At 42.5% G+C, this 71054-nt stretch overlaps 5 protein-coding genes across 6 annotated transcripts; 1 reads left to right on the top strand and 4 right to left on the bottom strand.

Annotated features, from left to right (window-relative positions):
* Positions 1-2080: 2080 nt before the first annotated feature.
* LOC106573817 (UV excision repair protein RAD23 homolog B) lies at positions 2081-8636 on the bottom strand. 2 transcript variants are annotated; one of them, XM_014149173.2, is made up of 10 exons: positions 8164-8636; positions 6612-6693; positions 4945-5024; positions 4306-4658; positions 4144-4190; positions 3915-4042; positions 3439-3616; positions 3074-3282; positions 2716-2862; positions 2081-2591 (listed from the first exon to the last, which is right to left on the bottom strand). In XM_014149173.2, exons 1-10 carry the CDS (start codon positions 8230-8232, stop codon positions 2478-2480), a joined length of 1407 nt encoding a protein of 468 aa, XP_014004648.1. In that variant the 5' UTR covers positions 8233-8636; the 3' UTR covers positions 2081-2477. The 2 variants fall into 2 exon arrangements, with proteins under 2 accessions (XP_014004648.1, XP_014004650.1); XM_014149175.2 differs by lacking the exon at positions 2081-2591 and having other exon boundaries at positions 2733-2862; positions 2969-3282.
* A 290-nt stretch (positions 8637-8926) lies between these two features.
* Positions 8927-13312, bottom strand: LOC106573818 (calreticulin). Its single transcript, XM_014149176.2, has 9 exons — positions 13052-13312; positions 12389-12490; positions 11900-12103; positions 11478-11572; positions 11159-11368; positions 10659-10772; positions 10252-10395; positions 10075-10167; positions 8927-9928 (listed from the first exon to the last, which is right to left on the bottom strand). Exons 1-9 carry the CDS (start codon positions 13143-13145, stop codon positions 9728-9730), a joined length of 1257 nt encoding a protein of 418 aa, XP_014004651.1. The 5' UTR covers positions 13146-13312; the 3' UTR covers positions 8927-9727.
* A 40-nt stretch (positions 13313-13352) lies between these two features.
* On the top strand, positions 13353-18851 carry cssa16h19orf44 (chromosome ssa16 C19orf44 homolog). Its single transcript, XM_014149172.2, has 9 exons — positions 13353-14387; positions 14573-14728; positions 14863-15531; positions 15634-16036; positions 16206-16288; positions 16366-16849; positions 16946-17044; positions 17292-17458; positions 18438-18851. Exons 2-9 carry the CDS (start codon positions 14585-14587, stop codon positions 18525-18527), a joined length of 2139 nt encoding a protein of 712 aa, XP_014004647.1. The 5' UTR covers positions 13353-14387; positions 14573-14584; the 3' UTR covers positions 18528-18851.
* Positions 18852-18914: 63 nt separating this feature from the next.
* LOC106573815 (calcium homeostasis endoplasmic reticulum protein) lies at positions 18915-27990 on the bottom strand. Its single transcript, XM_014149171.2, is given in 20 exon segments — positions 18915-19302; positions 19407-19687; positions 20091-20234; positions 20389-20523; positions 20922-21008; positions 21081-21214; positions 21349-21596; positions 21802-21934; positions 21936-22102; positions 22105-22258; positions 22520-22680; positions 23544-23736; positions 23993-24082; positions 24174-24285; positions 24479-24630; positions 24722-24859; positions 25115-25278; positions 25991-26029; positions 27144-27317; positions 27777-27990. Coding segments are annotated over 20 exon segments (2769 nt in total). The 5' UTR covers positions 27802-27990; the 3' UTR covers positions 18915-19264.
* Positions 27991-38010: 10020 nt separating this feature from the next.
* LOC106573820 (retinal homeobox protein Rx1) lies at positions 38011-54006 on the bottom strand. The gene is made up of 4 exons (XM_014149178.2): positions 53674-54006; positions 48621-49007; positions 42138-42391; positions 38011-40986 (listed from the first exon to the last, which is right to left on the bottom strand). Exons 2-4 carry the CDS (start codon positions 48892-48894, stop codon positions 40543-40545), a joined length of 972 nt encoding a protein of 323 aa, XP_014004653.1. The 5' UTR covers positions 48895-49007; positions 53674-54006; the 3' UTR covers positions 38011-40542.
* Between the last annotated feature and the right edge of the window lie 17048 nt (positions 54007-71054).

Below are 71054 nucleotides of genomic sequence, written 5' to 3' on the forward strand. Positions count from 1 at the left end.
TCGCCGCCCGCCAGCCGGGCGCAGCCATCACCGCCCGCTAGCCGGGCGTAGCCATCGCCGCCCGCCAGCCGGGCGCAGCCAGGGTCGCCCGCCAGCCGGGTGCAACCAGAATCGCCCGCCAGCCGGGCGCAGCCATCGCCGCCCACCAGCCGGGCACAGCCAGGGTCGCCCGCCAGCCGGGCGCAGGTAGGATCGCCCGCCAGACGTGCGCAACCAGAATTGCCCGCCAGCCGGGCGCAGCCAGGGTCGCCCTCCAGTCCTCCGGCGCGGCCAGGGGCGCTACCTAAGTGGGCGACGCCGAGGGTGGAGCGGAGGCCACGTCCCGCACCTGAGCCGCCGCCGTAGAAGGCCCACCCGGACCCTCCCCTTCAGTGTCAGGTTTTGCGGCCGGAGTCCGCACCTTTGGGGGGGGGGGTACTGTAACGCCCTGGCTATAGAGAGGGGTTTTTGTTCATTATTTTGGTTAGGCCAGGGTGTTACATTGGGTGGGCGTTCTATGTGCATTTTTCTATGTTGGTTTGTTTCGTTGATTTTGGCCGTGTGGCTTCCAATCAGGCACAGCTGTAGAGTGTTGTTGCTGATTGGGAGTCACACATAAGTACCTGTTTTTCGGTTGGGGTTTTGTGGGTAATTGTTTCTGTTTAGTGTTTTGCACCTGACAGGACTGTTTGGCTGTCGGTTTTCTTGTTTTGTTTTGTATAGTGTTCTTTCTGTTATTAAATTCAATGATGAACACTAACTCCGCTGCGCCTTGGTCTACTCTCTCTCTCCCGACAGCCGTTACAGGACTGTAACTAAGCATTTCACTGTAAGGTTGTATTCGGCACACGTGACAAATAAACTTTGCATTTATTTGATCTGAAATCCAGGATTACTCATTATGTATCATCTTACAGTGAAACTACACTGGGACACATCTGGATCCAAATCCAGGATTTCTCATTATGTCTCATCTTACAGTGAAACTACACTGGGACACATCTGGAACCAAATCCAGGATTTCTCATTATGTCTCATCTTACAGTGAAACTACACTGGGACACATCTGGAACCAAATCCAAGATTTGTCATTATGTCTCTTCTTACAGTGAAACTACACTGGGACACATCTGGAACCAAATCCAGGATTTCTCATTATGTCTCATCTTACAGTGTTATCACATTTCAATATGATGACACTTATCAATAACAGAACTTCCTTACCTTTTACACAAACGATAATACATAAACAATAGAAACATTAATTCTCTAAAAGTAAAATAAAGTGCCAAAGTAACTCTCCAACATTGATATGACATTTCATTTACAAAATATCTGAGTTACCTTTATATGAAAAAACAAACAATACATTTGAGTTCCATGGCCATTTCGCTGGTTTTGTCACTTTATCACGGGAAACTCAAGTATATTTTCCCAGGAGATGAGGCCCACATAGCAAACACAAATCAAAGTATGTTTGGGGTTTCCTTTGAGAGAGGTTGAAAAGCAATATATGGTGAGGCAAACTTCCACTGTAACTCTATGGATGGACACGGCACAAGCAGCAGTAATAGCAGCAGTGATAGCAGCAGTGATAGCAGCAGTAATAGCAGCAGTGACAGCAGCAGTAATAGCAGCAGTGATAGCAGCAGTAATAGCAGCAGTGATAGCAGCAGTGATAGCAGCATTTAATAGCAGCAGTGATAGCAGCAGTTAATAGCAGCAGTATTAGCAGCAGTGATAGCAGCAGTAATAGCAGCAGTGATAGCAGCAGTTAATAGCAGCAGTGATAGCAGCAGTTAATAGCAGCAGTATTAGCAGCAGTGATAGCAGCAGTAATAGCAGCAGTAATAGCAGCAGTAATGGCAGCAGTAATAGCAGCAGTGATAGCAGCAGTAATAGCAGCAGTGATAGCAGCAGTTAATAGCAGCAGTGATAGCAGCAGTTAATAGCAGCAGTGATAGTAGTAGTTAATAGCAGCAGTAATAGCAGCATATAATAGCAGCAGTGATAGCAGCAGTGATAGCAGCAGTGATAGCAGCAGTTAATAGCAGCAGTGATAGCAGCAGTTAATAGCAGCAGTAATAGCAGCAGTGATAGCAGCAGTAATAGCAGCAGTGATAGCAGCAGTGATAGCAGCAGTAATAGCAGCAGTGATAGCAGCAGTAACAGCAGCAGTGATAGCAGCAGTAATAGCAGAAATGATCGCAGTGATAGCATCAGTAATAGCAGCAGTAATAGCAGCAATGATCGCAGTGATAGCAGCAGTAATAGCAGCAGTGATAGCAGCAGTAATAGCAGCAGTGAGCAAGAGAGAGCTAACATACTCAGAGAGAATGGAGAAGGCATAGCTTACAGTAACTAAACATCACGTCTTTGTCCAATGACAAGTCACTTTTGGTAACCTTTTCCATTCCTTCCTTCCAAAACACATTTTGTAGCACTATCACTCGTTCTCTAGCCCTCCATTCTTCCCCTTCATGCTGACGCATGCACATTCACTCGTCATCAAATGTTTGTTGGAGCAGGAAATTAGCAGCTAAATTCTCATTCTTCTCACATGCGAAATATGCTTGAATGACAAGTCCCTCTGGAAATCCCAAGGCTTTTAACTGTAATGAAAACACATAGGCAACTGTCAGCTCGGAAACACATAACCAATGACACAGCAAGCTTCCCATTGAGAAAGTGATATAAATGAGTTCAATCTCAATTATTAACCATAAATAATCATACCCTCTCGATGGCCTCCTTCTCTTGTGGGGTGACCTGGATGTAGTTAGTATGTGGCGCCCCCTGGGCCTCAACTCCCTCCTCTACCATCTCTCCTCCTTGGGGCTCGTTCAGCATCTGCACAAAGCGCTCCTGGTGCTGGGTAATTTGCTGCAAAGAAAGAACATCATCATATAAACCCTTACGAATACAAATAATGATTTCCTTTTTAGTAGGCTAAGCCAAAACAGAATCTAAAGGGCAGAATATTTCCAACCTCCCATAAAACCAGATTGGGTCTGGAAAGCCAAGCCAATGAGCATGGCTACGTGGATGGAGAGAGACTGCATGCAGTCACTGGATGTCCAGTCTCCCCACTGACCTGCAGCAGCTGGGGGTTGTCTCTGCCTAGCTGCTGGAGCAGGTCAGGAAGGAGAGCTGGGTTCTGCTGGATGACCTGTCTCATCTGCTGGAACTGTGGCTGGTTCCTCAAAAACTCCAGGGGGTTCTCACCCCCAGTACCTTCACCAGTAAGCCCACCAGTCAGCCCACCAGACGAGGGGGGCTGCTGGGTTGAAGACACTGAGCCTGCTGCAAAACAAGAATTAATGGACAGAGAGTTCAAAGACCTCTATGAAACACAGTACTGAGCTCACAATGTGCGTCCAGAGAAATGATTGGTTGGTATGAGAGACACATGGGCCTGGTAAAAGAACAAGAGTAGAGTGGGTGGGTGGGTGGTCTCACTCGTAGCTGCTGGTGGGGGCTGGGCTCTATCTGTGGCTGGAGCAGGGGCTGGAGCAGGAGCTGGGGCAGGAGCTGGGGCAGGGGCTGGGGCAGGAGTTGGGGCAGTGGGGTTGAGGTTGGCCAGAGCTGTGGGTAGGAACGCCTCTGGTGACAGAAGGTCAGCCTCGGCCGGAATCCCCTGGATGAAGTAGAGATAAGAATGTATAATGCCTCGGGACAATTAAATAATAATAATGAAGTGCATTTATATTGCTCTCTTCTAAGTTCTCAAAGCGCTTTGCATTGTAAGGGAGACAGATGGATAAACACACAATGAACTGTATACAGCTTTGAGACTGAAAATCATCTTTTATTCTGTGTGCATACTTCTGTCAGATTGTGGAAAAGAGTATGATAGAACCTAGGAATTAGCTCCACTGCTTCCAGGTCATAATACACTAATCTACGATTAAATCACTGATAGGATGGAAACTCACCATTAGCAGGTACTCCACGGCTCTGTCTGGGTTGTTGTAACTGGCTCGCAGCGCTGCAATAACCTGCTCCCTTTCATATCCCATAGACATGATTTCAGACACTAGATTCTCATATGCCTGTCCTGTCACTGTCTCATGAAGAGAGGGGGAAAAGATACAGGGTCATAAATCAGTGGGAAGATGAAGCATGATATTGTGATGTGAAAGATTAGACTAGTCTCTTGATTACCCAGTATTGATGCTGCTTCTTCCAGGAGACTTAAGTCATCAACAAGGCTGTGAGAGAATTTTTGGGGGGATCAAAACAGACACATTTATAAACTAAAACCATGTTTGCCATCCACATCTTTAAATGATCTAAGATATAAAATATTTTATCATAAGTCAATACCTGGAGGAGGAGAGGGCTGGTGGTGTAGCAAAGGGCTGTTCAGGGTGCTCCCCCTCAGGCTTGTCCTCTGAAAGGGAGGATGCTGCTGCAGCTGGGGCTGTACTGGTCCCCAGGACTGCAGGGGGAATAGAAGCAGGGGCTGGTGCAGGGGGTGTGAAGGACTCCACTGCTTGTGTGAGGTTTGAGGCAGGGGCAGATGTAGGGGACAGGGTGGAGATCTCCATCGGGGCAGGGGATGAGGTAGGTCGGGCAATGTCAGAGAGGGACAGCCCAGAAACAGCAGGAGGTGCAGGGGCAGGAGCAGGGGTAGAGGCTGGGGCTGGGGCTGCCTGAGGAGTAGCTGGAGGTTTGGGCTGTAGGGAGACAACAAACAAGACTGCCCAGAGATGACCACTGTGACTACAGACAACTACCTCATCTTTAGACATCAATGAATAATAATATTTCTACAAATACAAATTACTAACTCCTGCTTTCACTGTCATGACAGTAATGACAGTATTATTAGCACATAAATGATCTTGTACGTCCTTTGTTAAAGTTTACTATCAATTAATCAATAAAATAAGGAACTCGTATAATATCCTCACATATGAATGGCTACCAAATAAATCCATTAAAACAGTGTTGAAATCTTACCTTTGTAACCATGACCACCAGAAAGTTGTTCTCATCAATTCTGTAGTCTTTTAGAGGTATGTCATCATTCAAGATTTTGCCTACAAAAACACAACAAGAAGAACCTACTCAATGACACTGAATAAAAATATAAAACGCAACATGCATGCAAAGATTTTACTGGGTTACAGTTCATATAAGGAAATAAATCAGCTTAAATGAATTCATTAGGCCTTAATCTATTGATTTCACATGACTGGGAATACAGATATGCATCTGTTGGTCACAGATACCTTAAAAAAGGTAGTGGGTGTGGATCAGAAAACCAGTCAGTATCTGGTGTGACCACCATTTGCCTAATGCCCCGCGACATATCTCCTTCGCATAGAGTCATCAGGCTGTTGATTGTGGCCTGTGAATGTTTTCCCACTCCTATTCAATGGCTGTGTGAATTTACTGGATATTGGCGGGAACTGGAACATGCTGTCGTACACGTCGATCCTGAGCATCCCAAACATGCTCAATGGGTGACATGTCTGGTGAGTATGCAGGCCATGGAAGAACTGTGACATTTTCAGCTTCCAGGAATTGTGTACAGATCCTTGTGACATGGGGCCCTGCATTATCATGCTGAAACATGAGGTGATGCGGTGGATGAATGGCACGTCCATGGGCCTTAGGATCTCATCACGGTATCTCTGTGCATTCAAATTGCCAAATTGCCAAAATGCAATTGTGTTCATTGTCCATAGCTTATGCCTGCCCATACCATAACCCCCCCACCACCATGGGGCACTCTGTTCAGCAAACCACTCACCTACACAACATCGTACACGCTGTCTGCCATCTACCCGGTACAGTTGAAACCGGGATTCATCCATGAAGAGCACACTTCTCCAGCGTGCCAGTGGCCATCAAAGGTGAGCATTTCCCCACTAAAGTCTGTTATGACGCCAAACTGCAGTCAGGTCAAGACCCTGGTGAGTGCAACAAGCATGCAGATGAGCTTCCCTGAGATGGTTTCTGACAGTTTGTGCAGAAATCTTTCGGTTGTGCAAACCCACAGTTTCATCAGCTGTCCGGGTGGCTGGTCTCAGACGATCCCACAGGTGAAGAAGCCGGATGTGGAGGTCCTGGTCTGGCGTGGTTACAAGTGGTCTGCGGTTGTGAGGCCGTTTGGACGTACTGACAAATTCTCTAAAACGACGGTTTATGGTAGAGAAATGAACATTCAATTCTCTAGCAACAGCTCTGGTGAACATTCCTGCTGTCAGCATGCCAATTGCACGCTCCCTCAAAACTTGAGACATCTGTGTCATTGTGTTGTGCGAAAAAACTGCACATTTTAGAGTGGCCTTTTATTGTGTCCAACACAAAGTGCACCTGTGTAATGATTATGCTGTTTAATCATCTTGAAATGCCACACCTGTCAGATGGATGGATTATCTTGGCAAAGGAGAAATGCTCACTAACAGGGATGTAAACAAATGTGAACAAAATTTGAGAGAAATACAATTTTTGTGCATATGGAAATTTTGTGGGATCTTTTATTTAGGCTCATGAAATATAGGACCAACACTTTATATGTTGCGTTTATATTTTTGTTCAGTCTAGATCTATAGACTACAACATTTCTGATGTGTCCGATAGATATTCAAGATGCAGTTAGTGATTAACTGCTGTTTTACCTGCGTAGATTAATTTTTGCCCCGCGGCTGGATAGCCATCCTTCCCTTTCACAGTCTCAATCTTCTCCTTCAGGGCTTTTACCTGCCAATAACATAACATAATGACAAGCTGTTAAATAGGACTAGAGACAGAACACATTTAGTTTGATCTCTATGGGCAGGACATTCTTCTGAGTAGTTCTCTGAGGAGAGCACCTCTCCTGGACCACCTGAACCTAATAAGGTGACACATTATACTGTATGTCTCAGCTCCGTCATAAAGCAGAATCCTTGAGGATTATGGGATTGGAAGTGAAAAGCTGTGAGCCTGTGATTCACATTCTGTCATTACTTCACCTTGTTGTGAGTGCTTCAAGGCAGTACAGAGATATTTTTATAGACAGATGCATTTCAATGGCACTACATTCCCTTATGTGATACACCATACATGTATTTTTAAAGTTGACACACTATACACAAGTTAATGATACAGTAATACATGTTCCAGTTTTAAAACTGAGATGTAGACTTGCTCACCAGACAGTGTTATTACCAGCAATGTAATATACCTGTCAGTCAATTAGCAACACAGGCCTAGGGAAAGAATTTGTAAAGCAGATGCCATAGCTCGTACACATTCGTACTACTATTTACATTTCTCTAAAGGTTGAGTGTTACTCAATATTGGTCCTGTGGAACCTCAGGGGATGCAGGCTTTTGTTCCATCCCAGTGCTACTGCTAGTTACTAACAAACCTGATTCAACAAATCAGGGTCTTGCTAATCAGATGTTTGTATCTAAACCATTTTCCCAGGTGAGTTGACTGAGTAAGCATTCTCATTGACAGCAGTACTATAGTAGAAAGCTGCTCTAAAGGTAGAACCCTAAAGATCACTGCTATGTAAGGGGCTATGGTAGTTGCATTCTAAAGGGGAAACGTCAACTGTAAATTAAGCCAAGCATAGAGCAGATAAATATGCAAAGAAGATGTGTTCACATTGGAAAGGTATTGAAAACAGCAAACAATCATAATATTGTATAAGAAACCATTTTAAAATACATTTTACTAATCAAGAGCCCCCCCAATGTATAGCCTAAGTTATTTAAAAAAAGACAATTGTTGTAGAATATCTCAAATACATTAAATAATGTATATTGTTATTATTAACCTTATCTTTGTATTGTTAATTTTACGGCCTCTCAAACAGTTTTTTCAATGGTACAGTGTATAAACAAATATAGCATAACAAACGTACATAACGCCCCCTCCACCCGATTCCTATAGTCCAAAAGAGGGGCTATACGAGAGCCGCTCTATGGTATCGAGACCTGGGCTCGTAAAATCTTGCGTCATCATTCATGAGAATACAGCCAGGCAATCTCAGGCGTCACGAATATCGCCATTTGACAACAACACCTAACTGTTACAATGTGACATGAAGAATGACAACATTATATAAAATAGCATCCCCCCTCTCCAGCTTAAATCACATTGTCCAAGGCCCTGGTTGCGCTCAGCCCCTCGGCCTCAAGCATATTTACTGGAGTCACTAACTTCACTTCCACTACTCACCGTTAGTTCTGGGTCTATTTCTATTTTAAACGTTTGCTGCTGAAGAGTCTTCAACGTTATCGACAGCATCTTCAAGACGATTTCCGATAATTGCCAGACGCTAAAGGGCTCTACACCAGTATTCACACCAGTTTCTGTAGGCTACTGTTGCCACAGTAGGACCTAGTTGTGTGACTCAGCTATCACTGTATTGGTTGTGTTGTAGTCAGACGCCATCTACTTGCTGCCTGAGACAAGACATACTGCTGGGGCTAGGGCTATACCACGCGAATCGAAATTATTGTGCATATGATTTACCAAATGCTGTTCTCGTCTCACCTCTTACAACAATATTACTTTGTCAATTATTTAGGGGGTTTTCAACAAGCATTTAAAACATGACTGACGGAGACAATTCATTTACAAAATGATCAGTTATGGAATTGAACAATTATTAGAAAGCAAACAATTTCAGTGGTTTCTTTCTACTGAAAATGTTGTGTACTGTTACTGACAAACTTGCATGCATTGCTGTATCTGGGTATGGATTGTTCCAGAACATGGTTTAGAGAAAAGGCCCACCGCCCTGTCACGAGTGTCCTCAGAGAGGCAGAGACCTGCCATCGCCCTGTCCTTATTGTCCTCAGAGGCAGTGACCTGAAATAAAACACTCAAGCATGGTCAAGAGTCCCTCTACTCATTGTGTCAACAACACCAAACTAGAACTGTTACATCAAACCCATCCATATCTCAAAATCAGTTAGAATCTAACTTTTCTGGAATGTAAGTCTCCTGAAAATACTTTTATTGAAAGAAAAAGCTTGATTTATTCACTGAAACAGTACTCTGTGAGGACAGTGACATGTTTAAGATTGTGAGTCACAGTTTAGATCCTTTAGTCTGATAGTCATGTCTGCGGCTGCCATACAACTAAAGCAACGTCTGAGACAGCAACGTCTGAGACAGCAACATGTACAAAATAGATCATGGGAGAGTTATGAATGGTGGACAAACAGAGGATGATTGTAACGAGGGAATAAATTAAAAGGATGTTAATTATAATAATTTATAGTACAGTTCTGCATACAACTGTATAAAACAATAAATCAAAACAAACTACAACTGATATGTACCCAATTTGTTTCCCAAAATAGACAGCATCAGATAAGATTGATGACAAGAATGGGGGGAATAATCCTTTGCTTTGACACTGAAGGGATGAACTGATGGTAGCTGATGATAAAAGCAAGGAAGCCAGTGGCAGCACCACCTAGAGCAACTGTAGGACACATGGACAGGACAGACCACATTCTGAACAAAGGGGGAAATTATCCTAAATGAATCATTCTCACAGAAACATAAAACTTAAACCCAGTTCTTCAACCCTAAACACCTATTAAAAATAAAAAATGGAACCTCTAGAAAAGGCAAACATTGCCTGCCCCTTTCCCACCCCTACACCTGAAAAATAGGTTGCCACAGGAAGGGCAAGTCCATAGGGTATTACGCAATGTGATGATGCACAGCAGTCAGTCCATTGGAGAGGAGATAGGGCGGGACAGAAACATCTTCTGTTCAGTTTAATTTACAACTCATCCTTGTCCTTCATGGGAATTTCCTCTTCGCCTTCTTCCGTTGGGCTGTCCTCTTCCTCTTCCTTTGACTCATCCTCCTCTTCATCTTCATCCCCCTCATCGTCAGCAGTGTCCTTCTTGCTCTTCTCCTCCTCTTCTCTCGCTTTCCTCTCCTCCTCCTCCTGTGCATCTTTCATTTTCTTTTCTGGTTCCTATTTTAGAAATAAGGAAAATGGGTCATTAAGACAGCACTGTGGGCAGTTGTATTTTGGTCTAACATTTGAAAAGGAATAGCAAATTGAACTCATACTAACTTATGCCAAAATAGAAACGTATCATGCAAATAACAAAATCCTACCTTTGTAGTTCCCCAGGTTTCATTTCCAAACTCCTCCGCCTCCTTTACATCATCACCAATCAGGAAGTTGTCAAAGATGGTGCCAGACTTCACCTATAGAAAGACAGACAAACAAATGTAACATCAAGCCCATAATTACCCTTCAGCTACACATTTCTCATTCATTGTCTAACATACCTGCCACAGGTCCAGACCCAGCACTCCAATGTTGTCAAACTTGTAGATGGAGGTGTCGGCTGTGTACTCAGGGTTATCAATCTCAGGATGCACCCAGGTACCTTTGTAGTCGGGGTTGTCAATCTGCTTTGGCTTCCACTCTCCCTGAAAAGACAAGGCCAGATATTAGACTACCAGTGGTGACCAACTAGCTGTATAATGCAGCTCATGGAAGGATAACACTCTATAATAACTTGTATTAATAAACTATTTGTGAGTATTGTATATGCTATGAATGCATGAGGATTCTAGAGTATATTAACATAATAAGCTTAATCAGCATTTACATAATTTCTAAGCATTTATAACAGCTTAATAATTGAAGTTATTTAAGTGTTGTTAGCCACTGGTTGAAACTCAGTGTGTACCTGATACTCCGGGTTGGGGATCACAGGAGGCTCCCACTCTCCATCCATGTCCACGTCCCAGTCATCAGGCTTCTTGGCATCAGGGTCAGGGATGTTCTCAGGCTTCTCCCAGCCCTAGTGAGAAAGTTCAACATTAGTTGGCCAGTGACAGAACTTAAAGTGCTTTGGACAAAAGAGAGAGAACTCCTGAATTGGTGTAACTAAACCAGGAGCACAGAAAGCTCATGCTCTTTGGCCTTAAATAGTCAAATTACTGTTAATATCAGGAAGAAAGATCATAGAACATTTTCTAAGCACAATGGCCCCATAATATGGCAGAATGAAATGTGATAGCCATCAAATTCTTAAATTGTTTTACCATTATGTAAGAGTAACTAGGTTGGGGAAAAACTTTGGGATCTGTCCATTTTACAGTGGATTGATGGAACTGTTTCCTGACTAGATGCATTGGGCCGAATAGGGAAACAGCGCTGACTGGACACCAATGCAAAGAGGCTCACCTCTGGCTTGGTGTCTGTAGGATCGTCAATCTTGGGCCTGTCGTCCCAGTCCTCTGGCTTCTTGGCCTCGGGGTCCTTGATGGTCTTTGCGGGCAGAATGTCCCAGTCGTCCTCCAAAGTGCCTGACTCCACCTTCTCATTGTTGATCTTCACCTCGTATGTCTGGTCCGGGTTCAGGATCAGAGTGTACAGGTGTGTCAGCTCGTCATCCTGAAGGGACAAAGTGGAGAACAGCAGGGGTCAGGTTAGAGGCAAAGAAAGGCCTGACGGGCAATATGCAGTAACAGAATGAAATGCTGAGGGATTTAATATGTCTTACCTTGCATTTGATTTCTTTCTTGATGAGGTGGTTCTTGCCTTTGTAGTTAAAGATGACGTGAACCTTCTTGGTGCTGTAGCCACAGATGTCTGGCCCTGTGGGATGGATGGGTAGAGAGCATTTAATATATTGTCACGTCAATAAAACACAGAATCTACCTTAAAATCCACGCATTTCTGAAAATGACCGAGGGTGACAAAAATCACATTTTATTGATTGCATACACATATTTAGCAGATGTTATTGCGGGTGTTGCGAAATGCTTGTTTGTGTTCCTAGCTCCAACAGTGCCGTAATATCTAACAATTCACACAAACCTAAAACTAAAAGAATGGAATTAACAAATATACACAGAGGGATTAATCTCTGACCAAAAATCATTTCTCAGTCAGAAAAACTGGTGGGGCTCTGCACCCACTCACCAAACATGATGTAATACTGCGAGTCCCCGTGCATTGCTGCCTGGTCTAGGTTTGCTGGGAAGATTTTGACATATCCGCCACCACAGTCGATCTTCTGCTCGTGTTTGACAGTGAACTGGACCACCAGGGGCTTGCCCTCGTTGCTGAAGGGTTCAAAGCGGCTGGACATAGCATAGAAACGGGCATCCTGGCTGGTCTGGAGACCTGTGGAACAGGTAAGAAGATAATACATTAATATCAGTACGTATAAGGTATAGGAGGCGAGTGATGTATAGTGAGTTTACAGTACTGTATGTCATGTGGATTACATTTTGATTAGTGTTGGCGAGAATACGCTTTACATTTGCATTGACAACAATCCACAATCTAAAGGAGCCATTTGCAACCATTTGGCATATGCAAACTCAGACTTAGTGAAGGAATTGGGCATAACTCCATATTGAAACATCTTGTTGTGATCAAACTACTGAATATCCCATTTCAGCTCACCTTTATCGGCCTCAGCATCGCCATAAAACTTCCCAGCAGTCAGTTTCCACTCTCCATAGTCAGTCTTGTGCTTCGATACAAGCCACCGGCTCTTCCATGCATCTGAAACCAACATTTACATTCTTATCAGTCAGGATCTAGAGGAAGTTACATGGATGAGTAAGGATGGTAGGAAATTAAAGAACAAATCAAAAGCGAAAGAATCAAATACAGTGCACTGCTGAGTCATATAATACTTTGATGTAACAAAATGACAATAATGGATTTCACCTTGATACCATGTCAAAAGTTCTCTTGATACATACACAAATGGTGCGTCTTCTACACACAGTGTAAAATGTCTGACCATAATGAGATTGTATGCAACAACAACAAAAAATAAAACTCAAAAACTTCCTTGACGCACAAGGTGTAGATCTCATGTTCCACATTACAGAAAACTTTTATTTTACCAAAAACTACATAATGGAGCATTTTCCAAGCAATAGCCTAGATACCAAAGTGATTGACTACTACATGCAGAAAGAACATTTAATATTTAATTAAATAGCAAAACACCACGTTATAGGGTACGGTATGGGCACTTGATTAGATCACCCCAAAACATAATCTATTCCATATAAACATTTTAGCAATGATCAGTAAGACAAAAGTCACATTTACCTCCATCCTGAAATTGTTCCTTGAAGTATACAGTAGCGTCGATGGTGACAGCTACCGATGCAAAAACTGAAAATATTGCCACTGCGACCCTCATGCTTCTACCGTCCCGCTGTCCAGGTAAACTGTGTCGTTTAGCTCCTTGAAACTCAGTAATAAACGCTCAAAGAATAAGGAAACAGGTTATATGATCATTTCTAACTCCGTATTCCTTCACAGATGGCCGTGGCTCATTGGATGAGATCCTGTCCAATGAAATGAGACCACGAGTTATTTTTCGGAAGTGCTAGGATTACACACAGAGAGGAAGAGGCAAAGAGAGAGGCCCAACTCGACGGAAAATCTGTCTCCCTCCAGCAGGTCACGTTTTTTCGACCACCAAGCAAGGAGTTTTTGTATAGAGGTCAATGAGCGAGTATCGAATTTGGTCAACAAAAAACTAATTATTTATTTGCTACGTGAGGTTTTTTTGATGGAATAGAAGTTTTGTAATGTTTAGGTTGTCATGAGTTTAGTGAGATAAGTAGGACACGTGACATTCCGGCAACTCGCGTTGTCTCGAGATGGCTATGCATATTCATTGTATGAGGCTAGTAGCATAGCATCTTTCCATCCAATACAGGCGGTTGACGTCAACAACCCTCATCAAATATTCAAGAGTATTAAAACAATTAGACGTATCCACCGATCCAAGGATAGGCGGGAGCAAGACAGCCCGCCATGCCGCTTCGTGGACAACAATTGCCATTGTTAGGGGGGAGAGAAGCATCTTATCAGTATATCCATCATCTTTGTCTACACATCGGCTCGAGGTCTAGGGTCAGATTGCCCAATCCCAAACCCTAGATTTAACGGCATGGAGGATAAAAACGATCTGACTCTGATCCAGAGGTTAGAGGCAACCTCTTCAACACCGAGTGGAAATGCACATTTCCACACAGTTACATAACAAAATAAACGTCCCTCCAATGTTGACACACACATCCACTAGGCTTACCAAAATGCCTCGTTTAATGCAATAACAATAAAACATGGACATTGCGTGACATACCTCTGAAAGCTTGTGCCTTTTAGCTTTCCGTAGAATGACGCGTTTAAATGATGTCATGTGAGTAAACTGCGATTCGTCCCATGGATACGAGGGACGCTGTTTACAGTGAAACGTTGGATACATTGTAGCGATCGTGGTTGATCGATCCAAGGCCAAATCATGTTGTTGCTACAATGTTCATCTCAGAACGGACACATCTAATCAAGTGCATATGTCGTATGCACTCGTCTGCTGGTTTTGTACACGACTGCAAAGCAGATATATTCTTGCAAGCAGCCCAGTGTAAATGTAGGTCACTGTATTTTTTTAAACTGCTTAGAACTACTTACGATGAACATAGCTTTGCTTTGTTGTTAATTTTTTTAAATTCCTGCATTTATTTTTCTATTTCATATGATCAAAAATGACAACGCAAATATCTAATTGTTGAACAGCTAATCTAACATTATTCATTTGAATGTGTTTCTAACAAGCTAATAGATAGAATGTGGAATCGTGGCAGGAGTACAGCTCTGGAAAGAGCACAGGCACAGCTCTCAGAGAGGAGAATTACCAAAAACACTGCCGACTCAAAGGATAACCCAGAGCGTCATGTGGCCAAAGGAACAGTTAAAACCCATGGAGATCCAGTAAGTTAAAGTTAATTTATTTTATACCGTACACCCAATGGTTGTTCATTAGCTAAGCTACCCCGAACTGCAAGAATGGTGAGTGCAAAGTATTCACAGAATATTTTGCATTTCTATTGCAATTTTCTCCCCAGGGATATGTGGACACAATTGCCAATAGGAGAAACACCTCACAAGCCAGACAAACCCCATTCCAGGACCTGAGCGACCTATCGTTATCCTTAGAGGACAACCCACCACCAGAGAGCTTTGGGGCTGGTTGGGGGAGCAGGTTCCTCAAGAAAGCCCCTCCACCTGCTACCAGCCAACCTCCAGCCCTGAGTAGGACCGAGACACAGCCGGTCGAGCCCAAATATGTGACCACATCCCAGAGGAGCTCACAGAGCGTGGCCCTGAGCCGACTGGCCCTCATAGAGAACCGCATCCGAAACCGGCAACAAGCCAGGGATGAACCAGCACTGTCTAATAGGAGTACACCACCAGCCCCCCAGGAGAGGGAGACGCCCCGGACCCTGTCTGACCAGTCCAGCAGTGACCTCAGCATGAAGGGAAAACGCTTCCTGAAGAAGACAGCGAATGCATCATCTACACCTGCTGTAGTTCCCAAGGAGAAAGGCCCGGATCTGGATCTCATGCCATTGGGTGGTTTCAAAGCCCCTACTCCTCTAGTCAGGGTGGCCAGTCGAGGTGTGACTCTGGACAGTGATGAGGAGGATATGAGGAAGCTCCTGGGAGGCTCTTTTGAGTCATCAGAGAATAGCCTGCACAAAGAAGCAAGAGTGTCCTCACAGACAACTAGAAAGGTACCTCACTGCCTTACTAAGAGTGGTATTATGTATTAATAGCAATTTAGTACCAGCAAGTGCAAACAAACCACCATCTCTCCTTTTGCTTGTATTCCACAGTCCTTCGTCAAAAGAAGCCAAAAGGTTTCACCCTCACCTCCACTGGTAGACTGGCCATCCTCAGTCAGGGCACTGTCCCGCTCCCCACCCTTTCCTCAACGACTCGGGTCCCCCGATCGCTTCTCCAGCCGAGCCCTGGCACAGCACAGCCCTTCTCTCTCCATCCGCAGTGCCTCAGTGGTCCTCTCTCCATCGCCCTCTCCCCCCAACACTCCCTCCCTAGGCAGACAGGGCTCCCCCCGGGCCAGACACTTCAAGTGCTCCCAGTCCTCAGTGTCAGCCCTCAGCGAGGTGCGCTCCCTGGAGGAGCTCTTCCCTGAGGCCTTGGGCTCCCTGGTGGAGATCTACCCTGAGGACCTGCCCTCTGACGATGCCATGAGTGAGAAAAGTGGGGTCTCTGATGGTAAGATGTCATGCGTTAAATCTGTAGTCTGAGTTGTAGTGAAAAGCAATATAGAAATGAGTAGTGTTTTTCTATATTGTTTTGAGTGTGAAGGCTAAACAGTGGTGCAGAGCGCTTTAATATAATTTACTAAATACAGTTGATTCATTAAGTCATGTTTTCTCTGCAGAATTCAAGCTTAACATTATGTCACTGGACGACCTGGCACCGGTCATCACGCTTGGAATGTCTGAGAACAAAAAAATTAAAAAGGTTGGTAATAATGGCAGCCAGCGGTACCATTCTTTCTGGAAAATGTTTTTCATTTCTGATGAGGTTTTGTTTTCCAGAAAGAAACCAAAGCGGTCAAGCACAAGGACCCTGCTCCTAGATCATTTATCGAGGAAGTTTCTGGTGAGGAGCAGATCCCATCAGAGGAGCCCAGGGAGGACTATGAGAGTGACTTTGAGAGTGAGATCAGGACTGAGACAGACAGGAGTAGGGTGAGTGAGATCTCTGAGCACCTGGGAGACAGGGACAAGGACGTGTCGGAGGTCAGGAACTACATAGTCTCGGACACATCCCGGCAAGACAAGTACTCCAGTGTCTCGGAGGGGGACAGTCACATCAACACAGACTACAGTAGAACCGCTGATTCATTCAGTGGCAGAAGCAACAAGGGTTCCTATTCCCGATCATCATCTCGCTCCCACTCTGTGGCTGACACTATCACGCCGTCTAGTGTGTGGAAAAGACGCTCGCCCAGCAGAAGGAGCGTCAGAGAGGCTGCGGTGCAGACCCAAGCAGACGGACTGGCCTACACCTGGTCCTCCGGTTTGTCCACTAACTAACTGCAGTAATATTTGTAACAGCAAAAAAAATATTGCCACTTTAGTCAGTGTAATGTAGTAATGGCTACCTGTCTGTCAGTCTGTGTAGGTATGGCTGCCCTGGGGCCAGCGGTGGGGATGGCCTACGTGGATCCAACCCCTGTTGCAAGTCACACCATTAGTGCAGAGGCTGTGGAGGGTATGTCCTTACAGTCACAGTTCAGTGACAAATTCTCACTCATTTAAAAAATAAGTTAAAACATATTTTAATAAAATGCCTCAAATCGCTACACTGTGACTCATGCCAGTCGACGCATTGTTTCACCCACCTCATTGTCACCATCGTTAATAACACAATGCCTGAAGCCTAATCTCTTATCTAAATAGGAAAGGCTCAGGTCTTCAACCTACTGACCACACCTATATTGTGTCTACCTCCTCCCAAGCCCTCAGTGCGTACAGCCCTGCTGTGTTTGCCCTTAATGACATGCTGAGGCAGCAGCTGGCCCTCACCAAACACTTTGTCCAGACCAGCCGCCACCTCCACTCCTCCTTACTGCAGTCCCTGGGCCCTGCAGACTACACCTACACCACTCTGGAGGACACCAAGGAGGTAGGCTACTCTAATGCCCAACCCTAAATTCATTCCTACACATTTACAGAGTACTGAAGGTATAATTGATAGTCGAACACCCCCCTTGACACCTATCCTCTTATGAGGGGCTCTCAACCTTTTAACTATTTGCTTTGGCCAGAAGATAGCGACCCTACCTTTACGCTTGTTTACACTGAGCTGCACTGAGGTTGGCACGCAGTCATGGTTACATTAAGACAGGGTTTCCCAAACATGGTCCTGGGGCCCCCCCTCGTTGCACGTTTTGTTTTTTGCCCTAGACCTACACAGCTGATTCAAATAATCAAAGCTTGATGAGTTGGTTATTTGAATCAGCTGTGTGGTGCTAGTGCAAAAACCAAAACGTGCACCCAGGGGGGGCCCCAGGATCAAGTTCGGGAAACCCTTCATTAGTACACCGTGGCGCCGGCGCAAGATATGGGTCAGAAAACATACTGCAATGCAGGGATGTGATATGCCTCTGTACTCCAAATGTTACATCGAGAAGATTGAAAAGCTATTTTTCTTCCTCTGAAACTTCCCTTTTCATACTCATGCTAGCTAGCCGTAACAAAGGCAGCAATTTTGGAATGGCAGGGTTAGCCAATTAGCTCCGTTGTTGAACACGATGTGCCATTCCATAATAGCTGCTGTGGCTACTGGTAACTAGCAGTATTTAAATCTTCAATGTAGCAGTGTGGATAAAAGTCAAATTTGAAGTACAGTGGCATATCCCATCCCTGAATCGAGATGTTTTCCGACCCATATCTCGCGCTGGCTCCACGGTGTCTTAATGTAACCATGATTGCGTTCCAACCTCAGCGTAAACAAGCGTAACTGTGGACCCTAATTGTTTTCACACTTCTTACACTGTCCAGTTGTAGCCATAATCCAAGACAAAGATTAGCATTTTCAGATTTTGTTAATCTTTTCCTTAATTGTAGTGGGATTCAACCAACCTGTGCAATCTTTGTTATAGTTCATTCGCTGTCACAAGTCTCCCCAGCTGACCATGGAAGAGGCCTTGGAGGAGGTTCTTCAGGAAATGAGAGAGTATCACTATATCTGACAACCAGGAGGTGCCTGGACTGCACTCAGCACTGGAAATGTATGGACACTTTACATGGTACTATTAAAACATTTTATACCAGATCAGTTTTGTAATAAAAAATGTTTTATTAGTTGGGGCATGTGAGACTGACCTACAGATCAGGACATCCTTATGACAAGATAATTTACTGTGTCATGTTCAATAGAATGTACCATTTTTATATTGAGATCAATGAGGACATGTAAACATTTGTAATGCTGTTCAATAAAAAGTTTAAGAACTGGAATCATGTAAAAAAAAAATGTTTACCTTGATATTAAATGGACCATCTTTGATGCTTGATTCTGAAGGGACAATTTTTTTATCTTATGTTATTTACGGTGTACATTTAGGTTCAAGCGGAGACAAACTGAGCGCATTTATTCAAACAAATTAAAACAAAAATCTTTACAGCATGTGGTTAGAGGGTAATTTTCATTCACATTTACAGTTGACAATACATTGCATCAGTGGGTGAATTCCACACACTTTTTCTTACAAAAGAACAATACTATTTATATCCATTTCCAAGTCATCAAAAACTGGAACATGAGAAGAAAATACATGAATGAGTATCACAAAAAAGCAACATTCAAAACCTTCTGGTATGTGAGGATTTTTGAAATAGATTGAAACATACTATAAGAACATTATTCTGTACAAAAAAACTGACTTGAAGAGGTGTGTTCTGGGTTAGGTTTGTTTTACGATGCACATTATTCAGCGGGAGGGGGCTCCTGTGGTTCCCGATTCACTGAAATAAAGAACCTTATTTTAGTTTGTCATATCACCTAAAAATATACCTATCCTCTACATCAGGATTTCATTGCAACAGTTTAAAAAAAAGAACACTCCTACCTTCCTCCCTTGCTTTCATGCGAGCTACAAAGTTGTAGCTCTTGTTCCTGCGGTAGTTCTCATAAGGGTCATCCAGAGACACCCCCACTCCTTTATACTGGTCCCACTTGTCCCGGAGTTCTCCCCCCTTAATGGGGTCCTGGATGCCCTGCTCCTTTGCCCCAAGCCCCCCAGAACCACTCCAGCCCATTTTCATGAGCAGCTGATGGCCCTTGTTTTCCTCTCCCAACCTGCTGTCTGGAGGCAGGACCGAGGGGGCTGTGCCCAGACCAGACGTAGCTCTGGAGATCACAACCAATACATTCAGTAAAGACAAAATCTACAGCAGGGTCCCCTCGGACGTTTCACATTTTTGTTTTAACCCTTAAACAATTAGTCAAAGGCTTGATGATTAGTTGACTGAATCAGGTGTGAAAGTTTAGGGTTAAAACAAAAATGTGAAATGTCTGGGTGGGGCCCAGAGTAGAGGGTTGGGGAACCCTGATCTACAGCCTTCAATGCTCTGCTTTAACTTTTCAATGGGACAGTGACGGCCTCGATTATCTCAATGGTGCAGTTACTATTTGGTCTCTACCTTCCCAAAAAACCTAACCCTATTATATACACAGATATGCAAGCAATATGTCAGAGGGAATAGAATGTGTGGAAAGCAGAATACAGTGCATGCTGAGATGAGGGACTTACGGAGGAGAGGGGCTACGGGACTTCTGGGAGGCGGGGGCAGAGGCGGGGGCAGAGGCGGGCCTCTCTTGCCGTCTCTTGTCAGGAGAGCGAGATCTGGAGTGAGACCTTGAACGAGAGCGACTGCGGGACGACCTGGATCGGCTCCTGCGGAGGTGAAAGACAAAAAGTCATAAGCATCAATGTTGCCTTAACTGTCTGTCATGTTGGTGGTGCAATTAGACATCAACTATCATCTAACAAAATCTGAATTTCAGAGGTCAGGAATGTTAAAATCAGGAAGAATCCTGTCTGTGTGTACCTGGAGCGAGATCGGGAGTAGGAGCGAGATCGAGACCGGGAGGATGAGCGGGAGGACTTGGAGGATCTTGAGCTGGATTCAGACGAGGAGCGACCCTGACTACGGGAACGGCTGTGTGAACGACTACCGTGTGCACTGGGAGAGACAGAGAACCCACATTGTTAACACACTCACCTCTCATACAGTTTTTACACTTACCACAAGCAGCCAGTGGCACCTTAATTGGGGAGGACGGGCCAATAATAATGGCTGGAACGGAATAAATGGTATGGCATCGAACACATGGTTTTCGATGGGCTTGATACCATTCTTTTCACGCCATTCTCCAGACATTATTTTGAGCCGTCCTCCCATCAGCAGCCTCCTGTGACACAGATGGGAAAAAAGACAGACTTACAAAGCATTTGTATTTACCTGCTGATTTCAAAAGGCACATTTATTTTATGTTAATAGACACCCAAAGTCTCCTTATACTACAGATAAGTGTGTCTGTGTGTGAGACATAAGGCTGGTCAGCAGGCAGACAGTCTCACCTGTTATGTTTCTCCTGGCCCTTTCGCCTCCTGGCTCTCATCTTGGCTCTGAAGAACTCATACAGGCCGTTCTGTTCCCAGCCCTCACTGACAAACACATTGCAGTCAATAGAGCACATATTGCATTGATTACATGAAGTGAAAATGTTTGCGTTTTACCTGTTCCTGGGTCCGTCGTGGGAGGGGGGGCTGTAGAAGGCCTCCACAGCAGCTAGCAGGCGTTCACTGGGGGGCATTGGGGGAGGCAGACGGATGTCTTTAGGATCCAGTGCTTTGTAGTCATGGTCTTCCAGCTAATGCACATAGACAGGTAGAGAACACAACTGTTTAGACCGCTGTGGTCAAGAAATATATGCATCTCCATAGTGAGCTGTGGAAACAATTTATCCTTGAAAAGCAAAAGATATCTTCATCCCTTTCTACTCACTTTGACTAGAGGGGCCATGAGTCCGGCGGGCAGGTCGAAGTAGGGGACGTTGGGGACCAGGCTGGGATCATCCTGGTTGACGTGAGCCGGGGCCGGACGTTGTCTCATGTGGGGGGACTGGCCGTTGAAGCCGTGGGATGGGGGTCCAAAGTCTGGGTGCTGGTTACCCCCCCAGGGAGGGTGCTCTCCTCCCCCCATACCCGGAGGAGGGATCCTCTGGCTAGGGTGGTGGTGCGGCGGGCCCATGTCTTGGTCAACACGCAGGGGCATGGGGAGATACTCAGTTAAATTACATGTTGCAGCCAGTACTTTCAGTTACTGATGTCAGTAACCGATGTAAATCGCTATGTGATGGTGGTCAGGGAACTAAACCAGAGAGGTGCTCATATACAATAGTCATAGAAAAAAACGGAATATTGAGTTCCCATGGTGGGACCTGTACTGGATTCTTACCTCCAGGGAAGTCTCCCGGTGGGTAGTCAAAGTGGTGTGGAGGGTAGGGCGGCCTTTCAAAATGGTGCCTGGGTGGAAAGTCATCCTGCATGTAGCGTGGCGGGAACCGGCCGAAGTTGTGGGGAGGCGGGGGGCGGCTGGTTAAAGGGAGGGGGCCCTGGCTGGTGGGGCGTGAAGGGCCCTCTGAAGTGGGGGGGCCTCTGCATGCGGGGGAAGGGGGGCTCTCTCTGGCCCCAGGGGGGCTGGTCAGGTCCCTGGTTGCTCCAGGGGGGCTGGTCGTACTGACTGCTCCAGTTGGGAGGGGCTCATTCTGTCCTCCCCCTCCACTCCAGGGACCCCCCTCCCCCCTTGGAGGGCCTCCGCTCCAGCTGGGGTCCCCCCTCTGCTCGTTCCAGATGCCCTCGTGGCTGTTCCAGGGAGGGCACGGCGGGGGCGCCTGGGTGGGGTCAAACGGAGGCTGAGAGGGGACAAAAATAAAAATGGTGTTTAGGCGGAGTCTCATCTTCCATGTTACTGTACCTTCACCACCACTCACTCACTCATCAACTCAGTTTGTTAGCATGGGACTGATTCAATAGATAGGAACATCAGTCATTCTGTTCAACTCTACGACAACAGTAAACCTGTAAGTATATCCACACAGAATATTCCTTATAGTTTTACATAATAAGGGAAAAGTCACACACTGCACACTGCACACATTAGGAGAGCAGCTTACTGGTTGATTGGGGTTCCAGCCTCCAGACATGTGTTGTGGGTCGAACCAGGGTTTAGAGGAGGAGTTATCAGAGTGGCCACTGTTGTTGGCACCGGGGTCCGATCTGGACTGGGCGCCGTCATAATCACCAGGAGGGCCAGACATGGACGACTTCACCTCTCCTGTGGTTTTAAGTTTTGTCACATGCACAAGTTCAGTGAAATGCCTTCGACACCACAAGACAGTGAGAAGGATATTTGGTTAAAGGGTAAATATGGCTACAGATGAAGAATCTACCCATAATCAACATGTAAACAAAATCCTGAAGTGCTTGGGTCTGTGTGTACACAAGAGAGACAGCCTAAAAGTCAATCAAAGCTTTCACCATCATCTTTACGGTACTGTTTTGCTAACAATACCCTCAACATAATGAAGTGCCTGGTGTGTGTTTGTGAGAGAGAAGTGATGTAAATTACTTCAGTAAAAATACTTTAAAGTACTACTTAAGTAGTTTTGATTATCTGTACTTTACTATTTATATTATTTTTGACAACTTTTACTTTACTACATTCCTAAAGAAAATAACGTACTTTTTACTATATACATTTTCCTTGACACCCAAAATGATGCACTACATTCTGAATGCTTAGAAGCACAGGGAAATGGTCCAATTCACACACTTATCAAGAGAACATCCATGGCCCTCCTCACTGCCTCTGATCTGGCAGATTCACTAAAGACAAATGCTTTATTTGTAAATGATGTTTGAGTGTTGGAGTGTGCCCCTGGCTAACCATAAATTAAAAAAACAAGAATTGTGCTGTCTGGTTTGCTTGATATAAAGGAATATTTTATACTTTTGATACTTAAGTATAGTTAAAACCAAATACTTTTACGCAAGTAGTATTTTACTGGGTGACTTTCACTTCTGAGTCATTTTCTATTAAGGTATGTTTACTTTTACCACCACTGTGTGTGTGCATGCATGAGAATGTGTGTTTATGCATGTGTGTATGAGTATGTTCTTCTTTCTCTACCCTCTCACCAGGCTGAGTGGTGACTGCCTTAATGTCAGGCTCTGCTGCAGCTAGCTGGCTCACTGCTGCTGCATTCTGCTGCTGCTGAACCGCCAGGTTGGCCACAAACTCCTCATGCTGCGTCTTCAGGGTCTGGATCTGCTGCTGGAAGGCCAGCTGAATAGGCTGCACCACCGCAGCGTACTCTGTGATCAGAGAGGCCTGGGAGAGAGAGGAGATGAGCAGGAAGATGGCATTGTTAGTGCTGCAGAAAACACTAGTGGTGAATGGCCTGGCTGGAGTGAATAAAATAAATACAATTAAAACCATACGCTGTAAATGTATTCTATTTTGATGGACCTTCTTGTGTGGCATGGGGCAGGATGCATATATGTGGTTGACTTCTAAGTCCAAAGCTTTTAACTGTCAGCCAACTTGCAGTATTTCACTTTACTAGGCCACTAGCCTCAGTCCTCACCTGATACTGGCCCAGGCCCACAGCTGGACTCTGTAACTGCTGGATCGTCACCTCGTCAAAGTAGCCATTCTTTTCCCAGAGTTGTAGAAGCTGTGAGAGATACAGGAAATAGAGGGTGTCATTCAACCACAGGTAACATCTATATGGAGCAATGTCTACATTGAACAGGCAGCCCACTGACACGTGTGATCTTCTGCTGCTTGTCCTCCTCTACAGCCAAGAAGCTGGTGCAGTAGATGGGCACCACCACCTTCTGCAGCGCTGCTAGCAGGTCCCTCTGCTGCTTCCTCTGACTGGTGGTACACAATACAAGTATCATGTAATTAACCATGAATACAATGCATGACATTATAATTACTAACATTATCGATAACAAGCAGGTATGTTTTTTTATCAGTTTAAAATGCACATAGATTGCCACTCACATATATGAAAAAAGTGCATTCTGAGGATAAAAACAAAGCCTAATTTCCACCATGCTTTTACCAGTGATGGAGGACATCATTGGTGAGATAGATGAGGTGTAGGCGGAGTTCGAAGTGAGCTGTGTCGGCTGTGATGCGGTTCCGGAGGTGTGAGCACATTAGCTCACAGTGCAGCGGGCCCTTGGCGTTGTTGAACATCCAGTTCTTACCAGCCTGGGAGGAACCAGAGAGAAACATACCACTGACTAAACATACCAGACCCTTCTCCTGCTCATGTTGTGTTAACCTGGTGTCATGAACCTACCGAGATGGCGTCTTTAGTGCAGGTGTCAATGATGGGCTGCAGCAGGTTGTCAAATTCAGAGATGTCCTGCTGAGTCTCCGCCAGCAGCTTCTGGGTCTGCTGCTCCATGGCCAGAGCTATGGCTGCAGTCACTTGCTCCTGGAATCAAACGACAACCAGTTCATCTTGGACATTAGGAAAAACAACAGCTGTCAAATGTATTTGCTTTGAATCTTCATGTACTCGGTCTCATACATTTTAGGACCAGAGAATATAAGATCTGGTAACGTTGGTCAGTCTGCACCATGGAGGGCCAGTGTGTACAGGCTTTTTCTCCAGCCCCGCACTAACACAACTGATTCAACTAATTATGGTCTAGAAGACTGACCGACCCTGGGGTAAGGTGACCCGTACCTGTCTGAGAGTGAGCAGCTGCTGTTCTTGCTGCTGCAGGTTCCATTGGCTCTGCTGGATGAGCTCATCTAGAGATGGCGTGGCAGGGGCGACGGGGGGCGGGGCCAGGATGGCGATTGGTGGAGGGATGTCTAGGACTTCCGTACCAGGTGGATTATAAAGATCTGCAAAACAAGGTCAAAATATCTAAGCGATTAAAGGACAAAGCATGATAAGGAACATTGTAGTACTGATGCTTTTTGTCATTTGCACAGGCAGTTGTCTAAGTGACCTAAAAAAATAAAATTCAGAATTGAATGAAATTCTGGAAAAGCTAAGCCAGTACAATACAATTTTTACATGCAACTATCTTCATGCAATGTCAAGGAATGTCTTCATTCATTCTTCATCTTCATTTAACTAAATTCCTTTATACTTCAAAGGAGTTGATATTGAAAAACAAAGCATTTTGCAGCACCTCTGAAACTGAAATAAAACAGCAGAGTGTGGATTATAAAGTCACAAAAACTTTGCAGCAGCATTGAAACAATCACAAGCAACAGACAAAAACTAAATAAATCAGCATTTTCTCAAAAAGCATCAAGAATATCAAGAACAAGAACTTTCTCTAAAAACTGACATACATAGGCATCGCAAAGTCCAAACTTGAATTGTGGTTGAAACATCAAAAATACAATGTTTAGACAACGACTAAAATATAAGTATTTTTAGATGAACACCAGCAGTAAGGGTATCCCCCCCCCCCCCATCTCAAAATCGCCATGATTGAAAAATATCAACACATTAAACGCAATACAAAAACAAAGCCTTCAAATCACTGCTGATGCAAAATGTGCAGGTTGGTACTAGAATTGCACTTTTCTATCCAGTAAATACCTTCCAACTTATACTCCTCACATTCGTGGGTAGTAGGATCTATGTGGAGAGAAGCACACATTACAATACAGCTGGCAAACAAACAGCCACACATCATAATACAGCTGGCAAACAAACAGCCACACATTTAAATAGTGTTGTCCATAGCTTCAGGAAGTATGGGTGCTGCATGGTTGTCACAATACTAGTATCAAGATAGTACGAATCTACGATACAAGTTTTTACTTGGCAAAAAGAACACAGACGCTGTGAAGCAGACTTTACTCTATGATCCTTTAGAACTTTTTTGGGCTTCCGAGTGGCGCAGCGATTTTAGACACTGATCTCAGTCCTAGAGGTGTCACTACAGACCCTGGTTAGATTCCAGGCTGTATAACATCCGGCCGTGATTGGGAGTCCCATAGGGCAGCGCACAATTGACCCAGCGTTGTCCGGGTTAGGCCACCATTGTAAATAAGAATTTCTTCTTAACTGACTTGCCTAGTTAAATAAAGGTTAAATTAAATAAATAAAAATAACCTCATTGTGTAAAATATTGGGTGCTATAGCTTGCTAAATAAACAAATGTGACTGGTTGACAACATAAGGCTGTTTTTTCCGAAGATTGGGACTGTTTTCCATAAGAAGTGAAGTCTGCTTCATGTTGTGTTTCCTTCCTTAGCCTACTTCCTAGTATCGTGATACAAGTATAGTAACAACCCTATATCTAATTTGACAAAAATACATGCAGGTCTTCTTCCTGCAATGACTAGAAAGATGTGAGCAGATGTCACAAGTTAAGCGACAACATCTGCATGTGGTGGTGGTTGTGCGCCAAAACCTGCTGCAAAATGGACTAAAGACTTTTTATTTGTTACCTATGCAGTCACTTCGCCACAACCTACATGTACAGATTATCTCAACTAGACTGTACCCCTGCACACTGACTCGGTACAGGTGCCCCCTGTATATAGCCTCGTTATTGTGTTACTTTTTATTTTAGCCTACTTGGTAAATATTTTCTTCTTCTTGAACTGCACTGTTGGTTAAAGGCTTGTAAGTAAGCATTTCACGGTAAAGTCTACACTTGTTGTATTCAGCGCATGTGGCAAATAACGTTTGATTTGAATCTAAGATAAGACTATTTGAATGGATAGCTATATGTGCTACATACGCTGGTGTTGTTCCATTGCAAGCTTGCATCGGTAATAGGCGAAGAAGTCCCCTCCAAACAGAAAAGAGAATTTGGAATTGTCCTTCTGTTTCTCCATTGTCATCTTCTCAAACTCCGGGCCATTTCGAGCCACAAACTGGGCCAGTTTGTCAATGACATTTTTCAGCTCTTGGTCTGTGGAGGAAAACAATACGGACATTTGTATGGTGAGTCACACAATTATTTCTGATACACCATACATACTGTACATAGGGGTCTCTTATTGTTACGTTTGCTAACTAAATGTCAAAGCAGAATTACCCCCAGTTATGTACTGCACAAGGTAACTGTAAGGGACAAAAGTAGTCAAGCAAAAGGGACATTATCGACGCATGCGCGACTAACGTTATAGCTAGCTGTAGCTAGGCGTATCAGTCAAAACAGCCCAGCTAGTTCCCTAACCCAAGTATAAATATATTAATTAGTTGATCAAAAAGCTAATAAAAAGCATAGAATTCTAGCTTAGTAACGACAACCATGTGCCTGACTAGCTTTGGATACACTAGCTAAGTTAGCTGCGTAGCTTCATTGCACAGCATGCTAAGTTAGCTAGCACATTGGCATTGCTAGTTACTCAAAATTAAAGATACAAACCCTCAGGAGCTGTAGGAATATCCATGTTTGTCTTCAATAAAGTAACAGCGAGTCCACTGAACCACAAAGACACACAGATTAATTTGTAAAAATGTTATCTAGCTATGTGGTTTAAGGAAAATACAGCAGCATTCCAAAATGTTAGAGACATTCCGGCACCGGAAGTACTTCGATGACTTCATACTTCAGGGCGCCACTGGAATAAAGCATCTACAACGCTCCCCCAGTGGCGTATCAAGCACTTTTAGGACTGACAAGATACACAGGAAGTTTAGCAACAAGAAAAAAATTGTTATGATGATCAATTGTTTTCACCCTCCCAAAACTATGATGACTCCAGTTTACTTTTACCTTCTTTTTTTTGCACTGCCTACATAAGGAAGCAGTCACACATGTTTGTTCCCCTAAACATTCCGAAGAAACTCTCTAACTAGTCTAACACACTGTCGTTTGATTACATGTACAATGAGTATATTTGTGTATATAGACATAATTGGTCTTGTCTTGAAACACTGATCCACTCAGCTGAGCGGTGTCTTCTGCTCTGTCTTTCAGCGGTCCCTGAATACATTGGAAATTCCATCTCTATGTAAAAAAGCTATTGTACCTGTACCAAAAACCTCTCATCCATCTGCATCAAATGATTACAGACCTGTCACTCTTACCTCTCACTTGATTAAATCTCTTGAAAAGATCATCAAGGCATACATAATCAACACCACCAGACACCTTCTTGACCCCCTCCAATTTGCATACCGGCCAGAGAGAGGGACAGATGATGCCATCCTCTCGCTCTTACATCTGGTGTACATGCATTTGGAAGGCAGTAAACCCCATGTGCGTATCAGGTTCGTAGATTTCTCCTCTGCATTTAACACAATGAATCCGTTGGTCCTCGCGGACAGACTGAAAGGAGACTTCGGACTTGATGCTATGCTTATCACATGGATCACCAACTTCCTAACTGATAGGTCTCAGCAGGTACGAGTTGGCAACACACTCTCTGAGGTACGCACTACTTCAGTTGGAACCCCACAGGGCAGTGTTCTTTCACCAGTACTATACATACTGTATACAGACAGCTGCCGGAGCCGTTTCCCAGGGCGTCACCTGATCAAATATGCCGACGATACTGCTTTGGTCAGTCTTCTCAAAGGGGATGAGATGGAGGACGGACCGGCTCTGAATGATTTTACTGTCTGCTGTGAGTCCTCCCATTTAAAATGAAATACATTAAAAAAAACAAAGGACACAGTGATTTACATTCGTAGGAACACTACCATACACACAGTCAGCAGCATACCACCCTGCATCCCACTCCTGGCTTACTTCTGAAGCTAAGCAGGGTTGGTCCTGGTTGATTGCTAGATGGGAGGCCAGATGCTGCTGGAAGTTGTGTTAGTGGGCCAGTAGGAGGCACTATTTCCTCTGGTCTAAAAAATAATATCAGTGATTGGAGCCATTGCCCAGTGTAGGGTGCTGTCTTTTGGGTGGGATGTTAAACAGATGTCCTGACTCTCTGTGTTCATTAAGGATCGCATGGCACTTATCGTAAGAGTATGGGTGTTAACCCTGGTGTCCTGGCTAAATTCCCAATCTGGCCCTTGTACCATCATGGTCACCTAATCATCCCCAGTTTACAATTGGCTCATTCAACTATTCCCCATTCTCCATGTCGTTGCTGTAAATGAACGTTTTCTCAGTCAACTTACCTTGTAAAATAAGGGTTATTGTAAAGTGGTTGTTCCACTGGATATCATAAGGTGAATGCACCAATTTGTAAGTCGCTCTGGATAAGATGACGTAAATGTAAATGTAAATGTTAAAAAAAACACCATCACTGATAAAAGGTGAGCCCATTGAAATAGTGGAGGAGTACAAATACGTTGGGCTAGTCAGTGACAACAAGCTATCCTGGGATCATTTTACTGATGCTATTTTTAAGAAAGGCCAGCAGAGACTGTATTTCCAATGGACACTGCACTTTTTTAATTTTGATCTAACCATCATGGTTCTCTTTTATGAATCATTGATTGAGAGCATTCTGTCCTACTGCTTGACATGCTGGTTTGGGAATGTCAAGGTTGCACAGAAAAATAGGTGGGCAAGAACTGCCATCTCTCTACCTGGGCAGATAAAGGCAAATAAAATAGTGGTTGACTCTTGCCATCCACTCCACCCTGAATTCCAGCACCTTCCCTCTGGCCATAGGTACAGACTACCTAAGGTAAAAAAAAAAATAGGGCCAAGTACTCTTTTATTCCGAATGCAATTCTTCAATTTAACAAAAAATGTGCTCTTAGCACTTGCACTATGAAACTGAAGTTACCCTGCCTATTTGCTTGTAAATATCCTTTGCTATTTATTTACATTTTTTAGATGTTTTATGACTGCTGCAAGATGAATTGCCTCTCTGAGGACAATAACGTTTTCTGAATCTGAATAGACTAGTGAGTAATAAGCCATACATTGATATTAATAATCTCAGCAAATTAGTTGAATATAGGAGATGTTTTCCAAATTCCAACCAAGTCCAGCCTGGTGGCCAGAGCAAATACACTTGCCAATTGGTTCACAAATGTTAATTCAAGTGGATATAAAATGGAAAACCAATATTTTGAGGATGAGATCTTTCATAATCTAGTTGTGGGGTGAGGAGAATGCATGTGGATTATATTTTTGGATTTACTATAGTGTCGACTGAATAGCTTATCTGTCTCTCCTCCCCCATGATAGATTATAGTGTAACCAGATTATACAAACACAATGAGCAGACCAATTATATCAGGTGTGTTTTCCTGAACAATTCCCGCACAGTGCATTACGGTGTGTGTGTGTTTGTGTGTGCGCACATGCATGTGTGATCTACATTCGAAACAATCTGGGATTATCGGGAGGTGTTTCACGTGCATTATAATAATTGTTCTAAAATAGCAGAGCAGAAGTGACAATCTCACACCGAATGTATAGCAGGCCCTTGCAACAGTTTATCCCAATGTGTGCTTTCTGGTGAATGAGTGCCTATGAAGGTTTACAATAAGATACACTACAATACCAAAAGTATGTGGACACCTGCTCATCGAGCACCTCATTCCAAAATGATGGGCATTAATATGGAGTTTCTGTATGGACCTCGCATTGTGCACGGGAGCATTGTCATGCTGAAACAGGAAAGGGCCTTCCCCAAAATGTCCCTAGCAGGGCAGAAATTTGATGAACTGACATGTTGGAAAGGTGGCATCCTATGACGGTGCCAAGTTTAAAGTCACTGAGCTCTTCAATAAGGCCATTCTACTGCCAATATTTGTCTGTGGAGATTGCATGGCTGTGTGCTCGATTTGATATACCTGTCAGCAACGGGTGTGTCTGAAATTGCCGAATCCACTAATTTGAAGGTGTGTGTGTGTGTGTGTGTGTGTGTGTGGGGGGCGACAACAAACACTGGCACCAGCCGACATATCCTCCGCTCACAACCCCCTCTCTCACACTGACTTCCAATTGTGTCATGCGAAAAAGCTGTGTCCCATTGAAAAGCAATCAAACCCAATTAATTCTGCTCCTTTCCCTTATTATCCCCACTGAGGAACGCGTCCTCCCAATCAGCCTGTTAACTCCAGCCCTGGGCCCTTTAGAGGCAAAGGAGTAAAGAACAAAATAATATATTGTGCAATTATTTAGTCGTTAGAGACTTAATTGTTCTTAATGAATACAATAGGTCTGTGAGTAGTAACAAGTGAGTGAGTGATTCATGGAGTAAGCCTTATTTTTTTTTTTTGGTGCGCTCCACTAATCTTGCCGGTCAGCCACCTTCGGGTTTCCCATCTTTATTCCATTGCTGTAACCATTTTGAGAAATGTTGTCTTTTGTGTTTACAGAGCATAAGATACGGAGATAACAAGGGTCAACGAAGAGGGGATCCGCAACACAAAAAACTTTACAGATTGGAGAACTGTATCCTTGGGCAAAAGACAGAAGCATCATGTGAGAAAAGACTAATAATGATGCAATACATATGTATACACAGTACCAGACAAAGGTTTGCACACTTACTCATTCAAGGGTTTTTCTTTATTTTTACTATTTTCTACATTGTAGAATAATAGTGAAGACATCAAAACTATGAAATAACACACATGGAATCATGTAGTAACCAAAATATATTTAATATTTGACATTCTTCAAAGTAGCCACCCTTTGCCTTGGTGACAGCTTTGCACTCTTTTGGCATTCTCTCAACCAGCTTCATGAGGTAGTCATCTGGAATGCTTTTCAATTAACAGATGTGCTTTGTTAAAAGTTAATTTGTGGAATTTCCTTCCTTACTGCGTTTGAGCTAATCAGTTGTTTTGTGACAAGGTAGGGGTGGTATACAGAAGATAGCCCTATTTGGTAAAAGACCAAGTCCATATTATGTCAGAAACAGCTCAAATAAGCAAAGAGAAACGACAGTCCATCATTACTTTAAGATATGAAGGTCAGTCAATACAGACCATTTCAAGAACTTTTAAAGTTTCTTCAAGTGCAGTTGCAAAAACCATCAAGCTCTACGATGAAACTGGCTCTCATGAGGACCGCCACAGGAAAATAAGAATTACCTCTGCTGCAGAGGATAAGTTCATTAGAGTTACCAGCCTCACAAATTGCAGCCCAAATAAATGCTTCACAGAGTTCAAGTAACAGACATATCTCAACATCAACTGTTCAGAGGAGACTGCGTGAATCAGGCCTTCATGGTAGAATTGCTGCAAAGAAACCACTACTAAAGGACACCAATAAGAAGAAGACTTGCTTGGGCCAAGAAACATGAGCAATGGACATTAGACCGGTCGAAATCTGTCCTTTGGTCTGGAGTCCAAATTTGAGATTTTTGGTTCCAACCACCGTGTCTTTGTCAGACGCAGAGTAGGTGAACGGATGATCTGCGCATGTGTGGTTTTCACCGTGAAGCATGGAGGACGAGGTGTGTTGGTGTGGGGGTGCTTTGCTGGTGACAATGTCAATTATTTATTTAGAATTCAAGGCACACTTAACCAGCATGGTTACCACAGCATTCTGCAGCGATACACCATCCCATTTGGTTTGCGCTTAGTGGGACTATCATTTGTTTTTAAACAGGACAATGACACAACACACCTCCAGGCTGTGTAAGGGCTATTTGACCAAGAAGTATCAAATCAAATTTATTTATATAGCCCTTCTTACATCAGCTGATATCTCAAAGTGCTGTACAGAAACCCAGCCTAAAACCCCAAACAGCAAGCAATGCAGGTGTAGAAGCACGGTGGCTAGGAAAAACTCCATAGAAAGGCCAAAACCTAGGAAGAAACCTAGAGAGGAACCAGGCTATGAAGGGTGGCCAGTCCTCTTCTGGCTGTGCCGGGTGGAGATTATAACAGCACATGGCCAAGATGTTCAAATGTTCATAAATGACCAGCATGGTCAAATAATAATAATCATAGAAGTTGTCGAGGGTGCAACAAGTCAGCAACACAAGAGTAAGTGTCAGTTGGCTTTTTCATAGCCGATCTTTGAGAGTATCTCTACCGCTCCTGCTGTCTCTAGAGAGTTGAAAACAGCAGGTCTGGGACAGGTAGCACGTCCGGTGAACATGTCAGGGTTCCAGCAGGTCTGGGACAGCAGGTCTGGGACAGGTAGCACATCCGGTGAACAGGTCAGGGTTCCATAGCCGCAGGCAGAACAGTTGGAACTGGAGCAGCAGCACGGCCAGGTGGACTGGGGACAGCAAGGAGTCATCATGCCAGGTAGTCCTGAGGCATGGTCCTAGGGCTCAGGTCCTCCGAGAGAGAGAAAGAAAGAAAGAGAGAATTAGAGAGAGCATATTTAAATTCACACAGGACACCGGATAAGACGAGAAATACTCCAGATGTGACAGACTGACCCTAGCCCCCCGACACATAAACTACTGCAGCATAAATACTGGAGGCTGAGACAGGAGGGGTCAGGAGACACTGTGGCCCCATCCGATGAAACGCCCGGACAGGGCCAAACAGGTAGGATATAACCCTACCCACTTTGCCAAAGCACAGCCCCCACACCACTGGAGGGATATCTCCAACCACCAACTTACCATCCTGAGACAAGGCCGAGTATAGCCCACAAAGATCTCTGCCACGGCACAACCCAAAGGGGGCCACCAACCCAGACAGGAAGACCACGTCAGTGACTCAACCCACTCAAGTGACGCACCCCTCCTAGGGACGGCATAGAGTAGAGTGATGGAGTGCTGCATCAGATGACCTGGCCTCTAGAATCACCCGACCTCAACCCAATTGAGATGGTTTGGAATGAGTTGGACTGCAGAGTGAAGGAAAAGCAGCCAACAACTGCGCAACATATGTGGGAACTCCTTCAAGACTGCCCCAAAAGCATTCCAGGTGAAGCTGGTTGAGAAAATGCCAAGAGTGTACAAAGTTGTCATTAAGGCAAAGGATGGCTACTTTGAAGAATCTCAAATATAAATTATATTTTTATTTGTTTAACACTGTTTTGGTTACTACATGATTCCATGTGTTATTTCATAGTTTTGATGTCTTCACTATTATTCTGCAATGTAGAAAATAGTAAAAATAAAGAAAAACCCTTGAATGAGTAGGTGTGTACAAACTTTTGACTGGTACTCTATACTGTATATATTTTTTTTAATGAATTGCAGGGGGTCAGTTATAGAAGCGTTCCCAACACTCGTGTGAGGACAACACAGCATGTTGACTATAAATCACAGACACACGGAAGACCTAAACTGTGTTGGGCTCAGATTCAAAATGTGAACGACATTGTGGGAGATGGTTGGATTTTGCACAACAAAAGCTTCTACGTTGATCTGCTGCTCTTTTCCCATGCTTTTCTTTGTGCCACTCACTCCAGCTCAACGCATGCCTACCCCGGCCCCGGCTGAGCCGTGCCAAGATGTCCAGCAGTCAGTGTCTGCTCAGGCCCGGCCTGGCCACTAATCCCTGAGCTGTCAGAGAACCCCGCTCTGAACTCATCCTGGTCCTCAGGAAAAGGCTCTAATTGGGAGATTTTCTACATCATTAACCCTGATGAGCACCCATCCCACCCTCACTACAACCGTTCTCTCTCTCTCTCTCTCTCTCTCTCTCTCGCTCTCTCTCTCTCTCTCTCTCTCTCTCTCTCTCTCTCTCTCTCTCTCTCTCTCGCTCTCTCTCTCTCGCTCTCGCTCTCTCTCTCTCTCTCACTTCTACGCTCTCTCTTTCTTCTTGCTTCCACACTCACACTCTTGTCTCTCTCTCTCTTTCTTTCTCTCTCTTGCTTACACTCTCTCTCTCTTGTTCCCTCTGCCCCCTCCACCCCACCCCCACTCTATCCCCTCATGATTAGGATGTCCTCCCACGGCAAGAGAAAAATTGTTTTACAGTGCAGTTTTCTCATCCACACGGTGTTGTTTGTTTGAGAACACTGGATAGATAGGATCTCCAAGAACAATATAACAGCATGTGTGCAGTGAGCTGTTCTTTAATGATGAGAGAGACTACTACTTGTTGCCATCAAAGTAAATCCTGTGTTATTAAGAATCCCCTATAACCACACTACTTCTGAAGATTAATCTTTTGGCTTACTTGTTCATTTGATTGCCAAATCCTTACACTTTCTCTAACAAAGTTTTGCTTAGAATCAGTCAAAGGACGTGAGTCATTAAATTACCTCTATAAAAAAACACCAGGTAGTTGAAATTTATAACACACACAGATCCAAAAAGAACCTTCATAGCAAAATCAAGTTTTTTTCCAACATTCCCCACACTATTGTGTTCACTCTTTTTTGGCCCCAGATGGCCCCGATGAGAGGTTCTCCTGGGCTCCCATCTGACAGGGAGTGTGGTTCACACGATGGGGAGGCGAGTGCGCCAGGACCAGCCCACTGTGAACATGTGCTGCAGCGGCAGCGCCCGGGGCAATTAGGGAGCAGTGGTCCCTGTAGCCCGACCCCCCCCCCCCCCCGGGAGCCTGATTGATTGGAGTCTCATCATTCTAACGGGCTGGCACCATGCCACCAGCCAGGGATCAGGGGACATGAGGGTGTAGAAGGGAGGCTACTATTCACTGTGTGTTAGATCCCATCTCTATCCTATCCTCTATACTATAGTAAGCCTACTGCTACAGTGCTGTATTATACTACTTCAGAAACCGTACTGTAGTGTCAACCATTTACATTAAAAGATTACAGTAGATCGATATTCACAGTCAGTGGATTTATAGAGTAGGTAGGATAACGGAGCCAGAAGACAAAAATGATATCAAACTATATTTGTTTATTTTTTAAGTAGATATTACATTTTTCCAGAACATAGACATCAACACTTCAGACAAAATCAAAGTAAACAGTAGTAGAACGAGAACACATAACAAATTGATTGTTATACAGGGAATTAAAAAGTGTCCTGTATATTTTCAGATATAAATCTAAAATGAACTTCTCAAGTTTCTAGTGCATTTTTTAAACAATATCTAAACTTTGGCTTATTCTTGGACTCAGTACCACATGATGAACAAACATTTCTAAACATATCTTTTAATGTGCAAGCTAACCCTGTTTCTCTGTTGGGCGTGAGGTTCCAAAAATATCTGACAAGAGTTAAGAGCTAAAGACAACAACATAAAACATAAAAACTAGACAACTGCAAGTAAATTATGAAAAAATTAACAGCCTATTTACAGTTGAAGTCGGAAGTTTACATACACCTTAGCCAAATACATTTAAACTCAGTTTTTCACAATTCCTAACATTTAATCGTAGTAAAGATCCCCTGTCTTAGGTCAGTTAGGATCACCACTTTATTTTAAGAATGTGAAATGTCAGAATAATAGTAGAGAGAATGATTTATTTCAGCTTTTATTTCTTTCATCACATTCCCAGTGGGTCAGAAGTTTACATACACTCAATTAGTATTTGGTAGCATTGCCTTTAAATTGTTTAACTTGGGTGAAACATTTCGGGTATCCTTCCACAAGCTTCCTACAATAAGTTGGGTGAATTTTGGCCCATTCCTCCTGACAGAGCTGGTGTAACTGAGTCAGGTTTTTAGGCCTCCTTGCTCGCACACGCTTTTTCAGTTCTGCCCAAAGATTTTCTATAGGATTGAGGTCAGGGCTTTGTGATGGCCACTCCAATACCTTGACTTTGTTGTCCTTAAGCCATTTTGCCACAAATTTGGAAGTATGCTTGGGGTCATTGTCCATTTGGAAAACCCATTTGCGACCAAGCTTTAACTTCCTGACTGATGTCTTGAGATGTTGCTTCAATATATCCACATAATTTTCCTCCTAATGATGCCATCTATTTTGTGAAGTGCACCAGTCCCTCCTGCAGCAAAGTACCCCCACAACATGATGCTGCCACCCCCGTGCTTCACGGTTGGGATGAGGTTCTTCGGCTTTTTCCTCCAAACATAGCGATGGCCAAACAGTTCTATTTTTGTTTCATCAGACCAGAGGACTTTTCTCCAAAAAGTACGATCTTTGTCCCCATGTGCAGTTGCAAACCGAAGTCTGGCTTTTTTATTGCGGTTTTGGAGCAGTGGCTTCTTCCTTGCTGAGCGGCCTTTCAGGTTATGTCAATATAGGACTCGTTTTACTGTGGATATAGATACTTTGGTACCTGTTTCCTCCAGCATCTTCACAAGGTCCTTTGCTGTTGTTCTGGGATTGATTTGCACTTTTTGCAACAAAGTACGTTCATCTCTAGGAGACAGAACGCGTCTCCTTCCTGAGCTGTGCGACGGCTGTGTGGTCCCATGGTGTTTATACTTGCATACTATTGTTTGTACAGATGAACGTGGTACCTTCAGGCGTTTGGAAATTGCTCCCAAGGATGAACCAGACTTGTGGAGTTCTACAATTTTTTTTCTGAGGTCTTGACTGATTTCTTTTGATTTTCCCATGATGTCAAGCAAAGAGGCACTGAGTTTGAAGGTAGGCCTTGAAATACATCCACAGGTACACCTCCAATTGACTCAAATGATGTAAATTAGCCTATCAGAAGCTTCTAAAGCCATGACATCATTTTATGGAATTTTCCAAGCTGTTTAAAGGCACAGTCAACTTAGTGTATGTACACTTCTGACTCACTGGAATTGTGATACAGTGAAATAATCTGTCTGTAAACAATTGTTGTAAAAATTACTTGTGTCATGCACAAAGTAGATGTCCTAACCGACTTGCCAAAACTATAGTTTGTTAACAAGAAACTTGTGGAGTGGTTGAAAACGGGTTTTAATGACTCCAACCTAAGTGTATGTAAACTTCCGACTTCAACTGTATTAGGGCATAATTAGCAAAACAACAATGATGATAGTGAGAGTTTATCATTGAAAATACTTTGGAAAATTCACAGTAAGTTGGATGAATTGACAAGTCTGTGGTGAGTCTGCAACTTTTTCAAACAGTTGTTCTCTGTTAGTCTGGCACCAAAGACATTTAGAGTTTCCTTTTAAATCAAATGCTGCCACAATATCAATTTTGTGTGAAGGAATTGATTTCCTTCATATTGTAATTGCATAAAAAATATCACTGAAATTAAAATAATTAAAGGTTATCCCTCGCGCATATTCAATTACATTAGGATAAATAATGTTAATATCTGTAGAAAGTCTCAGAAAAATCTAAATGCTAAATTATTTTCCATCAGAAATTATTAATTCTACCTAGCCCTATATATGACATATTGTAATTTTACAATGTGCAGTATACAGGGGTGGTTGAAGTAAAACATTTTTTACCATACACAAACCAGTTAATGGGGACCCAATCTCCCCAATGCCATATTAAATATACATGCAGTCATTATCAAAACATAATGCCACAATGGACCTGTACACCCCATGTAGTAGCTCATCTCTTTGACGTAGAATTACAAAAAAAAACATTCATGATAAAATAGACAATTCATGCTCTTTTTTAATTCCGAGAGGCCTATTTAGTGCAGTCTGTGACCATTTTCCCCCTCGAACTTTAGACAAAGAAGATGGTCTTGGATCAATTGTGCCAACAAAGACAAAACTATATGGGGTGACATCAGACCATTCTCCTTCTGCTGCTCTGCATGTACGCACAGTGACGGAAGGCCAAGCTGCCTTCTACAACAGCCACTGAGACAAAAATAGGTTACTTTAGTGGCCTCTTCGCTCTGTCCCCCTGTCCTCTTCCAACCCCTACTGTGTGAGAAGGAGGTCGCTTGGCTTCCATTCTCTCTCTGTACGAGGCTTACACCATAGAACGCTCTGTTTGACTGACCCAAACATGTTTAGCAGCTCCAATCCAAAACTAAAACAGATATTTTCTTCCTCAGTTAATCAAGATGTCACACACTGAGGGTGCCATACAATTCAGAGATTGGATTTTGATATGTACCACTCCTCAAGACCCATTCTCAAGGAGCAAGAGCCTCACGTTGTTTGACCTGCCAGCACTTCTGTGAAAGAACTTGTTGATATCAGTATGTGTGCTGTTGGGAGTGTTTGTGTGTATGCAGTCTGGAGTTAGTCTCAGGACAATCATCATTTAAGTCAATTAAGACTAAATCACTTTCAGTTGAGTTGATTGAGTGTTAAAAGATGTTCACGTCTTTTCAAATTAAATAGCATGACAGATTGTCTTACGCATCCTCAGCTGAAAGCGTACTCCAGCCAGAGCCAGGACATATCAACCATGACCCCACAACCCACAGTGTGGACAGAGGCTCTCCACTGTAACTGCAGTTACCACAGACAGAAATATAGTGTTCACCGTCTTCGGGGAGGTGGCCCTTGTTTTCTTTTTCTCCAGGTGTTGAAATAACCTGACCATCATAACTAGATGAATGATTATGTTTTTCAGGGTCATAGACATAGTGATTCACACCGCCGCAACCTTCAACTACTATTATGGGAGACATGGCATGTCCATTCACAAATACTGAGAGAATGACTGGTTAATTGACCCATAACAGCCATGACAAATTAGACAATTGGATTAATTTAAAAAATACACAAACCTTAATTGTGACCGTGTGTGAGCACTCTACAAAATGTACTTTGTGAAAGGATCTGGAGGGGACTTCATTATTAGATTCATGGCTAACAGCAAGGTACAAAATATTAAAACTACTCTTACAAAAAGTTAAATAATGAATAACAAAATTAACACATGGACAGTCTGAGTTATCTGCATTACAAACTGAACCAGCGTGTACAGGGTTTGCATTTTTACAGGAATACTGAGGAAGTATTTGTTGCCTTGGTTACGGCATCCAAACTTTGAGATAAGGATCAAAATCAAAAAGTTGCCATAAAGGGCAATTAGTGTCTAGTGGAATCATTGTTCCAGTTGCTTCATAAAAGTTCATCTTAAAAAACAACATAAAAAATCAAGTAACACTTGTGTCTCGCTGCCTTCCACCATAACTTAGTTAACTTGAGCAGTCCTTGCAGTCCTTTTGGAAAATGCTTGCTTGTTAATTTACATTTGCGAGGCCTTTCTTGACATTCTGAGTCATATGGTCCTTTCTGGATGGTGGCACACAAAATATGCATCAATTTCCAATCCTTCACATTACTAGTAGAAAAGGAACTCAAAACAGAGACTAAGAACCATTCTAATATAAAGGTCGCTGGTGCTGGAAATCTTAGATATATCAGGAGTCATAACTGTGCATTTCTTGGTGCCATCACTGCAATCCTGTTGCATGGAAAAAGGCATTAGCATGGACCCAAAATCCCAATCATGCCTGGAAACATAGTGTCAATATCCCATCACATGGGCTGCCAGGTTTTGTCCATGGACTGGATGTGTTCCTTGGCTTTCATCCTCAGCACTGCGATGCTGGAGCTCCTCTGGTCCACGTCCTCCATTGGATACTTGTCGGTGAAGGGACCAGAACACTGGTACGGAGGAGGTGCCATGGATTGCATCCCCTGTCCCATGGGTGGAGGGCTGTTGAGGAAGCTGTTGCTGGGGTAGCCTCCCTGCAGTCCCTGGCCTGTGCCCATGAAGCCTGGGATGCTGTGAACTGGGGTGGCGCTGGACAGAGGAGAGGTCAGCCAAGGGTCCAGGGGGAGGGAGTTGCTCATGGGTCCCATATTGCTGTGCATGGGCGGCCGGTTAAAGGAGAGCATGGGTGAGTCGTGCAACTTCATGGTGGTGGCGTCAAGCTTCTCCTGGCGCCTCCATTTGGCTCTGCGGTTCTGAAACCACACCTAGAAGGTAGAGGGTTTGAATTTATAGGGTAGAGTATTTACAGCACAGAGCATTTCAACTGATGCCAAATGGTATTAGTTTAGTGCTAATATTAGCATTATCAAGCTACCTATTTTGGAGGCTTGGTATCAAATAAATTAATAAACTATTATTGAATTTAATTGTTCTGAGACCAGTTAGCGTTGCAAAATTCTGTATACTTTCAATAAATTCTCAGTTTTTTCCGAAATCCCAGTTGGAATCAGGAGGGAGTAAGCAGGAAATCCCGAATCCTCCAACCAGGATTTCTGGAAAACCAGGGAATCTATTGAAAGTTCCTGGAATATTGCAACCCTAAGAGACCTTTAATTGCCTTGACCTACACGTTTACCCTCCACCCTTGGCTTAATCTACTTGATGATCCTTGCCCTAGAGAACCTGGGACCCGATCCATTGTCAGCAAGGCTTGGACAGTGACACTTGAACGTTTGGCACCTACTGGAGCCTCTGAGCACCTATGGGCATGGTAATCTGCTGATGTGGAGCATCTTAGAGGCCTTAAGTAAAATGTCATATCATTACTCAGCAGCAGAAGACCGTAATGTTAATGAGGCCTGTGTGCACAACAGCTATAGTTATATTTACAGCATGAGGTATTTAACCTGTAAAGGCCAATCTTAAATCATTTCAACCTGCTTTAATACTTTGCCCTTAGAGTCTACTATAAGACTTTGCCCTCTGCCATGCTAAGACAAGCTTCTGATGTCTATCCTCAGAAATCCAGAGACCTGAGCCATTGGGGACACGACATGGCTTGCTTTGTCACTTGTATTTATAGTGCAACGTATGCTGTGAGTGACCCCGAAGCTCCTAAGGATCTAGAAATCTGCCCTAAAGTCCTGCATCACTCATGATTATTATCTAAAGATTGAAAACATGTATTTCTGACCCAGTGATGTTCTTTATTCGAAAACATAAGCAATTTGTCCACTGTATTCAGCTCTAAACAACTTAACTAGGGGAAAAATTTACATTGGACCAAGGTTGTACCTGATCAGATTTGTACAAATGTGAGCTCACTACTGACTGCTGTTGTCACAATGATTTGCTAGAAAGTTAGTTGACCAGAGCACAGCACAGTACCAGTAACAATGGTGGTGGACAAACCTACCTGAACTCTGACTTCAGGGAGGTTAACCTTCATGGCCAGCTCCTCACGGCTGTACACATCAGGGTAGTGGGACTTCTCAAAGGCACGCTCCAGCTCGTGCAGCTGGTAGGTGGTAAAGGTGGTGCGGTTGCGTCGGTGCTTCTTCTTGGGCCGCTCTTCCTCACAGGGCTCTGGACTCTTCCCACCGTTGCTGTCCACATTCTTCCTCAGCTCACTCATGTCCCCATCACACTTATCTGAGTACAGTACTGAATCTGTAGAGCCGATAGGGAGAAAGAAGAGATTCACATATGCTTAATCCATTAACAAAGTTACTTTGACTCCTTTTGATTTACCCAAACAAGCTTGTTTGACTTTCTCTGTAAATGTAAGTTGTTATTTTTTTAAAGCTTTACCCAGTTAAGTATCCTTAGCTTGTTAGCCAACTGTTGGCTTTAGGCTCCCCTATCATCAGCCATATGTTATGTCTAATCAACATGTCTGTCTTTGCTAGACAGAGATTTTTCACAATTTCTGTAATCACGTGTGAGTGAATAGCCAATGGGAATGACCATTCAATGAAAGGTCTAGCTGTTGAAGGGTTAGGGTTGGACAAAAGCTGAAAACATGGGATATTCAAATGAGCTCCACAACCCATTAATAACTTGACCAATGTATGTTCTGACAACTTTCCAGTAGAGCACACATTGATTTGACACCTGCAACAATAGGCTACTGTAGGTCAATGAAGCTGAAGTTGACAAAAGGAGGTTGACCAATGTACTTCAATGTGACACTTAAAAACACCCCTTAGCAAATTGATGGAGATTAAAATTGTCTGTGTTAGACCTATAGGCTGGTATCTAGGTTAGCAGTAGCACAGTACAGAAAACCAGTGGAGAAGATGAAGAGGCAATCCCAGGTTCCTGTAAATCTAAAGAAATGGATATCATCAGATATGGATATGTTGTAGTTTATAACGAGTCATGTCAGATTACAGTATGTTGCACGTGTCAAAGCAGTGTGTCTTACTCTATGCATGCAAAGACAAGTTGATTATCCTTCTGCCTTGTAACAAAGCATACTTGCACAGCATACAGATGTAGGATCTTAATTTGAGCCAGTTTGCTGCAGCATGAAAGTAATCCTGCAGCAATAGGAAATGTGAATTGTTATGTGGATTATAATTAATGGACATTTTTGTAAGGGTTGATGTATTTTTCGTAAGGGAAAATCAAGTCTGACATTTCTAAGTGGAAATTACAAACTTCAGAATTATTTTTAAACCTCAAACACACTACAAGTTTGAAATTTCCTGCATTGCATTTCCTGCAACAGGGTGATCAAATTAAGATCCTACATCTGTACGTGGCACTGACTTGCTAAGGCCTTCACTGCAGATTTCCCTCTTCAGAGGGAAACAGATGCAGCCTGTTATTTCCTCTGATGGCGTCCACGTATACGTAACTCTAATCTACGTAGGACATTCATTTGTATCAGTTTCATAATCAGGAGAATACTGTAAACATTACAAGGAAATGGGTAAAGCCGTAACATGCTGTCAATGTGCTGAATTAGCCTTAGTCAAAGGGTAATCAAATTAAAATCGGGCACAAAGATGACCATCAGATCAGTTGCCCCCTCTACGAATCTGCCATCATAGCAGTGATCTATGCATTAGTCCTGTACTGTATAATAAATTATCGGTAAACAAATGATCTATTGGGACACTTCAAACACGTCAATTCTGTAAGTTTCCCCAGACATAAAAGTAAGAGTGTGTCAGTTTGGGTTAATATTGTGGGTGATATTCATTATCAGTTCCCATTGACCACATAACTTTATAACTGCCCATTTGGCACATGGAGGGAAAGGGATTCTTTGGGGGCTTCGTTTTACAATACTTAGCCAAAACTTTCTTGCACCGTCACCAAATCAAATATGGCTAGCCACAGCCCAGTTCAAACCCATGACCCAGTAGGAACCAACTGTAAACCCACTAGTGGATTCCGACCGTTATCAAATCCTGCTAAATGAATCTTCATATCAAACCAGTGCCTGATAGAATCCGGACAGAAAGCCAAGCAAAACCTTAAATTAACAGACAGGGGCAGCTAGAAGTATTTTGGGGTCCATTGATCTTTCTCTCATTAACAGCCTATGACAATGCCCATAATGACACAATGGAGAGGTCAGGCTGGGTTCAGTGACCAGTTCACTGCCTGTCAGCCTGTTGGAACCACCCGTCTAAAGACCTTGACATGTTAACAGTCCAGCAGTAAACCTCAATGTGGAGGGAACAAAGTGATGCAATGTAGTACGAAGTGCCCATTCAGACGGAACAGGGATGACTAACAAGTTAGTTATGTGTTAAGGACATTTAAATTAGTACGGAATACCAAGTGCTCAGTTGGTAGAGCATCTCACTTGCATCTCCAGGTTTGTGGATTTCATTCCCACGGAGACCAATACGAAAGAGCACGAAAATATATGCACTCAGTACTGTAAGTCGCTCTAGATAAGGGCATCTGCTAAATGACTAAAATGTAAATATAATGTAAATTAAACATTAATGATAATATTTTATAGTCAATTGGTACAACCATATCAAAAGACATGAGTCATGACAAATGCTGATTTGTGCTGCATGTTTCACCAAACTTTTCGTTTTTTTGATCCCATGTAACTGCACTACTGTACAATATCATGTGTCCAACAGAAGATTAGGGGAATTCCACAAGGGAATAGGATTTGGGATGAAACACCCTCACCATTTTGTTTTGTGGTTTATCTCTCAACATCAGCATGATTTCAGTTTTTACAAGGTACAGCAACATGTCATGTACAATACCCCTATGCAGATACAACATAATGTGAGAGAACCAGACTGTCTGCAGGGCTACAACTCATGCAGCCATTGAGGTCATTGTTGCCTCAACGCATTGATGCAAATGGAAATAATAAAATCTTAATGACTTAAGTAAATCATTACATCACTAAAAGGGAATTGTGCAAGTTCAGGCGTCCTCCTACGCACTTTGTGGTCCACTAATGAGAAATTAAGGGTTGGTATTAAAGGTTCGGTTTTGTTTTTTCCATTGGTTGGACATTTGCACGTTGAACTCGCCAATTGGTGTCACTTCGTTAGTCAGTATGTGATACACCTGCACTGATCTCATTAATCAGAAGGTGTTGTGATATTTAAGAGCCCAGTGCTCCAGTTGGCTTGAGAGATGTGGAACCTTTAGTTGGCTCTCCCTATTTGAGTTCAAAAAAAAAAAAGCGATCCTATATCTGATCTTCCCTGTTTTCATTTTGCTCTACTTTTTGGATTGCTTCCCATGATATAATTTGTGGAAAATTCCAACAGGAATCTGTTCCAAAAACTTTGTAAATAACAAAGATGCCAACAAACAACACATACAAAGTAGCATGATCAATTCACCTAGCTAACTGCTGAATAGGCATCAACTCACCACATAGCTTATTCTTATTTTTGTTTAACCTTTATTTAACTAAGCAAGTCAGTTAAGAACAAATTCATATTTACAATGACAGCCTAGGAACAGTGGGTTAACTGCCTTGTTCAGGGTCAGAATGACAGATTTTTACCTTGTCAGCTCAGGGATTCGATCTAGCAACCTTTCGGTTACTGGCCTAATGCTCTAACCACTAGGCTACCTGCCGCGCCATTAATGTTTGTCCATAGGCTACCAGAGTGAGGACAGACATTTTTCTGAATAAACGTGGTGAGTGAAAAACGTAACAAAATTGCCCACTCCCTACCTGGTATCTTATTCTGCCACTATACAACTTTGTATGCTTTGTTTGTTGGCAACCTTGCTATTTACAAAGTTTTTGGAACAGATTCCTGTTGGAACGTTCCACAAATTATACCCACCCGCTTCCCATCTTTAAATTTGGTGTGGGTTTTAATTTTGTTTGCCTCTTGGGCAAATTTTGTGGCCGCTCATGGTGGGTGTCTTTCAGGTCCCATTTGCTGCTAATCAACTTTCAAACCTCTCCTAGAACTCCACCTGTTTCGTTGTGGTTGTTTTTTGTGACTCTTTTTTAGTTCCCTCATCTGTTTGAGCGGGAACAAAAACAGCTGCACTCAAATTAGTATGTTTGGTATGGTTACACAAGACAGAAAAATAACGAAAGTAGAACATCTAGCAACCCCAAGCGGGTTGCATGTTCGAATATCATCTGACAACTTTAGTATTTTTGCAACTACTTACAACTTTTTTTTGTTATTTTGCAACTAGTTAACATGTCGGCTCTTCCCCTAACCGTAACCCCAGTGTTGCCATCTCTCACGCTCACATGCCACACCTCTTATTTCTCACGCATTGAAAAGATTACTGCTTTCATTTTCTAATTCATTCAGTGCGTTCTTTCAACCGTACCTACAATTCTACATCACGAGCATTATAACCGCAGCAGCTTCTCCCAAGATAGACATCATTTTCCTGCCACTGCACTGAACCGCGGCAGACTGAAGTGTCTGATTGGTTTAGTAAGGGTCCAGGACCAAGGGGATGTGATGCAAGTTTGCAAATAAAACACCCTCACGGTTAGAGTGGAGCAGGCAGCCACGGCAGACTGGATAGGCACATTTGTTCTAATCTAGGCCTACTTAACCAAGTATATGAACTCAATTTTCAAAAGAGCAGCATGGCAACTTGTAGTGTGGTTTTTACACAATTGGCAACATTATTTGTGTCACTCCTGTCCCAGAATGCTTCCTTTGACAGCATGTGATACTAGTGATTTAATCCACCAGTCACATGAGCCCAGATCCATAGTCTATATTATTCATCTTGTTTGGTCGGTCATTGGCAATTTAGCACTAGGTTCATTAGGCTGTAACATCAAAAAGGTAGCATTCAGCATACATTTTGGCAGAGTGACCTGATTTGTCTGACTATGAACATGATTTTTCCCAAACTGATTGCGAACCCAAATGTGTAACTGATTCTCGTAGGCGGACAATACATTGAAAGATAATTTGGGTTGGATGTAAGGGCAGACTTTGGCTACGTCATATTGTCTTCAGGAGATTTTCTTTTGAATTAATTTGGTCTTTCACGATAGCTGATGTAAGTCATTAGAACAATTCCGATCCCCTATAATGGGCTAACATATATAATAATTAGTGTGAAAGAACAATACTGTTATTCCCCATACTGCTATTATTTCATTTGTATTAAAAAAATATATTTGGAGATGGCAATGCATTCTTGTAAAATTGAAGGAGAGCTATATATATATATATATATATATATATGGATTATTGTAGGCATTTATGGACAGTGTCGAATATAGGCTACATAAAATGAGAAAAGGCTATTTTGAAATACCCCTTTTCTCAAATATCCTGTTTTGTCATTTTATTATTGTGCACAAGCTGCTAGACAGAAATGACAGGCATAAATGCAAAAGATCTTGCCTATGTAAGATGTTGGCAAGGGTTTACAAGCCTCAACCACCCGAAGATTGATATTCATTAGATTTTTCTTGTATGTGGGGTAATTTGTAAAAATCAAATATCACATGAACATATTCAAACCCAGAGGATTTGGGAAACATAAATCCGGGGTGGCCTAGCCTCTTGGAGAGCTACCTCTATTTTAAAGGGATGAATTACATGTTTGTTTCTTGTGGACTAGGAGAGACTGCAATCCATCCTATGGTTAGCCACTGCCACCACCTGTTAATATTAGCATTTTCTAACAAAAACAATGTAAATCAATGTCCCTCAATTAGCATACTCTAAATTATGCCCAAATAATCTCAAAGTATCTTCAAACCAAGTGGACCCCCAGACTAGGGGATGGAGCCACTGACATTCACGATAGGAAATTTCACTCCAAGCTATCTTCAAAAGTTGCCAGCCCTGTAACCCTAACCTTACCTAGCTAATGTTAGGTACCTAGCTAACGTTAGCCAATTGGAATTCGGAACATATACGTTTTGCAAATTCGTAACATATTGCACGAATTGCAATTCATAACATATACGAATTGTAATTCGTAATAGGTATGAAATGGATGATGGACATCCACAAATGAATACATACAATACAAAACATATCATACTAATTGGAGTATACCGGATTTACATCTACTATGTTACGTCTACCCCCGAGTCCAGGTTGGAATAATGTGAGCAATATCTCTCATGCCATCTTCCCCTATCCATATTGTAGGTGTAAATGTTTTAGAAATGTATTGTGTGTTATTATAATGCCTATGACAGATACATTTTCCCCTTGGGCTGATGGTAAATGAAGTAAATTCCTTGCACTTATCCTGCATTAGCTGCTTTCTACATTCAACATGTTCCTATCAGACGGGGCTTGATAACTTATGAAGACCAGCAAATTTGTCAGTGTGTTATGGCCTTATCTGACAACTTTAGCCATGCGTAAATGCCACAGAGTCAGAACTGTGATGTACAGTTTGCCCAGTGGAGTGTTTATCTCACTACGGGGAGACTCACCATGGTAGGACTCCTGTTCTGAGAGGTGCCCATAGGGGTGTGACAGGTCCTGCTTCCCAGGGTCCCCCAGGCCATCCATGCCCACTTTGTGTGGTCCTGGACCCTCAGAGGGAGTGAGCAGGGGGTCCTGGTCTTTACTGAAGCCCAGGATGACATCAATGCTGTGGACACGGCCGCCCATCGCCGCCCCCCCTCCTTTCACCATCTCGTGGAAGTTACTGGGCGAGAGGCAGCTGTCATCCACCACACTCATGGTATCCAATGATAAATGCATTCGAACGTTCTGACACTTTCTCTATACTTTAGCAGGGAAAAGTAGACTTGGCTCAGCTTCGTGAAGGAACAGGTCCAAGGATGAGTTTTAAAGTGATGTCCTCCACAAGTTCTCTGCACATGCAAAACACAGTCCAAGTCATCACATGATCAGAAGCCAGTCTGCCGTTTAGTAGAGCCACATGAAAATATTCCAACACTCTCACAACCACTACTATTCTGATGATAATAATATATAATCATTTGATTAACATAGTCTATTCAATATCAACAAAATATCAGAAACAAAATGGTTTTGAAACTCTGAGCAATAGTTAAAGGGGTATATGGTATGTGTGTTTATCAAAATATGTATCGATCACTGGAGTTGATCTTTTAATGAGACATATTATTCAATTAATCAAAAGCAGATCATGAAAGACAGCCTCTTTATTCTATTGCATAAACTCATTATCAAGCATATTGAATGCAATGAGATTGATAGATGTGTGATTGATGTGATAGACTTTACTATATTATGGATACTTCTACGAAAATTGTCTTTCCTGTCCCACCACCAGGAAAAACACTTAAAAATGTCAGATAATGTCACAAAATGTGTTTTTGTTAATTGTTATTTGTTAACAAAACATATGTAAGAGAAATATATTTTATATATATATTTTAAACAGTATACCATAGAACATGGCAATTTGATGATTAATTTGGTAATTTCATGTAAAGCCTTCATGTCAAGCTGGTATAAAGGATTTGGAGACAGGCGCAGGAATACGCAATAGCGGTTTTTAATACACCCAAAACAAACACGCATACAAAAACACTGGGCTGTACCCAAACAAAAGAGCGAGGGTAAAGCTCGTTGAACGACATGGGACGATTCCTGTAATTCACAATATACAGTTGAAGTCGGAAGTTTACATACACCTTAGCCGAATACATTTAAACTCAGTTTTTCACAATTCCTGACATTTAATCGTAGTAAAGATCCCCTGTCTTAGGTCAGTTAGGATCACCACTTTATTTTAAGAATGTGAAATGTCAGAATAATAGTAGAGAGAATGATTTATTTCAGCTTTTATTTCTTTCATCACATTCCCAGTGGGTCAGAAGTTTACATACACTCAATTAGTATTTGGTAGAATTGCCTTTATATTGTTTAACTTGGGTCAAACCTTTCGGTTAGCCTTCCACATGTTTCCTACAATAAATTGGGTGAATTTTGGCCCATTCCTCCTGACAGAGCTGGTGTAACTGAGTCAGGTTTGTAGGCCTTCTTGTTTGCACACACTTTTTCAGTTCTGCCCACAAATGTTCTATAGGATGAGGTCAAGGCTTTGTGATGGCCACTCCAATACCTTGACTTTGTTAAGCCATTTTGCCACAACTTTGGAAGTATGCTTCGGGTCATTGTCCATTTGGAAGACCCATTTGCGACCAAGCTTAACTTCCTGACTGATGTCTTGAGATGTTGCTTCAATATATCCACATCATTTTCCTCCTAATGATGTCATCTATTTTGTGAAGTGCACCAGTCCCTCCTGCTGAAAAGCACCCCCACAACATGATACTGCCACCCCCGTGCTTCACGGTTGGGATAGTGTTCTTCGGCTTGTAAGCGTCCCCCTTTTCCCTCCAAACATAACAATGGTCATTATGGCCAAACAGTTCTATTTTTGTTTCATCAGACCAGAGGACATTTCTTCAAAAAGTACGATCTTTGTCCCAATGTGCAATTGTAAACCGCAGTCTGTCTTTTTTATGGCGGTTTTGGAGCATTGGCTTCTACCTTGCTGAGCAGCCTTTCAGGTTATGTCAATGTAGGACTCGTTTTACTGTGGATATAGATACTTTTGAAGTTATTTATTTCCAATTTAAGAAGTGTGGTTTGAGTTACAGTGGTCACCATCTTAGATATTATATAGTTTCTGCAGATTTGTCACTGGTGTTACCATCACTGGTGTTACTGTTCCTGCTGCTTTTAACAGAATAGTTTGAAGATTTGTCACTGGTGTTACCTTCACTGGTGTTATTATAGAGATGTGTTTTTTTAAGTAAATTATTACTCATCCAAAACATTTCTTAATATTATCATTAACCCTTCTGTCTTTGATTATTTATGCAAATTATGTAGTCAAATTACATTCTGGAAAGCCTGAATTGTCATTAAAATATAGGTAACTCCAGTGACAGAGGCAACACAAGCATTTTTTACAAATGTAATATTAAAATATTAAAATATATTAAGCTGTTATTTATGTTGATTTACATTGTTAAGGGGTTTAATGAACTTTTATCTGACATATTTTTGTTGAAAAAAATCCCCAATCATTTATATATTAAATATACAGTACCTATCAAAAGTTTGGACACACCTACTCATTCAAGGGTTTTTCTTTATTTTTACTATTTTATACATTGAAGAAGAATAACACTGAATACATCAAAACTATGAAATAACACATATGGAATCATGTAGTAACCCAAAAAGTGTTAAATAAATCAAAATATATTTTAGATCCATCAAAGTAGCCAACCTTTGCCTTGATGACAGCTTTGCACACTCTTGGCATTCTCTCAACCAGCTTCACCTGGAAGGCTTTTCTTGAAGAGTTTCCACATATGCTGAGCACTTGTTGGCTGCTTTTCCTTCACTCTGTGGTTCAATTCTTCCCAAACCATCTCAATTGGGTGATTGTGGAAGCCAGGTCGTCTGATGCAGCACTCCATCACTCTCCTTCTTGGTCAAATAGCCTTTACACAGCCTGGAGGTATGTTTTGGGTCATTGTCCTGTTGAAAAACAAATGATAGTCCCACTAAGCGCAAACCAAATGGGATGGCATATCGCTGCAGAATGCTGTGGTAGCCATGCTGGTTAAGTGTGCCATGAATTCTAAATAAACCACTGACAGTGTCACCAGTAAAGCACCCTCACACCTCCTCCTCCATGCTTCATGGTGGGAACCACACATGCAGAGATCATCCGTTCACCTACTCTGCGTCTCACAAAGACACGGTGGTTGGAACCAAACATCTCACATTTGGACTCATCAGAGCAAAGGACAGATTTCCACCGGTCTAATGTCCATTGCTCGTGTTTCTTGGGCCAAGCGGTCTTTTCTTCTTATTGGTGTCCTTTAGTAGTGGTTTCTTTGCAGCAATTTGACCATGAAGGCCTGATTCATGGAGTCTCCTCTGAACAGTTGATGTTGAGATGTGTCTGTTACTTGAACTCTGTGAAGCATTTATTTTACCTGTAATATGAGGTGCTTCGATCACACCAACAGCGTCATTGCATTTTGGTACACCAGAATAACATTCATTTCCAATGAAACGCTGCGTTTGACATGCAGCATTGCATTGTAGAGGCAGTTGCAGTGCGTTCTGTGTGGTGCATACGTTGGATTTATTGAACGTATGCGTCAACCTGTATGCGTAGACGGCTTGACAGAAATAGTAGCAGAAGGTGAATGTTGAACTTTTGTTGCATACATATCCAGATGATGCTGCGTACTATTTTGCACAATGACGCTGTCGTTGTGTTCGAAGCGTAATGAACTTACCCTCTGCAGCAGTCGTAACTCTGGGTCTTCCTTTCCTGTGGCAGTCCTCATGAGAGACAGTTTAATCATAGCGCATGATGGTTTTTGCGACTGCACTTGAAGACACTTTCAACATTTTTGAAATGTTAAGTATTGACTGACTTTCATGTCTTAAAGTAATGATGGACTGTCATTTATCTTTGCTTATTTACGCTATTCTTGTCATAACATGGACTTGCTCTTTTACTAAATAGGGCTACTTTCTGTATACCACCCCTACCTTGTCACAACACAATTGATAGGCTCAAACACATTAAGAAGGAAAGAAATTCCACAAATTAACTTTTAACAAGACACACCTGTTAATTAAAATGTATTCCAGGTGACTACCTCAACACTTTTTTGGTTACTACATGATGCCAAATGTATTATTTCATAGTTTTGATGTCTTCACTATTATTCTTCAATGTAGAAAATAGTAAAAATAAAGAAAAACCCTGGAATGAGTAGGTGTGTCCAAACTTTTGACTGGTACTGTATATATATATATATTTTAATTGGCTGGTCAAAAGGACACCATTGTCGTAGAACCACCCAGTATTACTGTAACATGTCAAATCAAGTCTATTCCAGTTGTTCTCTGAAATATCTTATTTAGGCCTACATATATTTAACAAGTTTATAATGAGATTGACAGGTCCACACCTTGAAGTTTAGGACAATAGTTCAATTTGATGGAGAGAAAAAAAACGTCTTCAGGCAAAATATGGGTATAAGGAACCATATATAATTTTTTTTATTGTCATAAATGGCTTTGTACAGTAGAGATAAGAGACTATTTACTGATTAAATATGCAAAAACGTAAATGGCCCAAATGTGAAATTGAATTAGGCTTTACATATTAGAAATGTGCATAGTTATATTGTATTCAATATATATAGTTGAATGACATTCAAGAGCACACGTTTAGAGTTTATTTAAGCACTAGTATCATTACTGTAGTAAAATATACAAATTAGCCTACAATGCAAAGTTCTTAAAATGCACAATCTTTGTCTTTATTTTTCACTGATACTGTAAAACAATTCTATACTCTGTGGAAAAGAAGCGTCGTTTCCAATGCTAACAACATTCTCACTGTGAGTGTCCATTTCATAAGATTTAAATGTACTATAGAGACATTCTGTAGTAGGCTAAATGTCACAACAAAGGAAAGAGTCATTTCGGGTTTGAACCTACCTCTGAAGAAATGACGTGCGTTTAGCACAGACTGTCAAAATTCCACCTGTTTCCTCCAACACTGCACTCTTCAATTACTGAGGCGGCTCATGCCGTCGTCCTGTACACTGCGAACCAAAGCCGCGCAAGTCTCACCCCCGGTCTATTCTTGGCTTCCTTGCATCTTCTCTATATTCTCTCTTCACAAACAGTGTGCATAACATGCTGACACATAAAGTGTGTGCGTAAAACAAGCTTGACAACTAATGTGGTTTTGTTGCAGGCTATAACTTAGTCTTTCCAAAACTCAGAGAGAGTAGTTCTGGTGGTGCTGGTGAATGGAAATAAAACGAGGGGATTAAAGAGGTTTATTAATTGGAATCCTTCCCCTTTAAGAATGATTGACAGTTGTTTTCTAGTCAAGTAATTGCACTAAATGTAGCTTACATTCACCCCACAGGAGGAGGCCAGAGCTAATGAAGCCATGACAAGACTTTCTTTCAGAAATCTATTGTTTTAAAGACAAAGGTCTGACTGAAAGTTTTCACTAATCCCCTCATTATTAGACTACATAAAAAGTCTGGTAGGGACAATTTATACATGGTGAACGAGAGTGGGGGAGAGAGGCATTTGAAAACATGAAGCTTCTAATGTTGACACTATTTTTTACCATTTTGAATTTGAAAAAGTAAAATCTGAATTTTTTATATTATTAAAATATCAAAACATCATATGTTAGTCAAAATATGCAGTTACAATTTATTTCAGATGTATTTCAACTACAGGCAAAGTGACAGAAGATATCAACATTATTTATTTCACATCATAATTTCTTTGTCAAATAGCAAATAACAGTAAACAACAAGTAATCATTAAGGATTTCAATAATTTGTGTCAATTGGCTTGGACTAATTGTTGCAAGTGTTCATTCCACGTAGATTAAATCACTGTGACACATAAATCAAATTATTTGGTTTAGATCGCTAGAACCTCCCTAGCCACACCAAGTGCTATTTTCATGTGAAAATGCCAAAATGCACCTTATGTTTTTTGTTGGTGACCCCATAGAGATAGGACGCAACATTGTACCTGTCCAGTTATGGCGTCTGTGAGAGAGCATGGGCAGTGCCATTGAGGCCATCTCCATTTTGAAGAAGTCCATTTTAACTTCAAGACACTCTGTTGATTTGTTTTAGGTTGCCAGCCTTGAAGAAATAAAAGCAGCTCTGGAAAAACGCCTGACCAAATCAGTTGTTCTCCGTCTGCCATATTGTCATTGCATTGAGCTGGATAGGAGAAAACAGGCTGTTTCTGGCTTCAAAATCTCAATTTAATGCAGCATCACAGTCCAAAATAAAATGTGAAGGTAATTTGGTTTGGATATGTTTAAACTGTAGATATTTAATATTGAACCTACTTATGAGTTATTACAATGTCAACGTTGACAGTTAATTACATTAATTAACAGATTTTCACCATGTTGGTCTAATTAGTTGTTGAGTCAGAGTACATGGCAAGTGTGGACATAAATTCATTAAGAGTGCAACTGTCTTACCTTGTCATAGTCGATAACTAAAGACCATTGTTTATGTTTTTGTTATAGAAGACTTTGTATTGCTTCAAATATTTGTTTACACTATGCCGGCTAATGGAATTTCCTTGAGTACTACCAAGTACTATTTTATTTTCTTTGGGCAGCCCCACTCCTTACATATTTTGTTGTTTATTGGGTAAACAATGCCCGGACTCAAACTCATGCTGGCAACGGTACATGTGTTCTGGAGGCAGCGGTCTAGACCACTAGACCACCCCAGGCTGCACCAAATGCTATTTTGATGTGACAATGCCGGAATGCACCTTATGTTTTGTTGGTGACCCATAGAGATAGTTAGAGGACACAACATTGTATATGTCCAATTATGGAGTCTGTGAGAGAGCATGGGCAGCACCATTGAGGCCATCTCCATTTAGAAGTAGTCCATTTTCTTATGGTTGATGAGAAGAAGGTTTTCCAGAATTTCCAAGATGGAGGAAAATCTATTCTGACTGACCTTATGGGTCCATGAAGCAAACTTTGTTCAGCACGAGAAAGACACCCACATACAACGTTTCAAGTCTCTAGGTCAAACTGGGAGACAGAAATTAGGGTTTAAGTGAGACTGCTTATTACAGCGCCCTCTATAGGACAATTATTTTTTGACCAAGTTACTCATGGCCTCTAGTTTCTGTGTGCCAAATTAGAAAAAAAATAATGAATTCAGACAATAACAGTAGGTTTTACAGCTTTGCTGTGAACCCCCAAATATGATGGCTGGCAGATCTATTCAAGAGGAGTGACCTCGGGCATGTTTAACAGCTCATTAAGGATTTAACCTGACTTTTGTCAATTGGCTTGGACTAATTGTTGCAAGTGTTCAATTACATGATCATATCATGGCCAATCCATGTAGATTAAATCACTGCGACACAAAGATCAAATAAATCACATTTCTTCACATAAAGCCACTTTCGGTGGTTACTTAAAATAAAATGTGTAATCACAGTGATAATAGAAAAAGATTCAACATTTTGATTTTTATATGACTAAACTAAAAAGGCTATAGAATACATTTAAACAAAAACAATGAAAGGATTTACTGTAGTAACATAATTCATATTTGTCCATCTGTAACTTTAAACAAATAAACATGTTCCTGTGTCACTGAGGATATTTGGGAGGAATCTGTTGCTTTAAGAGAGTATTTGCGCCAGTAGGACACTCTGATGTCTTGGATGGGCTTAGAGAGGTAAGTGTCACAGAGATCAACCCTGCCTTTAATGAGGCTAAGGTCTTCTCAGGAGATTTCCTCTGTCCTCAATGAAATCTAAAGATAAGTTTAAGATGCTCTGTTGATTCGGTTTAGATTGCCCAACTTTTTAAGAAATAAAAAGCAGTTCAGGACAAATGTCTCTGACCAAATCAGTTGTTCTCCGTCTGCCATATTGTCATTGCATTGAGCTGGATAGGAGAAAACAGGCTGTTTCTGGCTTCAAAATCTCAATTTAATGCACCATCACAGTCCAAAATAAAATGTGAAGGTAATTTGGTTTGGATATGTTTAAACTGTAGATATTTAATATTGAACCTACATTATTACAATGTCAACGTGTGCCACCTGCCAAACCCCAATGGACAGTTTGTTAATTAATTAACAGATTTTCACCATGTTGGCCTAATGAGTTGTCGAATCAGAGTACATGGCAAGTTTGTACATAAATGAAATAAAATAAAATGAGTGCAACTGTCTTACCTTGTCATAGACGACAACTAAAGACCTTTCACTCCATTGTTTCTGTTATGGAAGACTTTGTATTGCTTCAAATATTTGTTTTACAGTAAGTAGGCTAATATTGCTTGAATAGAATTCACTTGAGTACTACCAAGTACTATTTTCTTTTCTTTCGGCAGCCCTACTCCTTACGTATTTTATTGGGTAGGACAGAGAGAGGTAGAGTGGAAAGGTAGGAAAGTTTTTGCTGAACCACAATGGGCCGGATTCAAACTCATGCTGGTAGCAGTACATGTGTTCTGGAGGCAGCGGTCTAGACCACTAGACCACCCCAGGCTGCACCAAGTGCTGTTTTCATGTGAAAATGTCAGAATGCACCTTGTGTTTTTGTTGGTGACCCCATAGAGATAGTTAGGAGACGCAACATTATACCTGTCCAATTATGGAATCTGTGAGAGCGCATGAGCAGCTCAATTGAGGCCATCTCCATTTTGAAGGAGTCAATTTTCTTGTGGTTCATGAGAAGCTTTTCGAAGATTTAAAAAAATGTCCAAGATGGAGGAAAATCTATCCTGACTGACCTTATGGGTCCTTGAAGTAAATTTGATCAGAATGAGGAAGACACCCACATACAAAGTTTCAAGTCTCTAGGTCAAACTGGGAGATGGACCTGAGGGTTTAAGTGAGACTGCTTAGAACAGCGCCTCCTATTCGCCCCCTCTGGCCAATTATTTTTGACCAAGTTACTCATGGCCTCTAGTTTCTGTGTGCCAAATAAAAAAAATTAAAAATGAATTCAGAAGAAAACAATATGTTTTACAGCTTTGCTGTGAACCCGTAAATGTGACGGCTGGCAGACAATCTGTCCAATAGATAAAATAAACAATTAGGGGCCAGGTCTATTCAAGAGGAGTTGATCTCGGGCATGTTTAACAGCTCATAAGGATTTAGCCCGACTTGTGTCAATTGGCTTGGACTAATTGTTACAAGTGTTCGTTACATTATCATATTATGGTCAATCTACATAGATTAAATCACTGTGACACATAGATCAAATAAATACAATTTCTTCACAAAGCGATTTTTGGCGGTTTATTAAAATAAAATGCATAATCACAGTGATAATGGAAAAGGATTCAAAATTGAGATTAGCATATGACTAAACTAAAAAAGTTATAAAATACATTTAAACAAAAACAATGAAAGGATTTACTGTAGTAACATAATTCATATTTGTCCATCTGTAACTTTAAACAAATAAACATGTTCCTGTGTCACTGAGGATATTTGGGAGGAATCTGTTGCTTTAAGAGAGTATTTGCACCAGTAGGACACTCTGAAGTCTTGGATGGGCTTAGAGAGGTAAGTGTCACAGAGATCAACCCTGCCTTTAATGAGGCTAAGGTCTTCACTGGAGATTTCCTCTGTCCTCAATGAAATCTAAAGATACGTTTAAGACGCTCTGTTGATTCGGTTTAGGTTGCTCAACTTGAAGAAATAAAATGCAGTTCAGGAGAAATGACCAAATCAGTTGTTCTCCGTCTGCCATACTGTCATTGTATTGATCTGGATAGAGGAAAACAGGCAGTGTCGAGTCAGAGTACATGGCAAGTGTGGACATAAATGAAATAAAATGCGTACAACTGTCTTACCTTGTCTTAATCGACAAGTAAAGACCTCTCACTCCATTGTTTTTGTTATAGAAGACTTTGTTTGCTTCAAATATTTGTTTTGGGCTAATGTTGCTCGAATGGAATTCCCTTGAGTACTACCAAGTACTATTTTCTTTTCTTTGGGCAGCCCCACTCCTTACATATTTTGTTGGGTAGGACAGAGAGAGGTAGAGTGGAAAGGTAGGAGAGTTTTTGCTGAACAGCAATGGGCTGGATTCAAACTCATGCTGGCAGCAGTACATGTGTTCTGGAGGCAGCGGCCTAGACCACTATCCAAATCATCAAGGTAAAGCATGGATCTTCTAAGAACAGGCTTAACATTCTCCTAAGACTTCTGCAGAACTACAGATGGTAAAATAACTACTAGATGTTCGAACTACTAGAATCACATTGGAGGTCTAGACCACCTTCAACATGGGCTTTGTTAGAGTACAAATCTGACCATCTGCTTCACAATGCACAGTAGACATTTTGTTGGATGGTCATTGTAGTGGGGTGTGTTTGCAATTTTGGCGCTAAAACCTGCAATCTGCTCGCCAAAACCTTCAGATTGCAGGTAAAGTCCTCAAGAGTACGTTGGCCTGCTCTCTTTAACAAGACATGCATTCTGCAGAACCTGCCCATAATGCAGGTTTCTGAGGGTTTGCAAAAGCCTGCAAATTTCAGGTATAATAATGTGAGTATGTTAGTGTTTGATATAGAATCAACTAGCCTCTGGAAAGGCCTGCCAGCCGTACCTGTGTCACCTATTTGCACTTGTGTGTTGTTCCCTCAATCAGTCTGGCATGGTTACTAGTGAGAGCTAATGGCCTTAGTGAAATTATACCTTATTCAGGAAGGAATCACCGTGTTGCTGAGCAGCTTCTCAGGAAACCCCTGGACGGTGATGCTCATTAGGGCTGCTGGACGCCACAGAGCCAAGAATCTTACATGCGACTAGGCATGGAAATGCTGCAGACTGCAGGTCCTTGCAATGTCCAGAGGGATGAGGCCAAGCGGATGATATGGAAATCACTGGATCACTTGCTAAGCACTTTACCCACTATTAGTAAGCAAACATGGTGACAATGTTATCATGTGTCATCTTCATCATGTTAACATGCTATACATATTTATATTGTTCATGATAATTTATCAATATCATGATATAATAGGTAGATTTCAGTTGCAGATTTTACTTCTCAGTTTAGTCTACACAGCCTACAGTGCCTACAAGCCTTTATTATGAGAGCGACCAGTTTAATGACTTCTCAAGTAAAACAAGCAGGTAATGTGTGTGTTTGTGTGCGTGTTTGTATGAGTGTGTGTGTTTTGGGGGGCGAGGGGACTCAGTTATCTTATCATGTTAATACATTCTCGGTCCGTCTTCGCTTGTTTCCTCATTATCCTAATTGAGTACAAATTGGTTAAGAAGGAGCAGCGCAGTTATCAAGCTGCTTAGTTTTATCAGATGACAATGTAAGTCCCCTTGATCCTATTAGAGACAAAGCAGCTAACGCTTAAACACGCTATGTCAGCTTACTGAGGAGATGGATGGGGGATGGATAGCTGGATTGGCAGTGGAGGGGTATAGAGGGGGATGTAGCAGGGTGTGAGGCCAGGGGAAGTGCACGTGATTCCCCCCTCCCGGTCGCTCTCCTCATGATTTAACACTTTTAGCGTTTCCCTGAAAACCTAAGATAGTGTTTGGGTTGGCTTGTCCCTGAGCCCTGTTCACAATCATACAGCTTGGAGGCACCAACCCCACCTTCAACTAACGGAACTACTGAGAAACAGGAAAACTCCACGATTACGGACAGTCAACTCCTTACTGTAAAGGCAATGGTATTAGGGACCCTTGGGATCCGGACCAATTAAAATCACGGAGTGGCTATGTGACCAGATTCTCTGGACACCCCTTCCCGATAGCTAAATAATCAATGTGTAAACAGGGCTAAGCTACATGTTATGTTGTCATGTAGGCTAAATGCGTTTGGTTTCACCCCACATTTAGGATAAGGGTATTGCAAAAAAATATTGTCTGCGTTCTGCTCATGTTTGTGCTACTGAAATATCCTTAGAGGTTTTACAACGCCTCTCAAAGAAGGGTACCGATTGGTAGATGGGCAATAAAAAATAATTCAGACTCTGAATATCAATGTGAGCATGGTACAGTTATTAATTAGGCTTTAGATTACATTTATATTTACGTCATTTAGCAGATGCTCTTATCCAGAGCAACTTACAAATTGGTGCATTCACCTTATGATATCCAGTGGCACAACCACTTTACAATAGTACATCTATATCTTTTTGGGGGGGTAGAAGGATTACTTTATCCTATCCCAGGTATTCCTTAAAGAGGTGGGGTTTCAGGTATCTCCGGAATGTAAATGTAAGGTGGTGATTGACTCCGCTGTCCTGGCATCGTGAGGGAGCTTGTTCCACCATTGGGGTGCCAGAGCAGCGGACAGTTTTGACTGGGCTGAGCGGGAACTGTGCTTCCGCAGAGGTAGGGAGGCGAGCAGGCCAGAGGTGGATGAACGCAGTGCCCTTCTTTAGGTGTAGGGACTGATCAGAGCCTGAAGGTACGGAGGTGCTGTTCCCCTCACAGCTCCGTAGGCAAGCACCATGGTCTTGTAACAGATGCGAGCTTTAACTGGAAGCCAGTGGAGTGTGCGGAGGAGCGGGGTGACGTGCGAGAACTTGGGAAGGTTGAACACCAGACGGGCTGCGGCATTCTGGATGAGTTGTAAGGGTTTAATGGCACAGGCAGGGAGCCCCGCTAGCAGCGAGTTGCAGTAATCCAGACGGGAGATGACAAGTGCCAGGATTAGGACCTGCACCGCTTCCTGTGTAAGACAGGGTCGTACTCTGCGAATGTTGTAGAGCATGAACCTACAGGATCGGGTCACCGCCTTGATGTTAGCTGAGTACGACAGGGTGTTGTCCAGGGTCACGCCAAGGCTCTTAGCATTCTGGGAGGAGGACACAATGGACTTGTCAACCGTGATGGCGAGATCATGGAACGGGCAGTCCTTCCCCGGGAGGAAGAGCAGCTCCGTCTTGCCGAGGTTCAGCTTGAGGTGGTGATCCGTCATCCACACTGATATGTCTGCCAGACATGCAGAGATGCGATTCGCCACCTGGTTATCAGAAGGGGGAAAGGAGAAGATTAATTGTGTGTCGTCTGCATAGCAATGATAGGAGAGACCATGTGAGGATATGACAGAGCCAAGTGACTTGGTGTATAGCGAGAATAGGAGAGGGACTAGAACTGAGTCCTGGGGGACACCAGTGGTGAGAGCATGTGGTGCGGAGACAGATTCTCGCCACGCCACCTGGTAGGAGCGACCTGTCAGGTAGAACGCAATCCAAGAGTGAGCTGCGCCGGAGATGCCCAACTCGGAGAGGGTGGAGAGGAGGATCTGATGGTTCACAGTATCAAAGGCAGCAGATAGGTCTAGAAGGATGAGAGCAGAGGAGAGAGAGTTAGCTTTACCAGTGCGGAGAGCCTCCGTGACACAGAGAAGAGTGGTCTCAGTTGAATGGCCAGTCTTAAAACCTGACTGATTTGGATCAAGAAGGTCATTCTGAGAGAGATAGCAAGAGAGCTGGCAAAGGACGGCACGCTCAAGAGTTTTGGAGAGAAAAGAAAGAAGGCATACTGGTCTGTAGTTGTTGACATCGGAGGGATCGAGTGTAGGTTTTTTGAGAAGGGGTGCAACTCTCGCTCTCTTGAAGACGGAAGGGACATAGCCAGCGGTCAAGGATGAGTTGATGAGCGAGGTGAGAAGGTCTCCGGAGATTTCATCTGGAGAGAGGGGAGAAAGAGGTCAAAGCATAGGGTAGGGCAACGTGAGCAGGACCAGCGGTGTCGTTTGACTTAACAAACGAGGATCGAATGTCGTCAACCTTCTTTTGAAAATGGTTGACGAAGTCATCCGCAGAGAGCGAGGGGGGGGGGAGGATTCAGGAGGGAGGAGAAGGTGGCAAAGAGCTTCCTAGGGTTAGAGGCAGATGCTTGGAATTTAGAGTGGTAGAAAGTGGCTTTAGCAGCAGAAACAGAGGAAGAAAATGTATAGAGGAGGGAGTGAAAAGATGCCAGGTCCTCAGGGAGGCTAGTTTTCCTCCATTTCCGCTCGGCTGCCCGGAGCCCTGTTCTGTGAGCTCGCAATGAGTCGTCAAGCCACGGAGCAGGAGGGGAGGACCGAGCCGGCCGGGAGGATAGGGGACATAGAGAGTCAAAGGCTGCAGAAAGGGAGGAGAGGAGGGTTGAGGAAGCAGAATCAGGAGATTGGTTGGAGAAGGTTTGAGCAGAGGGAAGAGATGATAGGATGGAAGAGGAGAGAGTAGCAGGAGAGAGAGAGCGAAGGTTGCGACGGCGCAATACCATCTGAGTAGGGGCAGAGTGAGTAGTGTTGGAGGAGAGCGAGAGGGAAAAGGATACAAGGTATTGGTCGGAGACTTGGAGGGGAGTTGCAGTGAGATTAGTAGAATAACAGCATCTAGTAAAGATGAGGTCAAGCGTATTGCCTGCTTTGTGAGTAGGGGGTGACGGTGAGAGGGTGAGGTCAAAAGAGGAGAGGAGTGGAAAGAAGGAGGCAGAGAGAAATGAGTCAAAGGTAGACGTAGGGAGGTTAAAGTCACTCAGAACTGTGAGGGGTGAGCCATCCTCAGGAAAGGAAGTTATCAAGGCGTCAAGCTCATTGATGAACTCTCCAAGGGAACCTGGAGGGCGATAAATGATAAGGATGTTAAGCTTGAATGGGCTAGTGACTGTGACAGCATGGAATTCAGAGGAGATAGACAGATGGGTCAGGGGAGAAAGAGAGAATGTCCACTTGGAAGAGATGAGGATTCCAGTGCCACCACCCCGCTGACCAGATGCTCTCGGGGTATGCGAGAACACGTGGTCAGACGAGGAGAGAGCAGTAGTAGTAGCAGTGTTTTTTGTGGTAATCCATGTTTCCGTCAGCGCCAAGAAGTCGAGGGACTGGAAGGTAGCATAGGCTGAGATGAAGTCTGCCTTGTTGGCCGCAGACCGGCAGTTCCAGAGGCTGCCGGAGACCTGGAACTCCACGTGGGTCGTGCGCGCTGGGACCACCAGGTTAGAGTGGCAACGGCCATGCGGTGTGAAGCGTTTGTGTGGCCTGTGCAGAGAGGAGAGAACAGGGATAGGCAGACACGTGGTTGACAAGCTACAGGAGAGGCTACGCTAATGCAAAGGAGATTGGAATGAACACTCAATGACACTCAATGACACTCAAATATAACTTTCCAACTTCCACTGTAGAAATTATAATTGATGTAAGCTCCAGTGGTTCAATGTTACCAGGAATAGGTTCAAACTTAGTTTATTCAGCTAGATAACTTGGTACAGTATTCTTCCAGCTTCTTCCAGTGCACCGTATCCTATGACGCCATAGCTAACTAGCATGCTAGCATCCAATAACACACGGTTAGCACCAATACTTGGTTACAACAAACTACCAATAGATCATTCGTGTCCGTGTCTAGTACCTTTCATAACGCAGAAGTGATTAAACGTTGGCTAGCTAACACAAAGTCAGTCCTGCTAGCTACACAAGTGGACTACACATCTCAAATGTTCAGAAAGTTAAGCTTACGTTGCAAAAATCTTTTTGACTAAAATGATACAGTACTGCTCGCTGGTAGAGTTGGCTAGCTAGCAGTGGCTGCGTTGTTGACTTTGTTTGAAAATGTAGCTGGCTAGCTAACCTCGATAGCTACTCTGTACGACACCTTTATCTATGATACAAAGACAACTATGTAGCTAGCTAACATTACACTAATCAAATCGTTCCGTTGTAATGTATTTAGTTTCTACTGTACGGCTAGTTGGTAAAGCTAGCTAGCTAGCAGTGGCTGTGGTGTTGGCTTTGTTTGTAAAACGGCATCGCTGCGAACGAGTACAGCTGGCTAGCTAACCTTGTTAGTTTCTCAAAGCTACACCTCTATCTTTGATGCATAGACAGCAAAGACAACTATGTAGCTAGCTACCATTACACTAATCAAAACGTTCCGTTGTAATGTATTTAGTTTCTACTGTACTGCTAGTTGGTAAAGCTGGCTAGCTAGCAGTGGCTGTGGTGTTGGCTTTGTTTGTAAAACGGCGTCGCTGCGAACGAGTACAGCTGGCTAGCTAACCTTGTTAGTTTCTCAAAGCTACACCTCTATCCTTGATGCAAAGACAGCAAAGACAACTATGTAGCTAGCTAACATTACCAGCTAACATTACACTAATCAAATCGCTCCGTTGTAATGTAATGAAATGTAATAAATGTAATATTACCCGCGGAGCGAAGTACAGCACAACTCCTCACTCCAGCATCCGGAACAACCAGATGGTATATCAATACACCCAGTCACTACAAAGATACAGGCATCCTTTGTTACTGAGTTACCAGAGAGGAAGGAAATCACTCAGGGATTGGTGATTTTAAAACAGTTACGGAGTTTAATGGAAGAAACTGAGGATGGATCAACAACATTGTAGTTATTCCACAATACTAACTTAAATGACACAGTGGGAAAAAAATAAGTCTGTACAGAAAAAAAATATTCCAAAACACTAAAGTAAGTAATAGTACAAAAAATGTGGTAAAGGAATTAACTTTTTGACCTGACTACAAAGTGTCATGTTTGGGGCAAATCCAACACATAACCAAATACCACTCTCCATATTTTCAAGCATGGTGGTGGCTGCATCATGTTATGGGTATGCCTGTCATCAGCAAGTACTGATGAGTTTTTAAATAAAAATAAATGGGATAGAGCTAAGCACAGGCAAAATCCTAGAGAAAAACCTGGTTCAGTCTGCTTTCAACCAGACACAACTAGACAAATTCACCTTTCTGCAAGACAATAACCTAAAACACGAGGCCAAATCTAAGGCCAAAGTAAGTAAATGTTCCCGAGTGGCCAAATTATAGTTTTGACATCTGCTTGGAAATCTATGGAAAGACTTGAAGATGGCTGTCTAGCAATTGTCAACAACCAACTTGAAAGAGCTTGAAAGAGCAAATATTGCACAATCCTGGTATGCAAAGCTCTCAGAGACTTACCCCAAAACACTCACAGCTTTAATCGCTGCCAAAGGTGTTTCTAAAATGTATTGTCTCAGGTGGGTGAATACTTACACTAAAGGTCAAAAGTTTTAGGAAACTTACTCATTCAAGGGTTTTTCTTAATTTTTACTATTTTCTACACATTCAAGGATTTTTCTTTATTTTTACAATTTTCTACATTGTAGAATAATAGTGAAGACATCAAAACTATGAAATAGTACATATGGAATCATGTAGTAACCAAAAAAGTGTTAAACAAATATATTTAATATTTGAGATTCTTCAAATAGCCACCCTTTGCCTTGATGACAGCTTTGCACACTCTTGGCATTCTCTGAACCAACTTCACCTGGAATGCTTTTCCAACCGTCTTTATCCAAGATGGCGTAGCAGTCAGATGTCTTCTTTGTTTATCTAGTCCCGTCCCTTGTATATATCGTTTTTCTTCGTATATATTTTGTATGCATTTTTTTATACTTTTAATCTGAATTTCCATCTACGGACTGAACATACTATCCTGCAACCCGCCTCACCCAATGTGGCATGGATCTGCTATTTTTTATACTTCAGAACCGGAACCACCTTCAGAAGCTAGCCAGCTAACTAGCTACTAGCTAGTAGTCAGCTAGTAATCTCACCGTACCTTCTCCACTATGCAATCTGGTTTCCGAGCTGGTCATGGGTGCACCTCAGCCACGCTCAAGGTCCTAAACGATATCATAACCGCCATCGATAAAAAACAGTACTGTGCAGCCGTCTTCATCGACCTGGTCAAGACTTTCGACTCCGTCAATCACCGCATTCTTATCGGCAGACTCAACAGACTTGGTTTCTCAAATGCCTGCCTCGCCTGGTTCACCAACCACTTCTCAGATAGAGTTCAGTGTGTCAAATCGGAGGGTGTGTTGTCCGGACCTCTGGCAGTCTCTATGGGGTGCCACAGGGTTCAATTCTCAGGCCGACTCATTTCTCTGTACATATCAATGATGTCGCTCTTGCTGCTGGGGATTCTCTGATCCACCTCTACGCAGACAACACCATTCTGTATACATCTGGCCCTTCTTTGGACACTATGCTAACAAACCTCCAAACAAGCTTCAATGCCATACAACACTTCTTCCGTGGCCTCCAACTATTTTAAATGCTAGTAAAACTAAGTGCATGTTCTTCAACCGATTGCTGCCCGCACCCTCTCGCCTGACTAGCATCACTACTCTGGACGGTTCTGACTTAGAATATTTGGATGACTACAAATACCTAGGTGTCTGGTTAGACTGTAAACTCTCCTTTCAGACTCACATAAAGCATCTCCAATCCAAAATTAAATCTAGAATCGGCAACAAACGAATTTCGCAACAAAGCCTCCTTCACTCATGCTGCCAAACATACCCTCGTAAAACTGACTATCCAACCGATCCTTGACTTGGGTGATGTAATTTACAAAATAGCCTCCAACACTCTATTCAGCAAACTGGATGTAGTCTATAACAGTGCCATCCGTTTTGTCACCAAAGCCCCATATACTACCCACCACTGCGACCTGTATGCTCTCGTTGGCTGGCCCTCGCTACATATTCGTCGCCAAACCCACTGGCTCCAGGTCATCTATAAGTCTTTGCTAGGTATAGCCCCGCCTTATCTCAGCTCACTGGTCACCATAGCAACACACACCCGTAGCACGTGCTCCGGCAGGTATATTTCACTGTCATCCCCAAAGCCATCACCTCCTTTTGCCGCCTTTCCTTCCAGTTCTCTGCTGCCAATAACTGGAACGAATTGCAAAAATCACTGAAGCTGGAGTCTTATATCTCCCTCTCTAACTATAAGCATCAGCTGTCAGAGCAGCTTACCGATCACTGTACCTGTACACAGCCAATCTGTAAATAGCACACCCAACTACATCATCCCCATATCGTTACTTATCCTCTTGCTCTTTTGCACCCCAGTATCTCTACTTGCACATCATCATCTGCACATCTATCACTCCAGTGTTAATGCTAAATTGTAATTATTTTGCCTCTATGGCCTATTTATTGTCTTACCTCCCTACTCTTCTACATTTGCACACACTATACATAGATTTTTCTATTGTGTTATTGACTGTATGTTTGTTTATGTGAAACTCTGTGTTGTTCATTTTGTCGCACTGCTTTACTTTATCTTGGCCAGGTCGCATTTGTAAATGAGAACTTGTTCTCAACTGGCCTACCTGGTTAAATAAAGGTGAAATAAACAAATAATAAATAAAACAAATTAAATGGACGATACATTGGAGATAATATAAAAATGTATTGGAAACAATCGAACACTATGATAAATCTGGGAAACCAGACCTGCTATTCATAATTGACTTTGAAAAGGCTTTTGATAATGTACGACTGGAGTTTATATACAGTTGAAGTCGGAAGTTTACATACACTTAGGTTGGAGTCATTAAAATAGTTTTTCAACTACTCCACAAATTTGTTTAATATTCATAATTTTAATGATTATTTATTTTAATTGCGCGCCCTGCAGTTTCACCCGGAAGATGTCCCGCCGGGACGCCTAGCCCAAAGAGGACAATTATTAAGGACAACAAAGTCAAGGTATTGGAGTGGCCATCACAAAGCCCTGACCTCAATCTTATAGAACATTTGTGGGCAGAACTGAAAAAGCATGTGTGAGCAAGGAGGCCCACAAACCTGACTCAGTTACACCAGCTCTGTCAGAAGGAATGGGCCAAAATTCACCCAACTTATTGTGAGAAGCTTGTGGAAGGCTACCCGAAACGTTTGACCCAAGTTAAACAATTTAAAGGCAATGCTACCAAATACTAATTGAGTGTATGTAAACTTCTGACCCACTGGGAATGTGATGAAAGAAATACAAGCTGAAATAAATCATTCTCTTTACTATTATTCTGACATTTCACATTCTTAAAATAAAGTGGTGATCCTAACTGACCTAAGACAGGGAATTTTTACTAGGCTTAAATGTCAGGAATTGTGAAAAACTGAGTTTAAATGTAGACTTCTGACTTCAACTGTGTATATAGTATGTATAAACTGGATGTATAGGCCTAAGTGTTGTTGTTCACTAGTTTACTCCAATTAAGGGAGGGGTGGTAGGGATAGAAAGTAATAAATATATTTTTTAAGATGTGTATATACAGTACCAGTCAAAAGTTTGGACACATCTACTCATTCAAGGGTTTTGCTTTATTTCTACTATTTTCTACATTGTAGAATAATTCATCAACACTATGAAATAACACATATGGAATCATGTAGTAACCAAAAAAGTGTTAAACAAAGTTGCTACCCTTTGCCTTGATGGCTTTTGCACACTCTTGGCATTCTCTCAACCGCTTCACCGGGAATGCTTTTCCAACAGTCTTGAAGAAGTTCCTGCATATGCTGAGCAGTTGTTGGCTGCTTTTCCTTCACTCTGCGGTCCAATTCATCCCAAACAATCTCAATTGGGTTGAGGTTGGGTTATTGTGGAGGTCAGGCCATCTGATGTAGCACTCCATCACTCTCCTTCTTGGTCAAATAGCCTTTACACAGCCTGGAGGTATGTTTTGGGTCATTGTCCTGTTGAAAAACAAATGATAGTCCCACTAAGCGCAAACCAAATGGGATGGCATATCGCTGCAGAATGCTGTGGTAGCCATGCTGGTTAAGTGTTCCATGAATTCTAAATAAATCACTTACAGTGTCACCAGTGAAGCACCCTCACACCTCCTCCTTCATGCTTCACTGTGGGATTCATGCATGCAGAGATAATCCGTTCACCTGCTCTGCATCTCACAAAGACACGGTGGTTGCAACCAAAAATCTGAAATTTGGACTCATCAGAGCAAAGGACAGATTTCCACCAGTCTAATGTCCATTGCTCGTGTTTCTTAGCCCAAGCAAGTCACTTCTTATTATTGGTGACCTTTAGTAGTGGTTTCTTTGCAGCAATTCGACCATGAAGGCCTGATTCATGGAGTCTCCTCTGAACAGTTGAGGTTGAGATGTGTCTATTACTTGAACTATGTGAAGCATTTATTTGCGCTACAATTTTTGAGGTTGATAATTCTAATGAAGTTATTGTCTGCAGCAGAGGTAACTCTGGGTCTTCCTTTCCTGTGGTGGTCCTCATGAGAGCCAGTTTCATCATAGCACTGGTTTAGCACTGATGGTTTTTGTGACTGCACTTGAAGAAACTTTATTTTTTATTTTATTTAGCTAGGCAAATTCTTATTTACAATGATGGCCTAAGAACAATGGGTTAAACTGCCTTGTTTAAAAGTTTAATATTTTCCAGATGGACTGACATTCATGTCTTAAAGTAATAAAGGACTGTCGTTTCTCTTTGCTTATTTGAGCTGTTCTTGCCATAATTTGGACTTGGTCTTTTACCAAATAGGGCTATCTTCTGCATACCACCCCTACCTTCTCACAACCTAACTGATTGGCTAAAACGCATTAAGAAGGAAATAAATTCTACAAATTAACTTTTAACAAGGCACACCTTTTCATTGAAATGCATTCCATTGAAAGGAAGCTGGTTGAGAGAATGCCAAGAGTGTGCAAAGCTGTTTCTACATGATTCCATATGTGTTATTTCATAGTTTTGATGTGTTCACTATTATTCTACAGCGTAGAAAATTTAAAAAATTAAAAAATAAAAGAATAACGGCCTTATTCGAAAATTGTTTTTTTTCCCTCATCAATTTACACACAATACCACATAATGACAAAGCAAAAACAGGTTTTTATAAATTTTTGCAAATGTATTAAAAATAAACAGAAATATGACATTTACATAGGTATTCAGACCCTTTACTCAGTACTTTATTGAAGTCCCTTTGGCAGCGATTACAGCCTCGTGTCTTCTTGGGTATGACGCTACAAGCTTGGCACACCTGTATTTGGTGAGTTTCTCCCATTCTTCTCTGCAGAACCTCTCAAGCTCTGTCAGGTTGGATGGGGTGCATTGCTGCACAGTTATTTTCAGGTCTCTCCAGAGATGTTCGATCGGGTTCAAATCTGTGCTTTGGCTGGGCCACTCAAGGACATTCAGAGACTTGTCCCGAAGCCACTCCTGTGTTGTCTTGGCTGTGTGCTTAGGGTTGTTGTCCTGTTGGATGGTGATCCTTCGCCCCAGTCTGCGTTATCGAGCTCTTTGGAGCAGGTTTTCATCAAGGGTCTCTCTGTACATTGCTCTGTTCATCTTCCCTCATTCCTGACTAGTCTCCCAGTCCCTACCACTGAAAAACATCCCCACAGCATGATGCTGCCACCACCATGCTTCACTGTAGGGATGGTGCCAGGTTTCCTCCAGACATGACACTTGGCATTCAGGCCAAATAGTTTAATCTTGGTTTCATAAGACCAGAGAATCTTGTTTCTCATGGTCTG

The sequence above is a fragment of the Salmo salar genome, chromosome ssa16 (genome assembly GCF_905237065.1).
Source record: "Salmo salar chromosome ssa16, Ssal_v3.1, whole genome shotgun sequence".
Taxonomy (NCBI): domain Eukaryota; kingdom Metazoa; phylum Chordata; class Actinopteri; order Salmoniformes; family Salmonidae; genus Salmo; species Salmo salar.

Coding starts and splice junctions, on each gene's coding strand:
- LOC106573818 (XM_014149176.2), bottom strand. CDS start 13,145: ATGAGGGTCGCAGTGGCAATATTTTCAGTTTTTGCATCGGTAGCTGTC. Junction 11,573..11,899: donor GCAGTATTACATCATGTTTG/GTGAGTGGGTGC, acceptor TCCATCCCACAG/GGCCAGACATCTGTGGCTAC. Junction 11,369..11,477: donor AGAAAGAAATCAAATGCAAG/GTAAGACATATT, acceptor TTGTCCCTTCAG/GATGACGAGCTGACACACCT.
- LOC106573820 (XM_014149178.2), bottom strand. CDS start 48,894: ATGCATTTATCATTGGATACCATGAGTGTGGTGGATGACAGCTGCCTC. Junction 42,392..48,620: donor AGAACAGGAGTCCTACCATG/GTGAGTCTCCCC, acceptor TCGGCTCTACAG/ATTCAGTACTGTACTCAGAT. Junction 40,987..42,137: donor TCCCTGAAGTCAGAGTTCAG/GTAGGTTTGTCC, acceptor TCTACCTTCTAG/GTGTGGTTTCAGAACCGCAG.
- cssa16h19orf44 (XM_014149172.2), top strand. CDS start 14,585: ATGTGGAATCGTGGCAGGAGTACAGCTCTGGAAAGAGCACAGGCACAG. Junction 15,532..15,633: donor CCTCACAGACAACTAGAAAG/GTACCTCACTGC, acceptor TGTATTCCACAG/TCCTTCGTCAAAAGAAGCCA. Junction 16,037..16,205: donor GAAAAGTGGGGTCTCTGATG/GTAAGATGTCAT, acceptor TTTTCTCTGCAG/AATTCAAGCTTAACATTATG.
- LOC106573817 (XM_014149173.2), bottom strand. CDS start 8,232: ATGCTGTCGATAACGTTGAAGACTCTTCAGCAGCAAACGTTTAAAATA. Junction 6,694..8,163: donor AAATAGACCCAGAACTAACG/GTGAGTAGTGGA, acceptor TGTTATTGGCAG/GTAAAAGCCCTGAAGGAGAA. Junction 4,659..4,944: donor TGGTGGTCATGGTTACAAAG/GTAAGATTTCAA, acceptor GTCTCCCTACAG/CCCAAACCTCCAGCTACTCC.